We start from the raw sequence: 72,089 nt of genomic DNA, 5'->3' as shown, positions 1-72,089 counted from the left end.
GGTATAACCTTAAATACCTATACCTACGAAACTTTTTTTCGTGACTTATAATTTGCTATACCTACGGATAGTTTTCGTCACCATAGACTATAGTGGGATTTTAAACCCGTGGTAAAATTATTTAGTTATACCGACGGCCTGTTTTTTTAGGTTTAGACCTTACTAAAGCTTATGTTTTTCTTAAAGTTCCGTAGGTATAAATCTTGACGTGAATTGTCTTTTATCAAAATTTTATTATTCTCACATTTAATCCTATTAATATATATTAATATACTTAAATGTCAATTTTTTTACTCATATACACACTCATTATACTAATCAATTTAGAAATTAAACCATTTAATAAATATACTAAGAAACAAATTGTAACAAAAGTGTCACATGATATATATTTATATATATATATATATATATATATATATATATATATATATATATATATATATATATATATATATATATATATATATATATATATATATATATATATATATATATGTTGAGAATTAACTCAAAGTCTTACAAACATAAAATTAATGATAGTTGAACTCAGATCATATCAATTCTAGAGTATTTTAGAAAATTATACTAATAACAAAAAAAAATAGTTTTGTAATCATAAAATAAAGAGTTCCAACTCCAAAACAAATTGTGTGCACTTAATAGCCTATAACTTTCATCTTCAAGTTTTCATCATCAAGTCTCCCATAATAGCCTTTAATCTTCACCTACAAGAAATTAAAACAAAAAGATGAATAATAAAACAATTCAATATCGATAATATGACTCCTAAAAATATTAGTAACTTTAGTGAGGAATAATTAATATCATTTTCAATATCTTCATTATTGTTTGGACTAGGAGAATTCAAATGGTTATGAGCACTAGAAGCATCAGGAACTTGCCGAGTAGCTTGTATTATGTCATTCACATCTTGTCCAGAAAATTTATTCTGAATTAAGGTAATGACATTTGCTAACAAGCCCTCCATATGCTTAACTCTATCATGTAACTCTTCATTTTCGGACACATACACCTTTGATTTTTTGGATTTAGGAAACTTGCCCATACATCGCACACGTCCCTTCTTTGCAGCTCCTTGTACTTTAGAAAATGTGTCACCATTCTAAGGCATAGAACCTTGCATACTTTAGGTTGATTGGGATGGCCCGACCTCATTACTATATTTGTTTCCTGAAATGTAAAAAAATTGCGTCATATTTATTTCTACTCAATGAACATGCAATATTATTGTATGTTTAGATGACGGAAATTATACAGAGATACCCAACAAAAATAGTGACACACGGCAAAGAGATACCCAACAAAAACAGTGACACACGGCAAAGCAGAAAATGATCCACAATACTATGAAACAATAAACTTTTGAAAGTAAATACCACAATATAACTATAATGATATACCCTCATTGTTGACACACACATATATATATATATATATATATATATATATATATATATATATATATATATATATATATATATATATTAGAAAAAACTAACTCTTTAGAATATATACTCTTTTAATCATACCCTTTTTTTTTACATACTGTGTCACAACAAAATGCACCATAGAAAGGTGTAGCACTTGTTATAGTTTTTTTTGGTTACATTACATATATACTATATCATAATTGTGCCAACACTTTGTCATAAAGGTGTAGTAGCATACTTATGTAATGGAACTAAAGGTGTAGCATACTCATGTAATGGAACTACATAACTGTGTCATAAAGGTGTAAAAAAACAAAATGAAACTACATTCTGTTTTCCTCTATAAACAGAATGCACCATACAAACATGCTAAATCATGCTATAACTCAATTTCAATCAGCAAACCTAAGTTTCAATTATTATAACTAATTTTCATAGAAGTAAAGCTTACAATCAATTTTGCAACCTTTTCATTGACAATTGACCCATCTTTACGAATGTGAGTTTCGATGTAAATCTCCTGACGATCAGACAATACTCTTTTCCCTTTTTTCATCTAAAATTAAATATACAAGGTATATGATAATAGTTTTTTAAATAAAAAGAAACAAACCTTTTCATCAATAAATTTTGGGAGACTTTTTGTACCCATGCAATGGACATCTTCAAACTTAGTACGATTTTGCCTGTTAATTTGGCTTATTTTTTGCAATCATTGTAAAATATTATATACATATAGTCAAAATAATAAACATTTTAATGGATTACTCATAATATTTATTACTTGACCATCATCGGAGAACCAATAATGAACCAACTCACAATATTGATCTTTGTCAATCCTATAATCAGGTATTGTTGATGCAACTTCTTCTTTTGTTTTACTCGGATCATATGCCATTGACTTTAGATCACCCTTCCATTGCCTCCACTTCTCATTCAACTCTGATTTTATTATTTCTCGTGTTAATTCATTTATTGGAGGAACAAGTTCAAATTTTCTCTACACAACGTGACGTTAAATAAAATATACAAGTTATATTAAGTGTATAATCATAATATATACCTCTACTACTTTCATTACCTATACAAAAATAATTTAAATGTACAATCATAATACATACCTCTACTACTTTTAGCATATTGTCCACATATTTTTTTGGCATTTTTTTCCAATTTGTGATATTGATGCCTTCTAACCAAACTACCTATGAAACGAGTAAAAGTTGTAGCTTCCTCACTGTAGCGGGGAAAATCTGACATCGAAGCCATGGGATTGACTCGAATCAATATTCCGTTTTGAAATCGCCACCGCGCTTTATTTTTTCAAAGGAAAAGGGAAAAGAACGTAAAACCCAAAGTTTTGTTTTTAAAAAAACAAGAAAGAGAACTCAGGTTCGGGTGTTGATTATATGAGGGGAAGGTTTAAAGCACCCCTCATATCCGTGGTACTCCACGGGAACCTTTTTGAAAATCTGTGTGTGTGTGCTAAAAAAAACGGTTTGTTTTATTTTCAAAATAAGCTCGGCAAAGCGTTAAGCTTTGGGCCTACATACCTCCTCGGTGCAATGGAGAAGTCAGAGCTAATGTAGTTCCGCTTTTGGGAAAAACGTTTTAAAACGAATAAACACTTTGTTGTCGTTAGAGAGAAATACTCAGCCATTGATCTTGAGCATGAGAACAAACAAGTTCTTTGCATCGCAAATGAAAGAAGGGCGCCAACTCGGATAAAATCAACGAGTATGCCACTAGCTCTCTCACGCGGAAAAGATCTCGTTATTATCAATCAATTTCAAAATCGTGGGGTATAACCACTCGTTTCGACAATTAACGGTGTCTAAACTTTTAAGAAAAGCCACTAAGGGCGAAAGATATTTTTTAAAGAAAGAGGTTTTGAAAAGATTTGCAAACATAAGAATATTTTGGAAAAAGGGAGAAGATTTTGAAAATTTAAGAATGGGAGGAGATGAAGAGGCTAACCTAATGCATAAAATAAAAGCTAAGGAAAGAAACGGTCTAACCGAATAAGAAGCCAACACTTGACATTAAGAGCCAAGGTAATTTTCCCATCCTTTGGATTTATCAATACCAACACATTAACACTTGGGGATCCAGATGAACTTATTGTCTTAGCGCCATTTTTCATTAAGCACATTAAGATTCTGACAAAAATTGGGCAGAGTAACGGCTGTTTTTGGGTAAAATCCTTATCTCAATGCCTTGGAATTAACCATCAAGGGCTTTCAAGGAAATACCTGCACACATAAACATACAACAGAACAATGCCAGACAGACAGAACAATCACAGGATAGTAATAGAATGAGTCCAAAGGTACTAGGTCCATAAGTCCGAATCTCCAAAGCGCTAGGGATAGTAACCGATAGTCCAAAGAGAACCTTATGTATTTTTTAGATTTTGATTATTTATTAGTGTTTTAGCGAAAAAATAAAGTATGGTCCAAGTGGACAAAAGAAAAAAATACGGAAGCATAAACATATGTCCAAATGGACAAAGAGAAAATAGCGGAATATAAACGTCCAAATGGACAAAGAAAAAAATGGCGGAATGTAAATATGATGAAATGATAAAGTAAAGCGATAAAGCGAGAAATATAAAGAGCGGTAATATAGGGAGCGGTATAGTAAAGGTGCGGAAATTAAAGTTAGTTGTTAAATGTTAAAGATAACCATCTTGAAACTTGTCAAGTATGTTATCAAAATTAGTAGGAGATCGATGGTGAGTGAATGATGTACTCGGATTTAAATTCAATGGGGTTTATCAGAAGCTTGATAAAATCATAGCGACTACACGATAAAAACCTCCACAAGTCTTAAATCAACCGCATACAATTCTCTTCCATATTTGATCTTTTTTATTCGGGACACGAAATATTGCGCTATGTTAAGCAGATCGCCAAGTGATTTATGTAGAAATCACCCTACAACGAGGCCGGTCAAAACTTTATGTGCTAATGCATGCGAGAAGAACGATATGTTGATCGTTTTCCGAAAGCAATACCGCACGAAAAGAAAAAATGGTGAGTGATCTAGTCTCTACCAAGAATCCATAAGAATTCTCAAGGCATTAAGACTTTCATCGACCAAAATAAAAAGAAATAAAAGATGGAACCACATTAAAGGCTCCTTTCATCCATAATTTCAATCACATAATTTTGCGGATTTGGATTCTCATCCTATCGACGCCCTAAGTCCATTGAAATTAGAGAGAAATTAGGCCTCTAACTTGTGATTCAAAGCAAATATCAAAAGAATGGAGTAGAAGATGAGTTAGAACCAAAAACAAGTCAAAAACTACAAAAAATCAGCATTCTGCCCAGTGTAAATCGATTTGCATAGAGTGTAAATCGATTTGCACAACTCTGTTTTCAAAATCTGCGCAGTTTTCAGTTGTGTAAATCGATTTGCACAAGATGTAAATCGATTTGCACAACACAGTTTTCAAAAAAACAGCAAATAAAGAGAAGAAAACTTGTTTAAACATAAAACCAAACACCTTGTGATCTTGGATCAATTTGTGCACGAAAATGTATCAATTAAGCAAGCAAATCTCATCAATGTAGCACCAAAGGTGCATCAAGCATAAACAACAATGGATCACATCTTGAATCATGTAAAGGATCAAGAATTTTACCAAATCTTCACAAACTTTGAATCTTCTTCAAGAACACACAACCACAAGCCTTGATCTCTCACAATTGATGCAAAAACTAGTGTTTATGTTGAGGTTTAGCTCTAAATTAGTGAGGTTCAAGATGTGACTCACTAATTTGTGTGGAAGAGAAAGAGCTTTGAGTGATGGGTTTGGAAGAGGTGAGGAGAGAATTTGCAATAAGTTTCTTGGCTATCAAAGCTTTGAGAAATGAATTTGCAATAAGTTTTTTGGCTATCAAAGCTTGAAAAATGAAGAGGGGAGTGTCTCAATTTATAGCACTTAGGCTTGGGAAATTTTGTGGCTTGGAGTTAGGATTGGAAAATAGAATTAGGCTTGGAAAAGTGATTTGGAGCCAAAAATGAAATCCAATGGTCTTGATGCAATCACATGAGGGTACATGATTAGATGATGTAGGAAATCAAATGTGAGAACCAAGTCATGCTTCCCATGCTTGCAAATGATGTCAACACTTCAAAAAGCTGAAATTTGCCTTCATTTTTCCAAATTCGTGCTGGTGCAATCGATTTGCACATTATGCAAATCTATTTACATGGCTGAAAAAGGCAAAATCTGGGGCAAAAACAGTTATGCAAATCGATTGCTGTCTTATGCAAATCGATTTGCACTGATGGCAGAAGCAAATCTGGTGCAGAAACAGTTGTGTAAATCGATTTACACCTTATGCAAATCGATTTGCACAGTGAAAATGTTGAAAAATGCTCCTTTGATGGGTATTTTGACTTGGTACCTACAAAACACAAACATACAAGAGCACAAGGCAATATTTTTGGTATTTTGGTTAGTAAAGGAATATATACAAACTAAAACATGGGTGCTCGATGATTCCTTTGCAGATGAATTGAGCACAGCATTGCAAGTAGAGATCTAGGTTAAAACTTCTTGATTGATGATTGGTATGCAAATGATGTGTGATCTTAGGGTCAAAAATTGGGGTATGACACTCACCAATTGGTCGACCATGGTTCTCACCCTAAAGGTGTACCATTACAACATTTTAAAACAAAATCAACTAAGTCACATTTTTTATTCTAAACAACAACAACAGCAAAAAAAAAAAGATCAATACTTAAACACAATAATTTCATGCAAAAAAGTAATTAATGCATTCAGTAACATCAATAATTTCATAAACACATGACCCCTTAAGTTAACTAAAATAAACCAAAAGCTAAAGATAACTACCAAGAGTCATCTTTGTTCATTTTCATGATAACTTAGAGTAAATAACAGCAAAAAGTTAACCTCTCATCTTTTTGTGTATGGTTGTAAGAAAATAATGACTACAACTCAAGAAAAGTTCATGTAAACCAGCTTCCTCTTCTCCAAATTCAAACACAAACATGGCTCTAAAAAAACCAAACAAGCATAAGATCTACTTTCAAAAATCCAAGAAGAAACCAAGTTTTTTTTTTAAATCTCTTTCAAACTATCAACAAATTGTATGGCTCTCCTCTTCATGCTCAAATAAAAATGATAAAAAGGCATCAACATAACTTTGAAAAATCATGGATGTGCAAGAACAAAAAATAGAGTCCGAAATCAAACTATATTTGCTTTCAAAGTTTGGTGTATCGCTTCATGTAAAAATAATCGTACTACATGTAGAAATCAATCATGGCAAAAATAAAACGAGACAAAGTAAATGGGGTACCAAGCAGGAGTTGAATTAATTAATGAAATTAGGATTAGGAATATAATTAGGTTTTGAATAATAGAACTAGGATTAGAGTTAGGAATATTATAATTCATCCCGATTATTCGATTACGTCGATTACTCGACTTAATTGATTTAATTATTTTAATAATTAAAATTATAAATAAACCCTAGTCGACCCAGGCATTAGGGTTTGCCCAATCCCATTACCATTTGGGTAAAAATATCAATTTAATTAATTCTCGAATAATTTTCTCCTCAACCCGACTAAAGCTATTAGTCGCATTAGACGAGAGATAAAATAATAAAACACGAGATTTAATTACAAAATCAAAATACATTTAATTTGCTGCCCGCGACGATCGAATCTATCGATCTGAGTAACCAGCGATGCCCCGTTAACCCGTTAGCTATACTGACCAAATCTATTGGTCATCGCATCTAACAGTGTCATATCAGACCAGGGTTGTATGCCCAAAACATCTAAAAAAACACTAAACCACGATACTACGGATTTTTATCCTAGGCAATTCAAAATGCCTTTCAGATCAAATTCAAACTACGATAGGCCATTAAAAAAGCCTTCAAACACTTTCATAATTAATTCAATGGCGTACAACCTTGTGCCCGAACTACGTTGACTCTGATTCTCCCTAAGGAGATACGTAGGCACTTGGATAACCAAGGCGAGTCCCCCTTCCTAAAAACCCATTTTCCCCCTATTCACTTCCTTAGCTATAAATCTAAATTTTAGCCATAAAATCTTTACTTTGAATATAAAACCTTAGGAAAGGGTTGAGGGTGCCTAACACCTTCCCTCGACCTGATTATAATAATCTTACCCTGATCTCTAAACTGCATAGGGTTTCCTATTCGCCCTTCAGAATAGGTGGCGACTCTAAAACATTAATTTTTAGGGCAGGTTGCTACAACTGGCGACTCTGCTGGGGACAGTGATAACCAAACTGTAAATTATTATGCTCTTAGGTTTTGGCAGGGTTTAGGTTTTTGGCAAACTTTTTTAGGTTTTTGGCGAACGTTTTCTTAGGGTTTGGCAAATTTGCCAAAATTAGGGTTTTGGATTAGGGTTTAGGTTTTATTTCTTTCCTTTTATATTTAATATTTAAATTTTTATTTAGATATTTATTTGTAATTTCCATGGTTTATAGTTTTTATATAAATATTTAAATTGTTTAATTTTATTTATTTATTTACAATTTAATTTGTTTATAGCAACTTTAATTAAATATTTGATTATTTGAATATTTGTTATTTTTATTGCATTTTTGGGTTGCATATAAATTGTTGTTAAGCCTAAGCGTGAGAATTATAATAATGACCAGATGGAAATTACATCGCCTACGAGTCTTATTATAATTCCACTCAGAGTGGGTTGAATATCCGGAAAGGTCTGATACGAGGCTTGACCTTGTTGAGGGCTGGACTTGGTATTTGGCTGATCTCTCTGGGAACCTACCCCTAAAATTCGAACCTCATGGACCAATGAGTTGTTCCAAAATCCAAAGAGACAAAAAGTCTCAGCGGCTACGAACGATCGCATGAGACCTTCTAGAACATACCAATGGGGAGGGTAGGCACCCTAAGCCGTTACGTCGAACCTATGAACCTAGGGCCTATGTGCTTACATGCTTATTATATATGCAATTTATATACTGCGAATGTCTTGCGTGTCAATTTTACAGGTACCCCTACGCGTTCCCTGGCCTGCAGGGATTCTATATCCAAGACCATGTCCTTCCCACGAAGGGCATCTACATTTATGCACGTTGATTGGCCTCCCGATGGACATGATACCTAGTGACTGTCATGAACGGTCACTCCGCGCTCGCATCTACGCACTCCCTAACCTGTGGGGATTTTCCTTATATATCCTTGTATTCTTACAACTACATGTCCTTCCCACGAAGGACATCTTCGTTTACGCACGTCAATTGGCCTCTCGATGGCCATGCGATCTAGTGACTGTCTTGAACGGTCACTCCGTGCCTACGTCTACGCATTCCCTAGCCTATAGGGACTCTAATTCCAAAATCGCATCCTTCATACGAAGGACATCCTCATTAACGCACGTCGATTGGCCTCTTGATGGCCATGCGATCTAATGACTGTCTTGAACGGTCACCTCGTGCCTACATCTACGCATTCCCTAGCCTATAGGGATTTTAACCCCAAAACGTGTCCTTCCCACAAAGGACATCTTCGTTAACGCACGTCGATTGGCCTCTCGATGGCCATGCGATCTAGTGACTGTCTTGAACGGTCACCTCGTGCCTACATCTACGCATTCCCTAGCCTATAAGGATTTTAACTCCAAAAACGTGTCCTTCCCACAAAGGACATCTTCGTTAGCATACGTCGATTGGCCTCTCGATGGCCATGCGACTTAGTGACTGTCTCGAACGGTCACCCCGTGCTTACTTCTACGTACTCCATAGCCTATAGGGATTTTCTTTTACATCCATGTGTTTTCACAACGACACGTCCTTCCCTGAAGGACAACTTCATTAGCATACGTTCGATTGGCCTCTCGATGGCTATGAGATCTAGTGACTGTCTTGAACGGTCACTCTGTGCTTGTTTCCGCGCACCCTCTAACTTGTAGGGTTTGGATTTTCATCTATACATCTTTCATCCCTAGCCTGTAGGGATTTCTCTTCATCTGATATCGTCCTTAGACGGGTTGTGTTCCGCATAGAGAACCTTCCCACGAGGGACAACTTCATTGGTACACGTTGATTGGTCTCTCGATGGCCATGAGACTTGGTGACTGTCTTGAACAATCACCAGCCGCTACCTTCTACATACTCCCTAATCTAAGGGATTTCCATTGGCGTGTCATAACATCTATCTTGCAAGGATTTCACTAGGGTCTAATGTCGCCTCTAAGGCTATCCCTAGGAGTATACGTCACGCGTCTGCATTGCATACACGGAGTTATAATACAAGGAGTCCCTCGCATACGCATACATTTGCATTTCCATGCATTCATACATTCACATTTGCATTTCTATCTTCGCCCGCACCCACGCTTTTCGTGCTAGCCGATTTCCCGAGACTCATGGAGAAAAATCAAAGGATCATGAACTATGGAGAATGGAGGATAAATTATTGAGAATGATCTCGACCTTACTAGAAAAAAAGGGGTGTCTTTCACCATGCCAACCGCATGTCCATGCAACCAAGGTCATCGTCGAGCAAGGACTAGTGCGACAAAGAAGTTCCCTCATAGATACACTCAAGGGGTATCTAGTCATAAAGGGGTTCATCTTAGAACATATCCAAACTTACAAGGACGCTCTACGATAACTTGGGAGGCAAGGATTAGTCCAACAAGGTCGACGGATTTACAAAGGAGATTGTCCCCAAGATTAATAGGTGTCCATCATGTCAAAATTTCAACCCCTATGATCATTAAATGTTACTCAGGATAAAAGTCATACCTTCGAATTAGCAATTCTAATGGGATGACTACACAGGTTTTGGAATCGATTCACTCGCACGCTTCTATTCTATTCTATTTCAAATTTAGGGTTATTAACAAACTTAAGGGAGAATGAAGAATACAAATAACTAAGTCTCGCTAAACATATGCTTTCAAGGGTAGACCAAGCCGAGGATGTACATGCATTGTTTCAATTCCCAAACAGTGGAGACCTAAGGATGTTAACCCCTCGTCACCCCCTCGAGCCAGGAGTTGGAGTTTATTTCTACTTTTCAAAAAAACCTTGATTTCAACCAGGGGCGGGGTAGATTTCAATTAATCCAATGGTGTATTTTGGTTGTTAATAGAATCAGTCAATTCAAGCAAAGATTCAAGCAAAGGATCGAGCAAAGGTTCAAGCACATCTTCTTCCTCGCATTCATCAAAATGAGGAAGCAATGAAGATAACATTCATAACATCTTCTTCCTTAACACATCATTCAAGATCGAGGAAGTGTCAAAGTCGAAGCTTACAAATCAAAATCAACATGGCAGTCACAACATTCCATATCCAGGGATCAAATCTCAAAAGGAGTATTCAAAAGAAAAAGAAAAAAAAGCGCCCGCTAAGTCGAAACGGAAAATTTCATAAAAGAAAACAAAAATGACTTAGGCAAAATTTAGGGCATCCCGATGGATCAAACTCAAAAGAGTTGGTTCATGCAAAAATAAGGGATAAAAACAAAGGCGAAATACAAAGGATAATTATGTGACTGCTAAATCATCAAAGCTTCACATCAATGCTTGGATCTTTACAACATTTTACCAGTGTTTGGATCTCTACTAAGGCTTCTGCTCAACATCAAAACTGGAGTGATTCTCTTACATACAAAGCACATCCATTGGATTAGGCGAATTTTAGGTTTGGAGAACATCAAGGAGAAGGGTGTGGGATAAATAAAATTTTGAGCCTTATATCCATTGTTTCTTAAAACATGAACCAAGCCAAGTTACAACATTCAAAAGTCCTAATTGAGGCAAGATTAACTACGAAAGCATAATAAGCAGGATTCTGTTATTAGTGACTCCTAAAGTTTGTTAAAACTATTTCTAACCATTACGTTTTTTCAAACGTTCATTTCTAAATCACCCCGTTCTAATTCATAACAGACTTCGATTTCAAAACTTGCATACACATTGCATTGGAGTTACTTCTCAAATGGTACAACGTCATATGCGAGTATACACTTAGCATCGAGGAGATCTCGAAATTGGTTTAATCAAAGGCGATCTTTCTAATAAAGACTCTGGAATGGGGGGAATCACATCTAGGGGGTTCTCCTAAACATGGGCAAAATTTCAAGGGTTACAGGGGCATACAAGCGAAAATCCTATTAACTGGGGGCATTCTTCCTAAGGTTCAATCGACTTGGGGCACATCTCGAAGCAATAACAAACAGGGGCATGTCAAACATAGGAAGAATTCAAATTCAAAGGATAGGACACTACGGATAGCCCTCCATATCCTGGAGATCAAAGGCATACCCTGCAACCTAAACGTTGATGCATATGACAAGGTTATTTCTCGGGGCACTTCCTTTATGGCATGGAAATCATAGGCACCTTTTTCCCACTAAAACATTGGGGCAATGGATATCGAATCCATAAGGTAAACAATTCCAAAGGTCAAAGGTGTGGAGAACCTCGAGAGGTTAAAGGTGTGGAGAACCTCTAAAGGTTTAAAGGTGTGGAGAACCTCGAAAAGGTTAAAGGTGCGAATTGCAAAAGGTGAAAGACATGGAGGACTTCGAAAACTCAAAGCCGTTGAGTAATTCAAAGGGTCAAACCGGGGCAAGACACACAACAAAAGGAATAGGCGTTCTCACACTTTACAACATCGAGCAGATCTTTCTCCTGACTACGATCTTCAAAAACAGGTATTGGGGAATCGCGCTAGCATCACACCTTCTCAAACAAACCTACAACTCCAGCGAGCTATATACGCTTTGGTTGTCAACAACCTATCATTGGAGCATCATGCAAATATACATAAGTCACACATTGGTTGGTACATTATACCACACCTTTTTAAGTAGTCTTCTTTAAGACAAATCGCACGATCCTTGCTAAGAACCTTTTTAGGTATTCCTTCTAAGACATCTTTCAGCCTTTTTCAGGTAGTCGTCTTTAAAGACATTCCTCATTCTTTTCTAAGAACCTTTTCAGGTAGCCTTCTTCAAGACAAATTTTCACATCCATTCCAGAAACCTTTTCAGGTAGTCTTATAGAAGACATTACTTCGTTCTACTCGTCACATCAATCAACATATACATAAGCATAAACATTACCAAGCCGACATAAGCATAGTCATGGTATAGGTGCAAACATGGATTAAACAAGTTCAATGGGTTTAAGGAGATAAAACCTTGGGATTGACATCAACATCAACATACATACATACGCATTAGCATATGCATATCAACTAGTGCATTCAAATACTACAAAAGGCCAGTTTCCAACCCTCGTGTTGTGATTGGTGTATTTTCCGACCCACGTGTCGTGAGATTTCCAACCCTCGTGTTGTGATAGGTGTATTTTCCGACCCTTGAGTCGTGAATATTTGACATGCTATCTTCTCCGACCCTCGAGTCGTGAGTCTCCAAACAGGTGAATCTTTTCCATGCAGGTACGCTTGTCAGAACCATGGCGGGCAATTCCTTTGATACAGGTAAGTTTGCTAGAACTATAGCAAATGATCTCTTCTTATGCAGGTACGCTTGTCAGAACCATGGCAGGTAATTCCCATGGTGCAGGTAAACTTGTCCGAACAAGGGCAAGTGACTCCTAATGGTGTAGGTGAAATTTGTACGAACCAGGGCAAACGATCCAAATGGTGTAGGTGAAATTTGTCCGAACCAAGGCAAATGATCCAAATGGTGTAGGTGAAATTTGCCCGAACCAGGGCAAACGATCCAAATGGTGCAGGTGAGTTTGCGATAACCCTCGCAAATGATCCTAATGGTGCAGGTGAGTTTGCGATAACCCTCGCGAATGACCCTATTGGTGCAGGTGAGTTTGCGATAACCCTCGCAAATGATCCTAATGGTGCAAGTGAGTTTGCGATAACCCTCGCAAATGACCCTATTGGTGCAGGTGAGTTTGCTATAACCCTAGCATATAATCCTAATGGTGCAGGTGAGTTTGCGATAACCCTCGCAAATGATCATATTGGTGCAAGTGAGTTTGCTATAACCCTAGCAAATTATCCTAATGGCGCAGGTGAGCTTGTTAGAGTCATAACAAGTGATCCCTCTTACAAGTCCTCGCTATGTAAGACTCAGGCTTTAGCAGGACGATTATTTTCTCTCACACTCGAGCAAAGGGGTTTTGCAAAGGGTTCTACAACAAAATTTTCAAAGGTTTCTTCAATTGGGTTCATCACGTGAGTCCCTCGGCAGTGATCTTCTCCGAAACATCAGCAATAACACACAAAGGTTTTATCTTTCTTTTCAAAATTACTAACATACTTCAATTAACATAATTACCAATCATGCATCATTCAACTAACATACCTCATTCATACATAGTGCATATACATACATGGCTCTCATTTATTTTGAGAAGCTCATCGCATCATACATCACATGCATCATAACATTGCATAGAACTCAGGTTGCCTTTTTAGGCCGTACTACAACCAAAACACAGTGGTCCCTTTCAAAAGCGTTTGCTCCACACTCTGAAAAATGGTATTCACCTCGGGTGGCATCTGTAAGCCCATCTCCTCCAAAACTTCTTCCCAACAAAGGCAAATTTCAGGGCATTCTCGGTGTTCAATCATCTTCTACCTTTAGGTCACAATAGGCAGACGTGCTTATCTGACTCTTCAGGTTTAAGAAGATTGAACAGGGGCAGCTGTCATACTCCAAAATTTACCCGATACAATTAGCGTCTTTTAATTTATTAAGGGTGTTAAAATTAAGAGCTGTGAGGTTTAATATATCTATTGTTAAACTCGACCTCTTATAAAATTTCCTTATAAATTGGTTGAAATAAAAATGGGGGTTTGAATAGCAAGTATTTTGAGATCTAAACAAGGGGCCCAATTGTTACAAAAATTCTGTGATTTTTAGAGATATTATTTGTGTTTTACTAACATTTATTTTGTTGATTATTATTATTAAATTTTATTATTACTAATTATTAGTGTCAATTTTTTTAGTTTTACTAATTAATTATTATTGCCTTTTAGGATTATCATTAGCATTATTATCGGGTGATTATTGTTAATAGGTTAGATTCAGAATTATTATTAAAAATTTCATTATTAGTAGTATTAGTATTAGGTCTAATTAACTAGGTTTATTGTAGAAACAAGGGGGGGTTTTATTATAATTTGGATTGATTAGTGTTTGGATTATGATGGGACGATAGCAAAAGAACCCAACAAAAGACAAAACTGGGGCAAGCCCAATGGGCGTTGGGTCAACAGGCGGGTCAAACTGACCCGGTCCTGTTCATTTTTGTTCTCAGGCTAAATCCCTAGCTCCAGCTGCGCAGCCACCCGTTTCAGCCACACAAACCCTAAATCCCATATGGAAATCCAGGCTCATGAATCTCAAACAAATCAAATCTCAGACCATAAACGAAATTACATCAAATCCGAAATGAATCAAAACACAATTTCATTAATTAATTCAATCAATTACAATCAAATCTGAGAATAACTACAAATCGAATCCTATTACGAATCAAAAGCTAATCTAATCTTTCCTAACTAGAATCTAAACCTAAGTATAAATCTAAAAAGAAGAAATAGAAGAAGGGGAATTTTGTTGAAAAGAAGAGGCGCCGCTCGAACATAAATGACTTGCGCTCTTGAACCTCCGATCGGTACCTGCGAAAGACGAAGGAGAAGAGGATTAGCGAAAGGAGCTTACACAATCTAACAATTCAAGAACATAAGGTAACTCTAAATCGAACTTAGCTTAGGGTTGTTTGGTTGTATGTTGTCGTTTGTTTTCTGGGTTTTCGAAGGGTTAGGGTTCTTGTTTTCTGGGGATCGGATTGAAGGATTCTGGGTTTGGGTATGAATATTCCGATGAATATTCATCGGATCGTGGGTTTTCTACGGTGGTTTATGGTGGCGCGAAGGGTAGCTTGTGGTGGTGTGTGGTTCGGCGAGAAGAGAGAGGTGAGGGAGTGTTGTTTTTTTCTTTCTTTTTTCTTAGGCTGAAATCGAAGAGAGAGAATAGGAGGAAGATAGAAAGGTAAAGGGATGTGGGGAAGAGGAACGAGGAGATAACGTTATCTCCCTCACTCCAATATGTGATTGGTCCGTTCAGATGCTAATGGGGCCCGCGATTTGACTAAGTTGAATTTTTCTTTGTGAAACATTTTGCTATCAAATTTATTATTTGGTAAGTGGTTTTTTAACAAGAAACATCCGTAGAAGGTGTGGTTGAAGGCAAGGGTCACTGATCACCCAAACCTGGGTTCGAGTCCTTGCTTTGACAATTATTTTTTTTTTAGTCTCTTATTTCACAGATTAGGTGCACACAACCCCACGCGCTCACAATGAACCTTCAATGCCCAGCCACAGGATCTCCCATTACTTTGATCCGACGTATCAGAATTGCTAGACCACCATGGAACCTCAGGACTTCACCACATAGGATCACGCCCAGATTTATTTTATTTACTTTATTATTTGTTTAGTTAGATTAAATATTAAGTGATTATAATTAATTTAGTTAATTCATTTAATTAGGATTAGGAATATAATTAGGTTTTGAATAATAGAACTAGGATTAGAGTTAGGAATATTATAATTCATCCCGATTATTCGATTACGTCGATTACTCGACTTAATTGATTTAATTATTTTAATAATTAAAATTATAAATAAACCCTAGTCGACCCAGGCATTAGGGTTTGCCCAATCCCATTACGATTTGGGTAAAAATATCAATTTAATTAACTCTCGAATAATTTTCTCCTCAACCCGACTAAAGCTATTAGTCGCATTAGACGAGAGATAAAAGAATAAAATACGAGATTTAATTACAAAATCAAAATACATTTAATTTGCTGCCCGCGACGATCGAATCTATCGATCTGAGTAACCAGCGATGCCCCGTTAATCCGTTAGCTATACTGACCAAATCTATTGGTCATCGCATCTAAGGGTGCCATATCAGACCAGGGTTGTATGCCCAAAACATCTAAAAAAACACTAAACCACGATACTACGGATTTTTATCCTAGGCAATTCAAAATGCCTTTCAGATCAAATTCAAACTACGATAGGCCATTCAAAAAGCCTTCAAACACTTTCATAATTAATTCAATGGCGTACAACCCTGTGCCCGAACTACGTTGACTCTGATTCTCCCTAAGGAGATACGTAGGCACTTGGATAACCAAGGCGAGTCCCCCTCCCTAAAATCTTATTTTTCCCCTATTCACTTCCTTAGCTATAAATCTAAATTTTAGCCATAAAACCTTTACTTTGAATATAAAACCTTAGGAAAGGGTTGAGGGTGCCTAACACCTTCCCTCGACCTGATTATAATAATCTTACCCTGATCTCTAAACTGCGTAGGGTTTCCTATTCGCCCTTCAGAATAGGTGGCGACTCTAAAACATTAATTTTTACGGCAGGTTGCTACACTATGTAAGAGAGTATGGGAGAAAGTGAGGCGTTGTTTGGTGAGAATCCCCTTCACTTGTTAACACACGAACCATATAGATATTTACAGTTCCAATATAATCACACATATATATATACTATAATTATACTACTTTACACATATTTACAATTTACACGTAATCTATAATTCACACATATAAGCCAAAAGCTTGCAGTACCTGATTGTGTATATGACACTGATGCAGTAGCGATATCGGCGATGTCGGCGAACTCAAAGACTAACAGACTTTACACATACTAGAGTAGAAAGAAAGCTGAAAATAAGAGATAAAATAAATAAATCGAAACGAAGGGGGGAAATAATCAATGACAGCCCAATCATTAATAAAATAAGATTTTGTAATAGTTGCAATTTCAACGAAAGCTATTAGACTTCATAACAATGAGTAACAAGAGAAGCACAAAAGAAGCACAAAATGACAATCAAACATATATAAAATTTTGTATATAATCATAGATACAAAAATGTAAAAGGTTAATATCTATTTGACAATCTGAAACAATCAAATAAGAACCCTGTGTCAAAACTCCCTCATCAGTGTAAACACTTGAATCATAAATTCCTTGTGAAACAATCTAATAAGAACCCCGTGTCATAACTCCCTCGGTGTGTATGTTGTGTAGAAGAAAACTAGTAACAGAGGAATTTATAGTTTTTTTCAACTCTCTGTTACAGGTTGTTAGTTTTAGAGAATGAATCCTAAATTGATATCTAATATCAGATTGAGAAAGAAAACTAAATCAAAGAAAAAATTATTTGAAAACCCTAAATTGATGAACACTAAACTAAGCATAGAAATCAAAAACATAATCAATCAAAGAAAAAGTATATTGTTATGAAAAGGTAAAAAGGAGATTTCTGTAACGAGAGTTTGACGGCTAATGACAAAATGTGTTTCATTTCCGCGCTTCTTCATATTAATAATTTTATTTTAATTTTTTTAGCACTTTTTTTTTACTTTTTTAATTTTTCATTCCAGCTATTGAATTATCCCTGGATGTAAACCTCCTATATCTATGGCAGATATAGCTATCACTAAAAACCTCTGTAGGTAAATGTCAAACTTTTTGTAGTGATGGTTGGGATGAAATACTACTTTTCCTGCATAACTATACTTCGTTAGGGGTGCAGTTACTGTGCATAGATAAAAATCTATGCACCATGCATAGATTATTATGGACCCTTGGATCAAATTCTTGACATCAATTATTATTACTCAATACTCAATACTCAATACTCAATACTCACCACTCAATACTCAATACTCAATACTGGATTTTCAATGACTTATGTAGGCTTATGCATGGTGCATAAGTAAATCCTTATGCATATTAGCCAAAGCCCTTCGTTGGTGTATAGCATGAGATCTCTATCATCAATTTATTATTGTATTTTCAAAAAATCATGAGAGTAATATTTGTTAATTTTATTTATCACCTCAATACTTTTTTTATTTTAATCAACAAAAACGTTGTAAATATTTATAGTTATTAATTAGTAACATTTGTAAATATTTATAGTTATTAAAGATATTAGATTTATCATGTTGGTATATTTATTTTTAAATATTTTTAATTATTGTAATTTTATAATAATAATTATATATCAACAACAATCAAATCTTATCGAATCATCTAAGATCGAAATTAATTTACCTGTGTGAACACACGGATCTTCTACTAGTTTATCTAATAATAATATAATTTCTACCATAATTGAATTACTTATTTAATTGTGGTTTCTTGCTCTATCTTTTATAAAGTGTTTTTTTAAGAGTGACAATGATAGGTCAAACAGACTTGAATTAATAAACTACGAATTAAAATGAATAGAAGATCTAAGATTCAAGTTCAAACGCGAATAGTGTAAATATTGACAATAAGCAAATCATTTGTTAATTTTTATATGATTGATTTTAATATATTGAAACACAAACGTCCACCTCAAGTGATACAGCACCACATAGAAAGGATATGGTGTTATCATAAAAAACAAATAAACATGTTATCCACGACTCTTTAGAAACACCAAGTCCAAAGAATGGATAATTACTTGCAAATGTAGATAGTAATATACTATAAGTCAACAACAAAACACGTTTCACGCTCATAACTTATTACTATTAGAAAGATCCTAAAGTCTCACATTGATTCAAGATAGAGCATTGAAAGAGTATATATAGAGAGACACTTCTCACCTTACTAACCGGTTTTGTAAGGATGAGTTAGGTCAAACTCTAATATGGTATGAGAGCCTATTGATCAAACCATGGGCCGCCCACCATTAATATCCACGCACCAAGTCCAAAGAATGTTGGGCGTATGAGTTAGGTAATTACAAACTGACAAAACACATTTTTCATTCCACTCTGAAAGAGGTGGAACTAGTGGCCATACTTGTTTACAATATCCAAATTTTCTTTTTTTATGTCTATAAAAGAGACATGTTACCACCCTTACACGTTCTGTGTTTTTTTTCAGCCCAAATTCAGAATTCATTGCATTTGTATCAACAATGTCAAGAGCCAAAGAGGTTATCACATGCAAAGGTACATCATATGATTCTTAGACTCCTTACTGAATTCTTGTGATTCAACTTATAACACATCATTTATGTTTATTGGATATTGTAGCTGCAATATGCTGGGGTGTAGGAAAAGCAGTGACGGTGGAAGAGATACAAGTAGATCCACCAAAGGCAACAGAAGTTCGTGTTAAGATGCTGTGTTCTAGTGTCTGCCATACAGACATCTCAAGCCTTCAAGGATTCCCACATGTTATAGTCTACTCAGTCTCATAATTTTAATCCTATGTATATTCTGTGTTTTAATTTTACTGTTAACTCATTTGCAGAATCAGTTTCCTCTAGCACTTGGACACGAAGGAATCGGGTAATAATAAAACTCTTTGTGTTGTATCTTACAAATATTCTCTTTTCAGATTCACTGAATAACTGATGTATTATGACTGTTGTGTAAACGGTGCAGCGTTGTAGAGAGTGTCGGTGAAGAAATAACAAATCTAAAGGAAGGAGATTTTATAATTCCAACATACATAGGGGAGTGTGAAGAATGTGAGAACTGTGTTTCAGGGAAAACCAATTTGTGTTTGACACATCCTGTAACACTGAGTGGTCTAATGCCGGATAACACTTCAAGGTTGTCGGTACGAGGCCAAACTCTGTATCATGTTTTTAGTTGTGCTACATGGTCAGAGTATGCGGTTGTTGATGTTAACTACCTTCTCAAAGTTGACCCAACCATTAATTTAGCTCATGCTAGTTTCATCTCATGTGGTTTTTCAACCGGATTTGGAGCTTGTTGGAAGGAAGCCGCTGTTGAACCCGGTTCAACCGTAGCTGTTTTTGGTCTCGGGGCTGTTGGATTAGGGGTATGTGAAATATATGATATATAATAAGTTTATCTTGTTTGAAAATTGATTTGGAATTTGTGATGCAGGCCATAAGTGGGGCTAAGATGATGGGAGCAAGTAAGATAATTGGAGTTGACAAAAATGAGAAGAAGAAAGAAAAAGGAGAAGCTTTTGGAATGACAGACTTTATAAATACTACTGATTCTGATAAATCTGCTTCAGATTTGGTTAAAGAGTTAACCGGAACCGGTGTAGATTACTGTATTGAATGTACTGGTGTTGCATCTTTGTTTACTGAATCTGTGGAAGCCACAAAAATAGTAATCACTAATCAATGATGCCTTATAGTATTTGATCCTAATCTATGGCTCTAAATTTTTTGTATATGTAATGTGAACAGGGAACAGGTAAAACAATTGCAGTCGGTATAGCAGCTGAACTTGTTGTGCCGTTTGGACTTCTTGCCATTGTGTTTGGTAGAACCATAAAAGGTTCTGTTTTTGGTGGTTTAAAAGCTAAATCCGATCTTTCTGTCATTGCTCACAAATGTCAAAAACAGGTAATCTCATGTTTTCGTTGTAAATAAATGGCATATAATCTTGAATTGTTTAATAATAATGTTGGATTGTTTACCGTTTTACAGGAACTCCCTCTTGAAGAACTTTTCACACACGAGGTTCCTTTGGTTGATATAAACAAAGCGTTTGAGTTGTTGAAACAACTCGACTGTGTGAAAGTTGTTATCAAGATCTAATGTTATATTTATTGCTGATAAGATCAAATTTCAATAAAGTGTAGGAGAAAATATTAGCGATTTGCATTATAAATTCATGTGATGATTCTCCTACTTTGGCGTATATTTGCATTATATATTCATGAATAAAATTATATTTTGGATATTTGAGTTCTCTTGATTTTCATTGCATATATGGTAATCTTAAAATTGTATAGAATATAACACACGGTGTTGAGTATATAATTATGTAGATACATGAAAAATTAACAGAAAAAAAAAAGGAATTATCATCACCAATAACAAAGATATTCCGAAGACTTAGCCATAGGTTGAAACTTATACCATTATTTTTTGTTTTTGTAAGACTATTAAAAATGGAATTCACATTCTTTGTGAGCTCAATGCAAATTTTTAAATTTAAACCATTTCTCTATGTGTGCATGTCATGTCATTCTTGCACAGGAATCATGTCAATCTTCTATGGACGATTATCTTTCGATCTAATTGTATGATTTTCAATAGTATCCTAATTAGAAAGGATCATCTCTATATCATCATTGTTAACAAACTATATAGTATGTTTGAAATGTTTGAAGGAGAATGAGGCACGGTGCATCATGAAATAAATCCAAGAAAGAGGATGTGGAAACCATTATGGGACTAGAAACTTTGCCTCAAAGATCCTCTCTAGTTCTAGTTAGGATACTATTAACAACCATACAATTAGATTGAAATAATCATCTAGAAATGCAACAAATGCTAACGGTTTGTCAAACAATGAAACTAGTCACACGAGTTCTTACATTAGGTTGTGACCTTGGCTCTTCATCATATGGGGGAATGGATAAAGGCTTGTCCCTTTTCCACCATCACTATGAAAAGGAGGAACATTTATTTGGAAGAACATTCTATTATGCATGGTATTATTCAATCATCACAAACAACATAACTCAGTTCACGAGTTAAAGGTTATAGGATTTTATACAATTACTTTGACATCAAGTTAAAATTCTCCCGGGTAGAATATCTAGATAAAATTAGCCAATAAAAGTATCCTCAGCCAATTAAGGGAAAGATTAGATGAAGCAAAATGAAAACGAGTAGGGGATCTCATCATAGCACAATGGCCATATCACTGTTTACTTGGAAATTTGGTAAACAAAGACAAGTTTCAATTTATTTAAGGGATTAAACTCAAAAAAATTCCAGACATATTGTACTAAAGTTTGTAAGTTTGAATATTCTTGACATTAAAATCGAAAAACTATAAAAAGATAGTAAAAAGTATTTTAAATGCAATAAGTATCTGTTTTTGGCCATTTTTGGCTAGAAATCACCCCCTCAATACCGTTTTCTTTCTCTTTTTATTTAAATAAGTGGTTATCCATAGGTGTTTGTTGGTTTTCCCGTCATAGTGCGGTGTTTGTTGATTTTCCCGTCTTAGTACGGTGTTTGTTGGTTTTCCCGTCTTAATACGGTGTTTGTTGGTTCAAATTGACACATTCACTTCAAATCATTGCAGATCTGAGGAAGACTTGGGCGTCAACGTTGCAGATCCAGAAGTATGAATATTCTGGTGACTTTTATATTGTCATATTTGTAGGCAATTTCATGTTGTCGTTGCATGCTATTAACCTAGGTGCTGCGAGATTGTTTGCAGATTCACCTTTTTTCAGTTTTTAGCGATCTTGAATTTGTAATGATCGATGTATTTTTCAATTTGAATTAATGAATATCTTTTTAGTCAAAAAAATGCAATAAGTATCTTGAATGCAATAAATGTCTGAAAATAAAGAACTTAAGTCATAAAATGGAAGTGGAACGCAAGTACATACATGGTAGATCACTTGTTTCTCTCAACACTGATACTTTGAGTTTCTAAAGTTTGTGTAAAATTGCGGACCCTAAAAACATAAACAAACATTGCTTATATACTAGTCCTAATATAACTGTTTACAACGGTCGACTTAGAAAACTTTGCCACTTTCACAAAGCCATGTAAACTGATTTCTGCAAGCTTTACATGTATTTTTAAATAACTGTCCGATCTTATCCAATTCTAACCTTGTTCGACCATACGTAATTGCTTACCACTTGGAAACCTCACAATTTTGTTTAAATCTAAACATATATCTTTTGGCCTTTGTGATACCAAGAATTCGACCAAAATTATTTTGTGTTTCAACGAAACAAATCATGAAAATGGCCAAGACTGACCATTTAGATTTTGAAGATCGACTTTTTTCTAAGAATCGATTCTAATCTCCAAACCTTAAAGCCTTGTGTTGAAAATCAATGATAAAAAATTTCTCCCAAAAAATGCCATTTTTTATTGAACCTTTGTCGAAACAGAAGAAAATGGCATTTTTGAACTATTTTCGACATTATTCACACAGCGTTCTATTGACGTCAAAGTCATCATTGCAATTGTACGTACGCTATCGCTTCCGATGGATTTCTGCAGAAAAATCTCATCATTACTCCTATTTGTCAGTTACTTTGAGGGTTAATTATCCTATAAATACTCACTCCGTAAGTTTTTTCATTCTTCTTTCACTGTGTTCTCTAAACATGCTCTTGTGCCCAAAAAGAAAATCTCTCCATTTCCCTCTTCCTTCAACAATGGCAGCTTTTTCTTCAAGCTCCAAGACCCACATCGGCAAGAACCCCTTGGCCTTCGTCATCCCATCATCGGGAGAGGAAACGATTTGAAGCTTCATGTCAGAACCACCACAAGACAAAGATAAAATCTCCCATGTTATATCCCCATTATGCCTTTTGCGTTCGAACAGCGCATGTTAGACTTGAAATTTTTAGACCCTCTTGAACGTGTTTTCCAGATAGCCCACACACTCAACAGCAAAGAGTACATAGCGTGGCTTGACAGAGTGCAAAGCCAACGAAAGGAATAATGGGAAAACTTAAGGAACTTTTTACCTAATCCAACTTTCTAGGACTGGCCTTAGGTATAACCCATATATGTTGATTGCTTCGATCTTCTTCTAGGAAGGATCGACAAACACAATCCAGCTCCCTTGTGGAATGATCACACCAACTCTTTTATGACGTGGTAGCCATAGTTGGACTCTTGCTCTTAGGAAAAGTCTTTGATCCCATTCTAGAAACCAATCTAGAATTTAACTTTGACAATTCTGGGTTTAAATTGTAAATTATCAATCACCATGACAAAGTCAACAAAGAAATTTCCAACATGGAACATGTCGCCTTTTTGACGCTTTGGCTTTCTTCCATTTGCTTTTGCTCAGGATCTTTGCAAATAGCAAAGGGTTACATTCCTTTAGCAATTCAGCTTCATGAGGGTAAAAAAAATCCCTATGTAAATTGCTACTAGCAGATATGTACTTGTCACAAGGTAATCCTTCCCACAAACTGAAACATCTTCCTGAGGCAAAAAGAAATACCTCATTTTTTGTCCTTTATGGTTATTACAACTTTGGCTAAATGCTACCTTCGAACCAAGGCTACACGTTACCATATCACAAGAACTTATATTGGAAACACAAGCTTGATATATCGAAGGTAGTAGGCTTACCTTAGTTACTCCCATGGACAACTATATTTATATTATCTTCATGAGATACATTAACCCGTTTCTTAAAACAAAAGTGTTCGTTTCGACCATGCAGGAATCTTTGACAGCCAAAGTATGTGTGTATCTCTACTCTATTTTGATTGAATTTTAATTTACCTCGACTATGTATCTCGAGTCCTTCATGTACTTTTTTGCAGCCAAAACTCAAAAGGAGAAAACCAAAGGTGCGACTGCTACTACTGACGGTGTCATACCCCAAAATTTACCCTCATATATTTGCAAATGTTATTTTATTTCGAATAATTGACATAGCACAGTTGGTAAGGATTTGAGGTTAAAAGGAACAAGAGTGAGAGGTCTCGGCCTCGAATCTCACTTCTAACATTTTCCCTTTTACTTGCTTTTTAATTTCAGTTCTAACTTTATTTCCATTTATTCAAAATCACAAAAATTGCATTTTTTTTCATCATTTTAATTTTAATTTTCATACTAATTAAATAGGCATTTTTTAAAGTAGTCAATTTTTACTTTTATGTATTTTTTCAGTCAAAAAATTACCAAAAATCATAAAATATTAAAAAAAATCAAAAATAGTATTTTTTTTCATCATTTAATTATTATTTTTGTATTTGTTTATTAGGCACTTTTAAAATATTATTTTTCATTAACATCTTTATTTTTTGTAATCTTAGTCCAAAAATCATTAAAAAAAAAGATTTGCAAAGATTTTGTTCATATTTTTTAATATTGCATAATTGTATAGTTTAGGAAAGAATCAACATAATTAGTTAAATATTTCAGAAATCAAAATCAAATTATATTTGGTTTAGAGTTATGATTAATTAATTAATTAATTGATTCTTTTAATATTTTTACTACCCTAATTTTTATGTATAAATAGCACTAGGTTCTACTATTTGAAAGGACCAACAACTTTCTAGCCCTCATTCTAACAATTATCAACAATTTTCATCCTCTCCCAACCAACTATTTTCTAAAATTTTCTCCATCAACAATTTTCTAAAGATCAACAATTTTCACAAACCCTGTCACAAACCTTTTCATCTTTTTTTTATATCTTTCAAAAGCTTTCAATATCTTTTATTTTGGCCAATGATGACACGTGAGGCTTTCCTTTTTTTCAAAAGATTTTACTATATTCAAGAAGACTTCGGTTTGTGGTTTTTGAAACACTTTCTTTCAACCCTTTTTAAAAACCTCTTTCAAATACTTTGTCTAGATTTTTGGCCAATGATGATACCTGAGGCCTGTTTTTTAAAAATTATTGTTTTGGTCATTGTTGCTACATTTTAGTTTAAATTTATGTTTTCACATGTGAGGGCAAGGTGTAGTTTTATGACGTCAAAACATTGTGAATCAACTACAACCCAAATGGAATCTAAGAAATCGAGCAAATGCAACCAAGACAAGTATCTTTGGCCACAAGACATCAATAGGTCGACTCATGGATGCAATAGGTCGACCTATGGCAAGCTGATTCTGAAAAATTCCAAGTAAGGAGTGAATGCATCGACGCATTACATGCATAGGTCGACGCATGGAACTTTGGGAAAATCTCGGGTATGCGCACGCTGACCCTTCAGGTCGACTCATTCAGCTTTTACAACCTCAAGTGAAAAAGGGGAATGCGTCGACGCATGGAAGGAGTAGGTCGACGCATGCAACTTTGGGAAATCCCGGGTATGCGCACGCCGACCCTTCAGGTCGACGCAAGTGTCTCACATCCCTCATTTTCAAGTGCAACAAACACAATAGGTCGACCTATGCAGAGAGCAGGTCGACCTGTCGCTTCTTAAATTGGTTTTTCTGCTGTGTTCAAATTGGTTATGCATTAAGTGTGGTATAAATACTCAAGTGATCATTCTATGGCAAAAATAACAAGAAACGTGAAATATAGACTCAGCATCTTCTCATCTTCAACCTTTTGCTTATTGATCGAGAATCACACATAATCATCTTTCTCGATCGAAGTAAGGAACGTGTGTTGATAAGGTTCGACGGTAGAGTTTATCTTGTTCGAGATTCGACGGTAGACATTCATCTTGTTCGAGTGAAGAGTGTTGAGGGTGTTTCTTGTATAAAACCTTAGGGTTTTTCCTTCCTCATCAAAGATTTTGGGTTCGAAGGTTTTTGACGATCGATTTGCTTTGGTAACAATTCAGTCGTGCATAAGGGTTTGAGAGATTGAAGATCTACTCAACAAACTTGCTACAACCGGAGGATTGAGAAAGAAACGATCGGGGTCTTAATCGTGAAGATTGGACATCGACTTGATTCGACTCGAATCAAGGGAAGGATCGAAGTGTATTTCAATTTTAATGCATTGTTGTAGTTGGTGATTGGTACTTTCTTTCCTTGTTAAACATTTTGCAATTAAATAAAAACTTTCCTAATTTCAATTGAAATTAGGGGCAGACGTACTCCTGCGAGGACGATAGAGGAACTGCCTAAACAAATACCGTGTTCCTTATCGCTTTTACTTTATCGCATTTCACTTGTTTTCGTTTATTTCCATTATTGAACAAAAACTAAGGTTAAGTAAAATATCGATCACCAAGTGTTCGATAAAATTACTCAATCACATTTTTGTTCATATTTTAGTGAAAACGTTCATTGTGAGTAATATACCATATAGTGTGTAATTGAGACAATTGAGATATTCGTTGAAACGTAATTCATCACTTGTCATTTTCATCCGTTTGGTTTATAGCACATATCCGGTCCCCGATAACATAATCATCTTAGACGATTAAGTGATTCAGGGAAGTCACGTTTCAAATAGCTAAAATTTTCTTAGGTCGAAAAAAGGTGGTCTATTCACCCCCTTCTAGACCAGTCTTATCGTCTAACATTACAATCATAATTTTTTTTTTATATCCTTGGTGATTTTTGCCCTCTTAGCCCTGATTTAACTTTCCGAACCTTTCTTTATTTCTTAGTGAAATTGTAAATTATATGAGGCCAAACCCTTTTCATAATTTTTTTTATATTTTTTTATTATAACTATTATCATTACTAACCTTTTTTTTATTATAATTATTATTATTAGTAATATTTTTGTTAATTGCTTCTATTATTATTATTATTATTATATTATCGTTATTATTAGTATTATATTATTATTATTTTTATTATATTATTATTACTATTATTATTCTTATTCTTATTATTATCCTATTTTTGCAGGTACTTCCTTTGGCTAAAGAGGAGCGGTGCAGGAGTATGAGTTTACCATTGTTAGGACATAAAGCTTTTGCCTCTTCGAAAATTCCATTGGCATCCCATGGACCTCCAGCCACACCATATCAGATCAAATCCTGGTTTTTCTTTAACTCATTTTTTTAATTATTGGTTTATTGTTTTATTATTTAAATTTTCACTAAAATCTTAATCTTTTTTTCTCAAACCATAAAATTCATGTTATTTTCATAAATCACTCTAAAATCTTTTTTTATAAAATTAATTTGTTTTTTTAATTTAAATTAATAATTTAGAGTAATATTTATTTTTATGTTTAAATAATTTTAAATTTAGGTTAATTCAACAATAACATTTTTAGACTTAGGTTAATCAAATTAGGATTTTTAGGCTAATTTATTTTTAGGTTTTCTAACCCTGATTTTATTTTTTGGCTAACTATTTTTCATCATGACTATTAATCATTGTTTTCCCTAACCCTTTTAATTTTTGATCTGTTACCTTATGATTGTTGAGGTTTTTTATGCGCGAATTCTTTCCTCACCCCATACTCTGTGATTGTTGAATGCCTTCTGTTAAATATTTTGCCTCTTTTAATTTTGCCTTTTATTTCTGCCTTTTTATTTTATTATCTGCCTTTATTTCAATTATTTAATTTTTTGTCTTTTAAATATTAGAAAATATGTATAGGTCGCAATAAGTTTTCTTGTAATAGTTGTAGGTTTTATTTCCTGTCTTTATTTTTCTGCCCTACAGGTGTTTATTGTAATAGCGTAGGAACTTTTAATTCTGCCTTTATTTTAATTGCGTGGTTAGCAATCTTAGGGAGTGCAAACCTTGTTAAAATGAATTAGCCCAATTATCTACAAGATAAATATCTGAATTTAACCACATGATTGTGCCACACACACACATTTAGGGTAATCCTTCTTATGCTGCTTGTTGCCTTTTAATTACGATTCTAAAATAGTCAAGTCCCTCGAATACGAGGATACCTAAGTGTCATACCCCAAAATTTGCCCTCCTGATTTTACTTCTATTGACTGAAACTTTGCATTCATGCGCACATTTCCATTAAGACATTAACGTATCTTTGCATTCATTCAAAAAAGTATATGTGTTCATCATGCGCATTTTATTCAGTTAATAATGATTTATGCCTATTTTTCTAATCTTTTTTTAAAAAAAAAAAATTAATTAATTTTATTCTTTTATTCGATTTGAATTTTAAAAAAGATAGTGTTACTAACTCATATTATCTAGTTTTGTTATATTTTTTTAGGTGATGTGCAAATGCCAAAGAGAATTTTCAAGGTCCATTATCTATTTTTATGTAAAGCCCAATAAGGACCTCTAATCCATGTTCACTTTTTTTTCCACTTTTATTTACATTTTTTTTTTAATTTTGTTCAATTAAATGGCAAAATAAATTAAATAAAAAATGAGATAAGTATATAAAATCTTATGGTTTTAGTTTCTATCATCCAAAGGCCCCCAGGGACTGTACATGAATGTCTAAAACGTGAAAAAAAGGGGCAGGAAATAGAATGGAACCAAGAATGGTAAGTTTTGAATCAATTCCAAATCAAATCTCCATCTCACTCCAATCAAAGATTTGATCCATGTTTATAAACCTAATTCACACCACTACAAAAGGGAGGACGATCAGACCCTTGAGAAAGGAGTTTTTTGGCTGCAAGAAACCTATTCCAAAGTTTCAAGAAACCAAGAAGAATTGAATTTTCGGTTTGGAGGTTATAGACGATCTCAAGCCAAATTAAAGGGTGAAACGTGCTCTTGGGATCATTCAGAAGCGACCCCGATCAACACCGACGCTGCAGCATCGAGAATCATCATCACTCACACTCGCGCAGGTTTTTAGATTGAAGGCCTACAGCCACGTCTAAAAACCGTGGCCTAAAGCTTCTAAATTTCTGAAACTACCATCGGAGAAGAAGAAGCCAAGCGCGCGCTTCATTTTAAATTTTCTGGCGTGTTGGTTTGTATATTATATTTGTTGAGTGTCTGGTTAACAGTTACTGAACAACGGACGAGTGGAAAGCGCGAATGGTTGCTATACGCGAGGGCATGGGTTCGATCCTTGCCTCTCGCGTATGTTTTTCTTAATTTTTCTGGATTTGCTTTGGTTACAGATTCAGTGCTTGTGGTCCACCTGGGCACACGATGCGTTCCTCATTCCCATTCGTTGGATCTTCATGCAACTAGATCATGGGGTGCTGAAGGCGCTTCCCCACTGTGTTCCTTCAGAATGCGCCACACATGATTACCAGCTAAGAATTCTTTAATTTTTATTTTTTTACTTTTAATTATATAATTTAGTTTTTCTATTTACTTGTTGGTGTTTATTTTTCAAAAATTATTTTAAATACTCCCTCTTAGTAAAAATTGTTACTAATTTTCTTTTTTATAAAAAATAAAAATTATTTATTTTTGTATTTTTTTTTATTTTTAAATGTTTTAAATCAATTTGGTTTCCTTAGTTATTTAATTAATTTTTATTAATTGATAAAAAATATTTATTAGGTTTAGATATTTAATCAAAACCTTATCTTTGCTGATTTAATTAATTGGGTTGAAAACCAATAATTAATTAATTGAATTTTCATTTATTCTATTAATTATGGTTAACTTGTGCCCTAATCAGGGTTTACAAGAACATCGCCTTACACTGAGAATATTTCTCTTCTGTGCCTTTTCAGGATTGTCTTTTCAAGCGCCTTCCGACTACGCGCCTCGCACTCTACGAAGCTAAGTTCTTAACCCTTCTTTTATTATTACTGTTATTTATTTTATGTGATTAGGGTTTAATTTCCTCGTCAATAGAATTTCTCCTACACTTATATTTTTTGTCAATTCTCTGATGATCAGGTTCAATACTTAAGGCTCGAGGCGAACCTTTGCCCGTCAACCTTCATCGATCGAAGCTAAGTTTCTTTTACCCATTTTTCTGTATTATTATATCTATTTTAGGGTTAACCCTAGTTGCCTCTGAACAAATAATACACTCACTCGCTTTTGTTTATTCTTTCCTTTTCAATTTTCAGGGTTTGTCAAATACCAAAGCTACGTCGTTGGTAACCCTAAACCCTATTTTATTTTATGGCTTTTATTATTACTTATGTCAAACCCTGTTAAGGGATCCGCTGGTTGCAATTTCCCTCCCCCATATCTGTTTTGATTATATTATTTAAATGCGTGGTTAGTAATCCTATGGAGTGTAACTTTTGAATTGAACATAGAATCACGAAATTTACAAGATAATATATTTGAATATAATCACATGATTGGTGCACACACGCACGCTTTTGGGTAACCTCTCTGTTGCCTTGTTGCCTGTTGCCTTGTTGCCTTGTTGCCTCGTATTTTGTGCAGAATAGCCAGTCCCTCGAATACGAGGATACCTCAGCCATGTTGCCTCGATTAAAGGTCATGGTCCCTAATGATGCTGCCTTCGATACACTAACATGACCTCGACCCTCGAAAGTTGCCTACGGAAAAGGCTGAGGTATCCTCTGGTTGCCTACGAAAAAAGGCTATTCTGATCCTTCCTCTTAGACTACCTGCCACTTTATGGCATGGGTCAGTCTTTGAGCGAATGATAATTCGATGACCCTTCTACATCCAAACGAAAGGCTTCCTGCCCTCTTATGGCAAGGATTGACCCTTTCATTCTGAAAGGCTAAAAAGAGACCTATCATCTGAGTTTAAGGTAATTGCCCCTAATTGCCTTGCCATGCTCTATTTTCTATATTCTTTCTCAAAATTCTTCAAAAACTGGCTACGCTCATTTTACAAGCTAAAGTCCATTTTTTCCTCTTTCATCTACATTTTCTGAAAACGAGCAAGCAAAGCAATTAAGAGCCCATGGAAAACCATGGATGCAAAGGGTGCCTTACACCTTCCCTTTGCATAAATTACCCCCCGAACTTAGATTTCTTTAAAAGGTTTTTTTCTGTTTCTTTTAGCCTTTCTGAATTTGTTTAGATAAAATAAAAGTCGGTGGCGACTCATGCTTAACCGCGATATTTCGATCGATGAAAAGTCAGTTCACCGTATTACACTAAGCAAAACAAACGTTACTCTCAGTTCATCATCATAAGATCATAGTCCCATTGATGTTGCCTCGGCAATGATGATTGTCCCAATTGCTAAGGTATCCTCGCCGGTTGCCTAAAGATTAAAGGACTATTCTATCCTTCCCTGAGACTACCTACCCTCTATATGATAGGAACAGTTTTATGGCGAACGATAATTTCTCGATGACCCTTAACATCCAATGAAAGGACTTCCTACCCTCTCATGGTATGGATAGCCTTTTCAAACCGAAAAGCTAAAAGAACAATTTTTCTAACTTAGGGTATGTGCTCCTGATTGCTCACTCTTTTCAAATTCAAAACTTTTTTTCCCACTCATTTTCAAATACTTTCAAAAACAAGGCTACGCTTATTTACAAGCTAAAGTCCTTAACAAAGTTTTTCAATTCACACACGATACTTTTCAAACAATTCAAACAAACAAGTGAGCTAAGCAATTAAGAGCCCATGGATAACCGTGGATACAAAGGGTGCTTACACCTTCCCTTTGTATAACCTACCCCCCGAACTCAAAATCTTTTTAAAAGGTCTTTTCCTGTTCTTTTAACCTTTCTATATATTGGATAAAATAAAAGTCGGTGGCGACTCTTGTTATCCGCAACATTTCAAAAAAGTCAGTTCTCCCACCGTATAACAAAACTGGCGACTCTGTTGGGGATATATTCGAATAAAAAGAGGGGTTAACTTAAAGTTTAGGATTCACTTTAAATATTTTCAATTGCTTGTATTGTTTGCTTTATATTTGTGGGCCTGTTTGGGTTTACTTGTGTGAAAGATCCTAACCCGAATCTGAGTACCTTAGGTAAATGACATGAGACCAAGGAGACTGCACGACGTATACTGATGTGGTTGATATGGTGGCCATCGTTAGTGTGACACATTGGTTTGTCTTGGTGTTCCTTAGGATCCGACTTGAGGAAACACTTGGCTGATGCGTGGTGTCATTAAGCACTAATTTGCCCTTAGAACCCTAGGTGAACTTGACTTTGGCCTATTAGAAAGTATCGAGATGACTGGCTTTGGTTCCGACTGAAGTTGGTTGATACTCGAAGCTACACTCATTGGACTGGACTTTCAGGACGTTTTCGGTCGATAATTTGATTGCTGAACTGAAATAGTGACTTCGAGAAAGGTCGATGATATGAGTTCCCTAGAACCCAATCTTTATCTAGGACAGGTTGAACCAACTAAACTTCAGTGGGGAGGGTACTTACCTATGGACTTCATGCAAGCCTCTAAACCTAAGGACACTTGTGTGACTTGTTTGTGTTTGCTACTAACCTTTGTTTTTCTTGCAGGTTTCGTTTGTAGGATTTTTTTGTCCTTTTTATCTTACGACATACCTGATGCATTGCATTCTCCTAACATCATGACATCATAACATAGCATGATTAACTAACCCTTTCAAGGATCTTAGGAATTTGGGGCGCACAATTGCAGGTGCTAATTATCAAGGATTGAATTCCTATCAAGGGGCAAGAGGATTTATTTTCCTCTGGCCATATGACTTTCGAATCAAAGACTCTACACCTATCAAGGGGAAGGATAATTTATTTTCCTCGAGCCATACGCCTTCAAATTTATAAGTATCCCGAATTAGAGGCGATGACCCACTCGATATGGTGAGCTTGATTCTCAAAGAAGGACATTCAAGGACGAAAACCAAGATTCTTCAGACGAAGTTGTGACTGATTCAACGTCTAAATGTCGTAAACTAAATTTCCTAAAGATCCTTGAAAACATTGCATTTGCATTCATAACATCGCATAACAGGTTTCCATAACAGATCTCTCATCTTCTCTCGCTGTTTATTTCGGCATCATGAATCTCGAGCAATCTGTCATAAATCTTCAAGCCCAGAATAACCAGTTCCAAGAGATGATCCTTAACTTGGACAAGGGGCAAGAAGAATTGAAGGCACTTCTGATCAAGAAGGAGAAGAATCAACATAATTGGAAATCCAAACCTAAGCGATCATTTACTCCGTTGCACATGTTGATGTCTCAAGTTCTGCAACAACTGCTCAATCAGAACTTGATAACCCTATTGCCTCCATATTGAGTTCCTGCCAATCCTGCTCCTGGGTACAAAAATAATGCAAGATGTGTTTATCATTCGAACAGTCCTGGTCATGATACTGAAGATTGTGGACCATTGAAGCATAGGATTCAAGACTTAATTGACGATAAGATCATTGACTTCAACTTACTTGAGGAGCCTCATATGACTGATGTTGCGCACAACCAAAAAGGTCGTAATAAACGCAACCAATCTGTTGGGGAAGTTTTGATCTTTACACCAACACTATAATAAAACGAAAGCCAGACGTACCTGAGCGTCAATTCACCAAGATCAATATGTCGCTGGCTCAAGCATTCTTTTTCTTTTTTACCATCTATTTCAAATTCTTTTGGATTTGGTGGACACAACTCTGTTGTGGCATTTTCCGCTTTCAGACCCTGATTTCCAAGCTTGGTTGCATATCATGTAGAACTTGGAATCTAAATTAATTGAAATTTTGTTCTCTCTACATCATTGAGGCAATTTATTTAATGAGTTCATGATATATAAAAGTTGTAGTTCTGTATTTGTTAATTTTATGGTAATTGTGAACACACTTATCTCGAAAAGACTATTTTGCTGTAGAACTTTTAAATGTAGAACGAAGATTTCATTGGTTTGAAGCTGCTGTTGTGGGTAGACATGATGAATAGTGGGGAGAGACACTGTGTGCATTTGTGAAGCTTAAGGAAGGGTACAATGCAATAGAAGAAAGGATAATACAATTTTCTTGGGAGCGTTTGCCTCATTTTATGGGTCCTCGAACTGTCATCTTTTCTGATCTGCCCAAAACATCAACTTTTGTAAATGGTTATGGAGAATAACTATGGATCATAAGGCAATTTGGGTGAAGCTTTTGCAACGAAGATACTGACACCTTGATACCAGGCTGTGGGGTGACAATATGTTGTTGAAGAATTATAAAATATCTCTCTGGTGGAGAGATCTCATGATGATAAAGGGGACCGAAGCAAAGCTAGGGTTCACTGAATGGGCTACTTTGAGTCTTGGTGATGGGAGTGCGGTACTGTTATGGAATTCTAAATGGATTGACAATTCCAAAATATGCAATTTGTTTCCAAACCTGGCTGAAATTGTTATTTGTAGGAATTCAATGATAGGGAATAATGGTTGTTGGGTGGGAAACAGGTGGTAGTGGAATATCGCATGGGAGCTCATTGTGGACAATGAATGGAGTGCTGCTGACAGAAGCAAAGTAATTGGTAGGGTTACTTACGGAGATGAATCCTACTCGATACTAGGAGGATTGTCTAATTTGGCCGTTTGGAACTGGCCACAGGTTTTCCATGAAAATTACATATGATAGATTGATGCAGGAGCAGTTGGAGGTAGTGATTAGTGATGAAATTGTTGCAGTTTTGAAGGTAATTTGGAAAGCAAAAGCTCCCCACAAATTCAAGACATTTGGGTGGAGATTGATTCATGATAGGTTACCAATAAGAATACAGCTGGCAAGAAGAGGGGTACTTTAGAATTTCAATTGTTGGTTGGAGAAGGATTTCAATTGCTCACTGGAGGCAAAGGGGGGATTTTTAGGACTTTTAGAAAATGTGTTTCTATATAATGTTTACTTAGTACATATAATTGAATTGAATTGGCTGTTTAAGAGCCACTTTTGTTTCTCTTACTACTAGCATTATATGTAGCATATGGACCGCATTTTAAGAAAACCAGTATTCCATGTTCACGTGTAAATAATAAAAATGAGATTCATTTTTTATTTTAAAATTTTACCTGCTATATTTTAGTGATTTTAAGAATGGGAAATATAGTCTATATATAACTCCAGAATGTGTGTTGTTATAACTTCCTTCAAGTGTTAGAGATCCATTAAGCCAATTGGATCGTTGAGTCTTTTTCTTTTTACTGAGTCTTTTACTTTTTACTGCACCAAAATGGATTGATAAAGTGTCAATTTTATGTGATATAATTTCATAGAGCTATATGGGATAAGAACTATATGAAAGTTGTTTTTCTCTCAGTTGTACAAATTTTAATAACTGTCCTGAAATTTGTGACACAAGGATTATGAATTGGAAGTATTTTTAAAAAATTTAAGATTGTATAAATGCATACATGATTCTCCTATATGTGATGTGTTTAACATTGAAGTATTTATTTGGATTTGTTATGCTGGTTTACTTAAGACTGTTTAATATTTTGTTGTCTTATTATAATTTTTCAGCACCTAATACAAGTGAATGTTGGTTTACTTAAGATTGTTTAATATTTTGTTGTCTTATTATAATTTTTCAGCACCTAATACAAATGAAAATTTATTAGAGAGTGCAAATATGGGTTTTCAGAGATACTATAATGAAACAATTGACATAAGGTTATCTCATCGTTCTCCTCTCTTCCGTCAACAATGTCGTCAATATGATCTCCCAACAACTCCTATGCATGGAGTTCCACCAAATCCTTTACATGGTGTTGTAGCCCCTCCTCCACATGCAAGCAGGGCCGGTCCTTTGAATTTGGGTGCCTTGGGCGAATTAAAAGAATGATGCCCCTATATATTTTGTAACAATAAATACATAAGGATAAAATAAATAACTGAATAAAAAACACATTTTCATTTGACATTGTGCAAAGAGAATACAAGTGTGGATCTTTGAATTAATGTTTATACTACATCAAAACTTAAACCACTATGAACAGAGTCATTCTTCTTCTTCTTATTCTTCTTCTCAGTGTTTTAAAAACCGGACCGGACCGGCCGGTCGGACCGGTTGAACCGAGAACCGGCCTGGTAACCGGTCTGGTTCAATAGTCAGATCGGGTATGTCATCAAACCGGTGGGAATCGGTGAAAACCGGAAAAATCGGGAAAACCAGAAAACCGGCGGTTTGATTGCATTTTTTTTTAAAACTTTTTTTTAAAATTTTTTAAAAATTTTTTTAAAACTTTTTTTTAGCATTTCTTTTAAACTTTTTTTTTAATATATTTAGTTGTGTATTACTTAAATAGCATTCTCACATAGTTTTTTTCGTTAGTGATAAATTAAAAACTTTATTGTCTATTTGTTATCTTTGCTAATAAATTTTGTTAAATAGCATAAACATATTGAATTTTATTTGATTTTCTTTTTAGGAGGATCCTATTTTGAATTAAATTTGGTATACATTGGAGTTATTTTGTTATAAACTATTCAATTAGATTATGTTGTAATTAGACTTTGTTTGCGATTAGACTTTATAATTTTTTACTATTTTGTTATGTGTGACACATTTGTTTAAAATTTGAATTTAAGTTATGAAATTGTGAATTTATGATATGGTATTTTTAAAAAATTTAAAAGCAAGTTATATTTTTTTAAAGACTCGATCATCCGGTTCGACTGGTTTTATACATATATAATGACAGGTCTATTCAACCGAGTGATCCGGTTTAATCTGGTTTGGTCGTGCGGTTCGACCAGTGATCCAGTGGTTCGACCGATAAACCAGTTACCCAGTACTCTCACCGGTTCGATGACCGGTCCGGTTTTTAAAACACTGCTTCTTCTTCTTAATTCGGTCTTTTTTTCTATAAAAAATTGACCAAACCTTTAAAATTATTTAAATATCATCCTCTTAATATTTTTTGTTGCAAAATCGTTAATAATTTGGTCATAATCAAGATTCTTCAAAAAATTATTTTTAATTGAAATCAACGCAAGACTATTTAATTTATCTCGCGACATAGTAGATCTCAAATAAGATTTTAATAATTTGAATTTAGAAAAACTTTTTCCAGAAGATGCAACTCTGATAGGAATAATTAATATTATTCTATAAGCTATGCATACATTAGGAAAATAATTAAAAGTCAAGAACTCAATATCATATAGCTTGATTTTGATTCAACTGTTAAAACTTCTATAATAACTTTCAATTCTTCAAACAAAATTTCACCATCAAGATCAACAACTTAATCCAAATTTGACATGGTCAGAAAATTTCTAACCTATCAAATAACATTATGAATAATATAAAATATTCTCTATATCATTATTTGAATTTTAGTGTCTCAATTAAATTGTTTAGTTGCTAAAATGATGGATATATTAATTGATTTTATTTTAGGAGGATTAATTGATTTTATTTCACTCTATATTTTATTTATGGGGAATTATATTCTTTTATTAATTTTGACTTTGTAGTGCCCCTATAATTTTGTTAGTGAGTAATTCAAAAATTAAATCTAACAATTTTTTTATAATAAATTTATATATATATATATATATATATATATATATATATATATATATATATATATATGTAAAAAAAATTGGTGCCCCTAAAATTATGGGGCCCTGGGCTCCCGCCCCGCGAGCCCATGCTCAGGGCCACCCCTGCATGCAAGCTTTCAAATATTAAGGGGAAAATAATGTTTATTAATCAATATATCTCAAACTTTGGCCCAACCTATTAAATTTTTTTTTCTATATTTTACACTTTTGTTTTTAGGACATTTACTTCTACAATAATATCTATATTGAACAACATAACATTTTCCTTATCATCTTTTATTTCCTTCAATCACAATGCACGAAAACGACGGGTACCCGTGCGAACGCACTAGTAAGACATTGGTTATTATGATATGTATTAACCAATCTTATACATACCATTAATTAATTAATCATAGTTGATTTACTGCAAAGGCTATTTTTTTATGTCTGGACACTTAATAATCAAGTTATGATAAATATTAATCAACTTATTACACTCAATTAACCCATTTTATTTTCCAAATTTTTAATATCAAGACACATTAACCAAATTATATATTGTATAAACCAAATTTTTACACACCATTATATACGGTGTGTGTATAGGATTTGGTGTCAAAATAACATTTTCTATTTTTTACCTTGAAGTCTATGGTTTAATCCCTCTAGTCCAAAATTTATTTCTAAAATTTAATTAATTAATTCTTTAAATTTTCTAAAAATAGACATATGATTAAAAAATTATTCTAAAAAAAGTAAATCATTTAAATTTAAAGCAATTTAACCTAAGTTTTTTAAATTTTATTTCTATTTTTATAAATAAAATAAAATAATACAAGACATAAAATTAATATTAAAAATGTGACATTAACACATCATGTGTTATGTCATTAAGTTTTGATCTTAAATTAGAAGAGACACTAAAATTCTAAAAAAACCAAACAAAAGAATTAATAAATCAAATTTTAAAGTGTGATATGGATCTGTTTATTTTAGCCTTAAAAATAAATTTTTTATTTTTTTTATAAATTTTTTTTTTAAAATTCTTTTAGTTTTTTAAAATTTAAAAATAATTTTGAAATTGTATAAAATAAAAATTCATTATAAATATTATAGTCACAATATTTCAAAAATAATTTTGATAGTTAAATTATTTTTTAAAATTATGATAATTAAATTATTTCAAATATCTTTAAAATTAAATTATTTTTTAAAATTTTGATAATTAAAAAAATTAATAATATATTTGATTGTACCTGATCAGAATGGATCGTCAATGACCTGCAAGGTGTTGGACTTTTTGTGAAAAAGGGGTGTGTACTTGCAAGGTACTTCGTCGACAAAGTAAGAAAGAGAGCAAAGGAAGGTAAGAGTGAGAGAGAATAAATACCTGACCCTGGAAGAGGGTATTTATACCCCCTAGCGTTAGGCAAAAATCTCCATATTGGACTAGATGCCCAAGCCCAAGATGGAGACTGTCAGGAGACCGCTCTGAAGTATCAGGGAAGACGGGGTCTTCTCAGAAGCGCGTAAATTACGTATAATTCAGAGGGTTGAAGGTGAAGGAACTCTACGAGGAGGAGGGTCCTCGAAGAGGACAGACAGACGAAGGTGTTCGTGTGACACGCCTGTCCGAAGTCCTGAAAGAGGTCTTGCTCGGGCCGCAGACCTGTTCATGAGATTTGTGGACTCGCCAAGCTTAGCCAAGTGTGGCTCCTATTCAATAGTTGGGCAAGTTGGATTTAAACCTTGCATTATATTTAAGCCAAATATCAACTCAGTCTAGAACAATATTTAAAATAATATTTTAGAAATAACAACTAAAACCAAATTTTAATTTAAAAGTTTTTAATATTTTTTTAAACAAAAATACATACAACTATACAAATTATTTTAGAAAAAAGTTAAAATAAACTGGCCCATAAAATTATGGGCCTATAATAAAGGATAAGAGTTACAACGAAACGACGTCGTTGACCAGTGACAGTGTTTACTAGTTTGTTTAGTAAGGTTTCTTATTTCATCTCCGATCTCTAAACCCAATTTCTGAATCTTCCTCACTCTTTTACTCAGCATCTCGTAAGCAATTTCTCTCTCTTTTCTTCATTTTCTATTCCGAATCCCACTCATTATCTCCTTTCTATATTTCAATTCTTTTCGTACCTGGATCATCACTACTTTCAAACAAAACCCTGATTCCCAATATTTAGGTTTTATTTATTTTCTTAACTTTATTTGCCTCTGTTTTCTGCTGCAGATTATTTTCCATGGCTAAGAGCTCATTCAAGACTGAACACCCACTCGGTTTGTTTCTTTCGATTAACTGTGCTTTCTTCTATTTTCATCGTATGGTATAATGATCTTGAAATAATTAAACTTTATATTTATGATTCTAGTCTAGAGTACTAGTACCATTCAGTTAGGTTTGTAATTTCTTGTTAGGCTTTAATTGGGATCTGAAGTTTAGGTTTACTTCCTATGAAAATTGAACTTTTCATATTTCTATTTGTTGTATTAACTTTCTTCTTTGAGTATAAACAATGATCTATGTCACTCAAATACAATCAGTGGCGGTAACTGACACCGACCTTATGAGTTATGATTACCTTTAATTTTATTATTTTTTTAAATTATCACTGGTGTTGATGTGTCTGTGTTGGTGTCGGTGTCGGTGTCGAATTCCCGGTGTCTGTGCTCCATACCATAGGTTCATATACTCTCTCCGTTTGTTTTTTAGAAGGATGTTGTTCCTATTTTCTTAGGAACCTAAGAGAAAATTATTATTAATGATTAGAAGAAACTAATACAAATTCTCTATGATCTCAGAGCAAAGCTCCTCAAAGTAAGAAAAAAAAAACCTATTTATCCAATTCACACGAATGTGCAGCAGTCCCTTTCACGTGTAACTTCCCTACTCTCTTTAACCAACTCACCCTCTCTCTCTAACTAACTTGCGAACTCAGCATTTCTCTCTCCAATTAGGCCTCTTTCTCTTAATGGATCCTATTATATTTAATTGTATTTTTTTAAAGTTAGATGCAACGTTATTTGTTGCTTTGTTGCTTTGTCAATAAACCTGTAACTATTTATTGTTGACTAATGACCGAGAAATAGGATCAATAAGATGAGATAATAAACATTGTAATTTGTTACATAGGAAAAAGACCATTAATTTCATCAACAACAACAAAATTTATTTATTTCCTTGTTGTGTTAAACAGTCTTATACTACTTAAAAAGGAATAATGATAGTATTGCATTTTGGTTTGGGTTACCTCACTTCTTGTGAACTTGATTTGTTTGTTGATAGTATTAGTAACTTGTGAACTTGATTTGTTTGTTGATAGTATTAGTAACTTGTGCCCTCTTTTTTTACATTCACATTCTTTGGCGTTCTAGCTCTTTGATTTTGTGGTTAGAGAATTCCTTTATCCCTAAAAACCATTACTAAGTGCAAGGAAGTTTGTATTTGTTTTATCCATTCGGTGACTTATGTCCAACATATGTTTCTAATTTAATGCCAGAAAGGAGGCAGGCTGAAGCAGCTCGCATAAGAGAGAAGTATCCTGATAGAATTCCAGTAAGACTTGCTTTCTACAGCGTGCATATGCCATCATAATCTTTCCTGCTTACTGATCTTGTTGATCTTTTCATATAGGTAATTGTTGAAAGGGCAGAGAAGACTGATGTTCCTGAAATTGATAAGAAAAAGTTAGTTTCTTTTTTATTCTTTGGAAAGTGCAAGTGTATATATTGGCCCATTTCATTTACTCCAACTTTCCTATATAAATGCTATCTTCCGTTCCTTGATTAGTTTCTTCATTAACATGTTCTTCTTTATCCGGTTGAAGTTTTGAATGTCATAGAATGCGTAGTTTGGAAATTGAAAAATATACACTTCTTATTCTTGGACTTGAGCCATCTGGGTTATAATATCCTTGAAGTTTTGCCAAGACCTGTCTAGTTTTGTGTATTTCCCGTGTATGTATGTGGCACCAAATTATAATGTTGTTGAGCTACCAAGCCTTATTATCATGTTTTAAACATGTAAACATAATTGCCTTATTTTCTCAAAAATACTGTTATAGGGTTAATGTTAAAGAATACAGAAAGAAGTTGCGCGATGTGATTTGGAGCAATAAAGAGCGTTCCAATACTGAATCATATCTATGGGTGTTTTTTATGAGTTCATTTATATGAAAACTCATTAATGGATTTAATAAATAGGAGCTGTAAGAAAAGTGATAGTTTGATTATACAGTGACAGAAGGGTTTTCATTGAGGCTTTGGTTTATATTATTGTCCCCTTTTTTTGGATGAATGTAGGTATCTTGTTCCTGCTGATTTGACTGTTGGCCAGTTTGTGTATGTGGTGCGAAAGAGAATCAAGCTGAGTCCTGAAAAAGCCATCTTCATTTTTGTCAAGAACATTTTACCACCAACTGGTAATGTATAAGGTTTTTGTATGCGTTGGTGTGTATATATTGTACAATACGTGGAATTTTATGTAATCGGGTTGCTGCCATAACCGCATCACACATTCTACCTTGATCATCCTATGTAAATTAACTACAGATTGCTAAAATCTGATTTTGTTATTGTGTAATCTGAGCCATCTGACCTCAAATTAACAACTGGGGTTGTTTGCATAGTGTAAATGCCTGCTTACTGTAGGGAATCTAGATCTAATTTTTGTTAATTTGTAATGATTATTAATTTATTGGACTTGATTTGGTGAATTGAGAAATGATTTTATGTTTGTGCAGCGGCTATGATGTCTGCAATTTATGAAGAAAATAAAGACGAAGATGGATTTCTTTATATGACTTACAGTGGGGAGAACACCTTTGGAATGATGAGCTGAAGTAATAATCCAATGCAGAATGTGAATAGAACTTTATGAAAAACTGGCCATTGTGAAAAAGTGATCTTAATTGTAAATTCTGCTGTTTGATCCGTTTCTGCAAAAGTTTTATCAGCTGATCTATATGACAGTCTTTATGTGTATTGGAACTTATTTTGCATCTGCGTTTATTTTTTTAAATATAATTTCTAATTCTCGTTCATTTATTTCTATTTCTCGTTCATTTTCATTGTTACTCCATCCGACTTTTTTTTAAAACTTTTTACATGCATTGTTATCAAATATCTGCAATAGTGGTGCTATGGCGGATATTTTGGATTTGCCTCAATAGTATTTATAGGCTGATATTGTTTGTTTTTCGGCAGTAATATGCTGGCAATAATATGCTATAACAGTGTCACAATGTAGCTGATATGGTGGTATTTTGGCAGTAATATGCTGGCAATAATATGCTATAACAGTGTCACAATGTAGCTGATATGGTGGTCTTTTCACTCTCCGCCGTGGACAACACTGTTTTAGTACCAAGAAAACTAATAAATTTTTTTAATTGTCATACGATAATTGTCTTTCTATCTAATACTATTAATTACTTATTTATTTATTCTCTAATAAATAACTTAGTAATTTTAATGAAAATACAACTTTAAACTTTAAAAGTGATAGTTAAGAAAAGGAAAAAATTATTGAAAAAAATGACAATTAAAAAAGAATAGATGGTATAAATATGTTGTCAACTAATTATTGTAGAGGTATATTTCTCCTTTTGCAATTCATATTTTGCAATTCCTATGTTGTCAACTAATTAAATTCATACTGATGTTTATATTTTCTTATTACAGGAGTGTGATTGTTTGAAATTGATTAAACGCGTAAGAAAGATTTTGGAGTTGGTACAGTCCATTGATGCTTGGTTCGTGAGGTTAGTCCATTGATGCTTGGTTCGTGAGGTTATCTGCTATTTCGATCTTGCCAATTTATGTTCTGCTGCGTACGCGATCATAAACCACGGCATGCAGACAGCTTTTGCAAAGAGGTGTCACTCAGAGACGTCATATTTCCACCAACATATAGGCGAAATGACCATCACATTGGATTACGTCTCATGCATGTTGCACTTCCCATCAAGGGGAGATTACTAGACCATGAGAAGATCAGTCGGGAGGAAGATATCAACCTGATGGTCACCCATTTGGGGACTGACCTAGATGAGGCTGCTCATGAGGCACATTACATTAGAGATGCTCATGCTAGATTTATTTATTTTGGTAAGGCTTTATAAAAAACATCTACAGTGGGCCTCAGATGTCATAAACGATGATGTGCAGGTTGAGTACCACCAACATTGCGCATTGAGGTGTTACCTCTTGTTCCTGGTTGGTACGACCATGTTTGTGGACAAAAATGCAAGATGCGGTCTACCGTAAGTACTTCACCGATCTGACTGTAATTCACGAGTACAACTAAAGGACCGCCTGTTTGGTCTACTTGTACTCGAAGGTATGGGAGAGTTATCTTTGGAATACAAAATAGATGACAAGTAGCTGCATGCTTCTTACGCAGTTTCTTATTATTAATATTTTCCTAAATCATTTGTAATATTTTATCCGAATCATTTTCAAGAATGAATCATCTCTCAATTCCTTCGCATTATCCGTTGGGAAGTTGCATCTGCCTATGATGAGGACTAGCCACGTGCAGCAGCATTTGTTCCTTACAAGGGGAATAGTGCGGTCGAGCCATTCAGAGTTTCTTTTGATCGTATGGTAACAAATGATGTTTGCTTCTGCACATACGAGCGTCACTGCCAGACACATCTATTTGACGTCATATCCTTATACTCTAGATGACTGACATGTGGGTCATCTCTTATGTATTCTTATCTTTCAGAGCAAGCGATAGTCCAGTTTGGCTACTTGCACATCATTATGAGACCTCCTTATGAGGCCGCTCCTCTCGGCGTCTGCCGCAGAGATCTTGGTGCTATACTAGATGATTTCGAGAGTCACATGGTACTAGAGGAGTATCACCGAGAGGTTGCTTATGTACACTAGGCTTATGTTGAGGGCTACATGACATGGTTCTATAGGATATCATACCCTATCAAGACACTAGACGCTCCCGAAAAACCACCTAGACCATAACTTGGAGATACTTGAGGTTCAGGATAAGCAGGCCAAAAGCTTGATGGAGGTTTGTCGACTTGTTGTGGAGATGGTGGAGGAGGCATTGAGGCAAGACTCTTTGAGGATGACGCTCTCTAATTAGCCCTCGTGGAGACCATCTTTAGTGTCCAATTTAAAAATTTGAAATATCATTAGAGATAATTTGGTGCTATGAAATGAATTATAAGTGTATCTCCTTACTTATAATATATATTTATATAGAATTATTTTTCAACTCTTGCTGCTTTTTTTCTTTTTTTCTTTTTTACTTTAACGTATTTTACCACCTTGTTTTTATTCTTACCTATAGTTCATTTGAAAATATAAGCTATAGTTGAGTGATTTACATGTTACATACAAATTAATCGAGTAAACCTATCAAAGGATCTAGCACGAACCATATATTGATTTGTTGAGTTCATTTATTAAAAGTGAAACTTTTTAAGTGTCAACACATCCATGATACATCTATTAGACCACATATTATCATGTTTTCGCTATCGAATCACATGTCTTTATATTCTTGGACTAAGTTATTGGATGTGAGTGAGTGCACTAAGTGAATCACCTGTCTTTATATTCTTGGACTAAGTTATTGGATGTGAGTGAGTGCAGTAAGTTCAATAGTATTGGATATGAGTGAGTATGTAAAGAGTCTCGTCGGACCGGACAACTAAAGATATGTTGATAGCATAGCTATAGATTAGGTGACTGGTGACAGGGTTTTAAAAATCGGACCGGTCATCAAACTGGTGAGAGTATTGGGTCACTGGTTTATTAGTTGAACCACTGCGTCATTGGTCGAACCGCATGACTAAATCAGATTAAACCGGATAACTCGCTTGAATAAACCGATCTCTATTGCAATACTATATATTTATTACATCGATCGAACCGGATAACTTAGTATCTAAAACATATCACAACACCTACAAAATTTTACAATTTTAAAATATCATATTTTTACATATTTATTTTTTACATTCAAATTCTAAATATAATCTTCACTCACAACAAAATAATACAAAATATAAATTTAAACAAATTTTAAACCAATTCTAATTACATATAGGGGAAAAGTTATTCTAAATAAGGTTTGAAGAAAGTCTAATTATATTTTTTATAAAAAAAAAAATCATGAAAACGGCGTTGTTTTGTGCGAAAAAAGAGAGTATGCAATTGAACCACCGGTTTTCTAAAACCGCCGGTTCACTAGTTTTTTCGGTTTTGACCGGTTTCCACCATTTCAATAGCCTATCTGGTCCAACAATCAGACCAGACCGGTGACCCCTCCGATACCCAATCTGACCGGTCCGACCGGCCAGTTCAGTCCGGTTTTTAAAACACTCGACTGACTAGTGACTATGTTGTTGTGTTTAAATCTCCAAACAAATTCTATAAAACCGACTGTGCTTCTTTTGAAAATTTACTAAATAGTTATTAATTCAAATCCTATGAAAATGACAGTGAATGGATTGATTTAAATTCAATTAAATTTTTAAAGAAATTGATATACGAACCCTATAAAATTCAGTTAGATCAGACTGAATAAAAACCAGCCCAACATATTTTATAGATTGATTCAATCCCAATTAATCAGATTATTATGTTTATCAGATCGAGCATCACATGTAATTGCACCCCTAAAATATAAACACTGGCACAAATGATATAAAAGTAAAAATGTAAAATTTATCTATGATTATAAATCCAGAAATATAGAAAACAAAGCTATTATGAACTTCTGTACTCCAAATTAAAAACCAAATCATTATAATGAATCACTATATTTGAGCACCAATGGTGTATTTAACAAAGACATGATATGAAACTGTCCAAAGTCCAAGCAAATGAGTGAGTTTTTCTGTTCTTACTTCTTTTTCTGACACTGATTCTTGATCCATTTGAATCCAGCAGAGGTACCGCTTTTCACTTTCTGAGCACCTACCACAGCAGCTGACTTAGCTTTGTCAGCACCGACGATCGCAACTGTTTTCGCTTTGCCCATACTAACCGATGCCATAGCTTTTGCATCTGCCATCTTGCCACTTCCATTGCTCTTAGTATTCTTCTTCACCATCACATCATCATCATACTCGTCGCTTCCAAGCCCACCGTTTCCCCATTGGTCAGACCAACTCGGTGCCTTGCTACCCATGTTGTTTCTTCCAAAAACCTTCAGAAAAAAATTCAAATTTTTATTCATTCTATTCGCTAATAAGATATTACACACATTGTTCTAAACTGCTGTCAGCAATTGTAGTCCTAGCTTCAACATAAAGGTTTTATGTTGCTGTTATGACTTAAAAATTCATGAGGAGAGCTTAATCCAAGAAACTAATCAAATAATATACACATTTTTACAGTCAGCAACTACAGTTACAATTGCAATATAAACATGGTTAGAGATCTTTGCAACAACATTGTAACTGCAATTGCAATACCATCGTCCGCTTTTATCACTTAAGCTCATTAGGAGAGTCAACTCAAAAGACTAATCATATAATACACATTGTTATAATGCAGTTACAGCCACAATATAAAGATTATAGAGATATCTACAACAGCATTACAATTACAATTGCGATCACATCAACTGCTGTTAAGACCTAAGACCGTCTGAGTCCAACCCAAAAGACTAATAAAATATAATGCACAGTGTTCTAAATTACTAAATTACGATCAGCAACCACAATATAAAGGTTTTAGAGATTTATGCAACAACATCACAACTGCAACCCCAGTTATGTCCCAAAGTCGAAAGACTAGTCAATTAGAGTCAAGAAACTCATCTAAGTAACCACATTGGGCGTCATCAACTTCAACTCATAACCTATAGAGCACACAAACATCAGACACAACACGGACACAGACTCGTCGACACTGATATAATTTGAAAAATGAATAAGTTAAAAGTAATCAGATGTCGGTGTTGTGTTCGTTTCCGTGCTTCATTCGCACAGATAATACTAATAATAAAAATAAATAATAACAATTCACAAACGCGTTCACAAGTTTAGTCACAGGCAACTAAAAAAACCCCAAAAACGCGTCTAGTCGGACTTGGAGGCAGTCAATGAAATCAAATAAACAGTTCACAAGTTTGATGTTGATTACGACACTGCACCAATATGAATATTCTATTCAATACAATTCTCAGTACCAAAGAATTGAAGAAAAAAAACAAAAAATCAGGATTGAATAGATCTCTTAACGAATTAAAAGAAAACTCAATTTGTTCCGTGAGATCTCTGAATGAATTGAAACCAACAAAAAGGGCTTATCAATTTTCCACATAGCGTTTACATGAACAATAATAGATAACAGTAATCGAATCAATTACACATAATTGCATGCATTGAGGTATTTTAGAACAGAGAAAAATAGGTTTTTTTTTTTTGGGTTTCTATCGCCATGAAATCAGATTGGAGATATGAAATTAAGAAAATAGAGAGATGGATTACCTTGAGAAATGGAGGAGAGAGGATGGAGATTGGAAGGAAATGTAATGTAAGGAAGGAGGAAGATGGTGGTAGTCGATTGCGTCCAAGTTGAACAGTGGCAAGAGTCAATAATACTTCATTTATACACTTTTTTTTTTACTTTCACTTATACTGTATCCACCTTCCTTCTAGCTTATGTATTTCTTTGTTTCAAGTTTACGCAATTCTTAACAAAATAATGATTAAATATCTTTCTTTTAATTCATTTGATAATTATTATGTATTTTTTAATCATAAACAAAATAACAATAATAATAATAATAATAATAATAATAATAATAATAATAATAATAATAATAATAATAATAATAATAATAATAATAATAATAATAATAATAGTTAGCATCAATATCCGACTCAAATCTAATTCCAACCCCTTCTCATTCGGCAATCATAGTTGTAGATGATCAAACCACAGTTCTTCATACCATCATTGATCTGCCTAATTTAATTCGGATATCAAATGATTTCAGCTCCCCCAATCACAATTGCAGAGGATTGTGCGTGATCTTCTCTTGTTAAGTCTACTGTCAATCACCACTGAATCGATTAAAGATTTCATTAATTTTTTTATTTATGTTTAACATATTCCTATAGTTTTATTCCGTAGTAAAAATATTCTATTTGTTTAGCATTTATTGTATCAACGGTCTTATATAACAATTCAATTGCATAAATTTTCTAAATTGTCTTTTCATTACAAATTTTTTACACTATAAAAGAGCATTTAGATAAAATAAGTAATGTTTACTTTTTTTTCATCTATCGCCTATTATAGTATCACACGTGTCATTTATTTTTCAACATTCACAATTAAATTACAATTAAATACTACATATACACATTTTCTCTTTATTAAAATTTCATATCTCTCTCACATTTTTTTCTCACACTTTCTTACTTTCATTTTAATTTTTTCTCTCTATTAATTTATTATCACTAAAAATATTAATAATATATTTTTTAATTTTAATAAAATTAAAATTTTATTTATCTCACGGGTCACTATCAACATAATATCTGTTTTATTTTTATCAATGATTGTCTTAATTTGAGAGACAAAATCTTTATTTTTAAATATTATTTTTATTTTTTATTTTTGCTAGAAGGGAGGGCCAAAGCCCAAAGAACAACTAAACAAACAAACAAACTCCTAGGAGCAGAAACTCCTATAATATCACTCTCAAGAGCCTTGCTCAAAATAGGAGGAACACTTTGGTGAATTATGATACCCCCACTCATCTTCCTACCAGCTGTTGCTAACAAATTAGCACATTCATTCGATTCTCTGTATGCATGCACAAGCCTAATCTCATCAAAATTTCCTAGCAGGCTTTGAATTCTATTCATCAGGATGGCCTCTCCATTATTCCTGTTATGCTTCTGAAGGATAGTTTCCACAACAACCTTAGAGTCCGAGTGAGCTTCCACTTTCCTATATCCATATCCAAGAGTCAAAACGATACCTTCATAAATCCCCCGGTATTCTACCCGGAGAGCACTACAATTCCTAACAAACTTCGAAAAGCTGCCAATCCACATACCCGGTGAATCTCTAATAATACCTCCGCATCCAGACTTACCATAGCCATCCGTCGCTCCATCTACATTAAGCTTGACAAACCCAGCTTCCAGAAAGCACCAATGAAAATTATTCACTTCCAACCTTCTATCCATGATGCTTTTCCTGACCTTGATAGCGTCATTGTATTCTTTAATCCTCCCAAAAAAGAATTTCCTCACTTGCATCGGTCTAATGAACCCTTGGTTATGGATCTCCTTATTCCTCCAAAACCAGATGAAATAACAGCCAAAGGCCCAGTAATTGCTCCACTCATTTGCCATCCTTCTGCTCATAGACATATTCAGCTCAATCCAATCACTCAGGCTCCCAGTGTAAAAATCCTGAGCAATACCGATAGGAACTGCATTATCCCAAACCCGCTTTGCAAGCTTGCAGTCTCTAAGCGCATGTAACATGGATTCACAAACATGCCCGCACAGACTGCACCTGGAATTCCCGAAACCAAAACCATTCAATCTGAAATTTGTAAGCAGCCTATCATGGTACACTAACCAAATAAAACTTCGCACTCTTTCAGGTACTTGGAGTTTCCAGATCCCATCCTAACTCTTGTTTACATTACCGTCCTCTTCATTGAGCATATAACAATACATCTTCCCAATAGAAAAGGATCCATCGTCTTCATTCAATACATGGAAGGAGTCCCTAAGCTCATTAGCAACAAGAGGTAAAATAACAGCTATCTTCATTCTAATTTATGGTCGAATCCACTCCATAATCCTCCAATTCCAGTCACCATCCTCCCCTACAAGATCACAAACCATAACATCATTAACATCCGGAGGTATATGGTCTACACTATCCATAAATAAACTCACCAGCTTCTACCCAACAATCTTGCCACGTCTTTACATCTGCACCATCACCAGTCCTCCAAACACCAAGCTCTCGAAGGTTAGCAGAGGTTTTCACAATGGATTTCCACAAGGCTGAATTAGAGCCTTTTTCTTTAAGCTGAGTGTTTCTACTCTCAATCTTATACTTTCCTCTCATAGTATTGCACTAAAGATCATTATCACCATTAATAATCTTACACCCAAGTTTCATAATACAAACCTCATTCATAACATGCATATCTCGTAAACCTAAACCTCTAGCATCTTTTGGTTTAGTGACAGCATCCCAGCTTACAGCATGAAACTTCTTTTTATCCTTAGTGTCTCCCCATATAAATCTCGCTGTAACTTCTGAATATGTTTGATGCTCGCAATCGGCAAAATGCTTGTCATCATTGGATAAACTGGAATAGCTTCCATAACACTCTTCGCGAGAGTAACTCTACCCGCGAAGGAAATATTCTGAGCCTTCCAATTATTCAGCCTTTGCATAATTTGCTCTGTCACATAGTCGCAATCATGCTTCCTTAGGGCTTTACCAGTTAAGGGAACCCCTAGATACTTACCAAATCTGCTAGTCTCCCTGAATCTAGACAAACTAACCAACTTGGTTCTCAAGCTTCTGGCCACATTCTTAGAAAAAACAATGTTGGACTTATCCTTGTTGATTTCTTGGTCGGACATCTTGCAGAAGGTATCTAGCGTTTGCTTAATACAAAGAATTTGTTTCTCAGAGGCTTCACCGAATAAAAGTAAGTCGTCTGCGAACATTAAATGAGATATGTGCACACCTTGCCTACCAACATGAAAGGACTTCCACTTTTTCTAATTAACCTCATGCTCAATCAAGTGGGACAACTTGTCAATGCACATAACAAAGAGATACGGGGATATCGGGTCCCCCTGACGAATACCCCGGTGAGGCCTAAAGAACTCACTATGATTACCATTCCAGTTGACATTCGTTTCAACACTAATAACACCATGCATAATAATGTTGATCATGTCGTCTTGAATTCCTACTTCACTGATAATTCTCCAAATAAACTCCCAATTAAGCTTGTGATAAGCTTTAGACAAATCAATCTTGATGGCAAAGAGCCTATGCTTCCCTTTCTTGTTATTCATGCAGTGCGTTACTTCATTCGCGATGATAATATTCTCATGAATAGAGAGACTAGGTACGAACCCGGTTTGATACGGGGAGACAAGATAAGCCATAAACGATTTTAATCTACTAACCGCCACCTTGTTGATAATTTTGTAGATCGTGTTGCACAGAGAAATTGTCCGAAATTGATTGATAGTTTGAGGTTGCTCCACCTTTGGTATAAGACATATATTTGTCTTTTTTATTTCACTAATCATGCTAGGGCACTTCCACTCTTCCTTCACAAAATTATAAACATCATTACCAACAACATCCCAAGACTTTTGATAGAATCCTGCTGGAAATCCATCGGGACCTAGCGCCTTCCACGGCTTCATGGAAAACACATCATTTTTAACTTTAGCATAGCTAATCTCACCCTTTATCTCATTCACTCTATCACTACTGAGAATCGAATATCCCACATCATATTTATTCCAACTACACCAAGAGTTGGAACTATCAAACAATTTTTTATAAAACGTTGTAACATGCTCCTACAAACTATTTTGGTCTTCCAACCACGTACCATTATCATTCTTCAACATAAGGATTTTTTTCTTTTCCTTCTAGCGATAGTTTTCATGTGATAGTATTTGGTATTCCGATCCCCGTAAGCTACCCACGTAGTCCTCGATCTTTGATGCCACATAATTTCCTCCTGATTAAGGATACCACTAAGTTCCTCTTGTAAATTAGCTTCCAGCTTCCTCATGCCGCCATAATTGTCCTGTAGCTGAAGCTTTTTCTGCGTGCCTTCAAGCCTTTTAATAATCTCCTTCTTCCTTCTTTTGATCTTATCAAAGGTGTCAAACTTCCACCTATCGATGTCTTCAACAACATTATTGAGATTTATTCTAATAGGAATGTTCGTTGTCCAGGACTTTTGAAGCATATCATGATATGATTCATTCAGAACCCACACATTCTCGAATCTAAAAGAGTTTGGAGCGTGCTCGAAATTATCCTCTTTAAGGTTAATGAGAATACGGTGGTGATCCGAAAACTCCACTCTAACCAAAAACTTCACATAGGCTTTCGGAAATTGGATTCTCCAGTCATCATTACTCAGAGCTCTATCCAACTTCTCATAGATTCTTTGACCACCATGATAAATGGGACCCCTCCACGTGAATTTAGGGTCATTAGACTCTACATCATTCACTCTACAAGTATCCATCCTGTCTCTAAATCTCTTGCACCTACTGAGAGATACTGGCAATCCACATTTTTCTCGGTACTATGCGTTATATCATTAAAGTCACCACCCATAATCCAAGTACCCTTAATACTACCAGCTAAATTCTGCAGCTCCTTCCAAAGAAGATTTTTCTGTAGCTCATTAGGGCTCGCATAAATAGCAGTAAAATACCACTCCTCCTTCTCAATCTCCATTTTAAAATGGATAAATTGCATCTCCTTCTTGCCCATAATGAGTCTGATATCATACAACTTCCAGGCAACCACTAACCCTCCAGCATAGCCGCTATTCTCCATGCTCTCCAAACAATCATATCCCAACCTTTTTAAATAATTACTAAGAATGCCCGAATTACATCTAGTTTATACAAAAACCAAAACAGAAGGTTTATAATTCTCTATATATTGCTTACAATATCTGTAAAAAGCCCGACTCGCCGCACCCCTACAATTCCACACCATAATTTTGAAGTTTGTACTAATCATAACAACTAATTGAGAATAGACCATAACCATATTCCATACTTAAGGAGTTTCCTTAACATTATCCAATGTCTCCTCTTGCTCAGAATCATCTCTCTCCTCATTTGTTCCTGCAGCATCCATTTCCAAGATATGGTCAGCCTCAGCATTCAAAATATTCCTTTTTTCATTTACCTAAAGCATTATATCGGGAGGTATATCAACCTCTACTCTTTATTTTGTGCTTGAATGGGCATGCACCAATCGCAACGAGCCACCTGGATCTTCACTGTCACCCATGTTGCTTCTTTTATCTACCCCCACAATGCTCGTGTCTCTCCTTTTAATATTAAATAGTTCAAATTTGTCTGCCACATGTATATCTCTTGGATTCATCTTGCCAAAAATATCCTCCATTCCAAACACACTTATCCCACTGCTTTTCTCCTTTACTTGAATGCCACCATGTATAACCAGAAGATCCTTTTTGCTTTTTATTTCCTTTTTAATGTTTCCTACCATTCCCAGTAATAAATTCCTTGTTTTTACTGCTATGATTCCCATCAATCATTTCCCCATTAATTTCAAGGCTGAATAAGGAATTTATTATCTCATCATTTCCATTTATTCCTTTTTTATTCAACCTAGGAGTCTGCTTGACACACCATCAATGATCCCATAATTCCTGTGTCGGCCAATATCTCTCTCCTTATTAACCTCGAATTTATCAACATGTCTTACCCCACCTACACCTTCTTTATTGGTATTTATTTCCATTTCCAAGTCATAACTACCAACCTTCTCATTAATGTTATCAATTTCATCTCTTTTACTACCAAACAATTATGAATCCTCACTTTCCAAAACAAGAAATCTGGACCCGCTAGTTTTGGAATTTTCATTAATTTTGGCCGGACCAATGTTTTTCCGACCATCCACCGGTTTCTTGTTTCTCCTAGGTTTCTGGACAATATTCCAAGCGCTTTCTTTGTCTGTAAGCATGGGATTAGAGCCTCCATTACCAGCCTCAGCATGACCGCTAGTACCTTCCCCAGCCACTCCTTCATTCTCATTCCTATTTCCAGAATATGCACATCCTTCCTTATAATGCCCATACCTGCCACAAGAAAGACAAAGCAGATGTAAACTGTACCACCCCAAATTTACCCAACGGTTTAACAACAAAATCAGAGTGCGAAATTCCAAACAACATACTTGAGGCATCACATTTATCAACTTAAAACATATTCACATACAAGCTCATTAATAAAGATACATAACACATATCCATGGGGGAGAATTCATAACCCAAAGTTCATTCAAAACCAAATCAACTTTAAAACAATGCATCGGAATTCATAAACTCATAAACTTCAAATAATAGCATCCTTGTCAACATGACAACAACTAAACAAATCGTCTTCATAAAACAACACAAGAGTTAAACTAAAAACATGACAAAGCAACTACGTGTCAATCCCTCAGAGTGCTACGTATCAGAGCAACGAATACCAACTCAAACTACTAACTATAATGGCTACTCCACATCGTTACTTGCACGTTACCAATAGAGGGTAACATTCAAACATAAGGGGTGAGATATCAAACAATATAAAGGAACGTACAATAATACTTATAGAAAAGATAAGATCATACACATTTCACCATTTCTCATCGTTAAGCAACTTGCATCATAACAACAAGGTTATTAATCATCCATAACAACATGTCCAAATTCATGACTATGTCATCAACCAATTATAACATCCACTTCATAAACATAACGACTCAAATTCAACTCAACAATATGAACATGCATGTGGTACCATTTGGAGTAAAACTCTCGTCTCAAACATTTGCCACTTGGGCCATCGTCATTGCCATTTTCAAGCTAATAGTCACTATTGCCATTTTTAGGCCATCGTCGTTGCCATTTTCAGGCTAATAATCATTTATGCAATGAATGCGACTCAATGATGCACATCCATAAAAAACAACATTCATAATACACAACAACATCATCTCAACAACATCGTCTCAATGCCAAGATTTCAATGGCGACAACAATATCATTACTATTAGAGTGATTCATCACTTCTCAACCACGTATTTATGAGATACAATCATACACAATTATTCAACTTCACAGTACATTACCAAATGGGGAAAATACAATTCAAGAAAAGTTTTCAAAAGTCATTCCAATCATTCTCATTAGATAGGCATTGATTTCAGTTTTACGGAGGTTCAAACGATGAGTAAAAAGGAGTTACGAATCAAAAGATACAACAATTAGAAGTTTCAAAATATTTTTGACAGCAAAGTTCTCTTAGCGGGCTTCAAGCGCGCTTTGCAGAACTAAAAATAGAATCGAACCACTTTTGCAGCTCCGCTTAGCGGGCCAATCTCGCTTAGCGGACTTGCGAATTTCAAAATTTGTTCCCAGACTTCGCTTAGCAGGCCAATCTCTTCTTTCACCAAATGATCTTCTAATTTTCTATTTTCTCAATTTCCCTTGTTTTGTTAAATTTACTAACTTACTATTACTAATGGGCTCTAATTAGCACCTCTCACTTACTAATACTAACACTAAGTTAGGCCCAATAGCGGATAGTCTAACCATGCCATTACTACTAATTCTCAGCAAAATAACATAAAACAAATTAATCACATAATTAACACATAAATCACACAGCACACAATAAAATAGATAATTGAAATAAAAATGGGTGTTACAACTCTCCCCCACTTAGAATATTCCTGTCCTCAAAAATTTACTTCATTCAAACAACTCAGGATACGAATCTCGCATCTTGCTTTCCAATTCCCACGTCATACTCTCTCCGGTAACTCTCGACCACACGACTTTCACCAAATCAATCTCCTTGCCTCTAAGCGTCTTTGTCTCGCGGTCCTCAATTCGTACCGACATAGTCTCCACTGTGAGATTATCCCGTACTTACATATCATCCATATGAATCACATAAGATGAATCAAAAATATATTTGCGACACATGAAACACGTCATGCAAATTCGAAAGATTCGGCGGTAATGCCACTCTATACGCCACATTCCCAACCTTGTCCAAAATCTGATACGGTCCAATAAAACGAGGAGTGAGCTTCTTAGACTTCAACGCATCGCCCCACACCGGTCACCGGCGTGACTCTCAAAAACACATGATCACTAGCCTGAAATTCCAAATCTTTCCTCCGTTTATTATGGTAACTTTTCTGTCTACTCTGAGAAGTCTTCATATTCTCTCGAATTAACTTCACTTTCTCAGTAGCCTCTTGAAAAATCTCTGGTCCAAGTACTACACTCTCTCCAAATTCCTGCCAACAAACGGAGTCCTACACCTCCGACCATACAACACTTCAAAAGGCGCCATTCCAATACTAGAATGGTAACTATTGTTGTAAGTGAACTCGATCAATGGAAGATAAGTATCCACGAACCTCCTTGGTCAAGAACACACGATCTCAACAAATCCTCCAATGACTGAATAGTCCTCTTCGTCTAACCATCTGTTTGAGGATGATACGCCGAACTCAACCTCAACTTAGAACCCAGTGCTCCTTGCAAAATTTTCCAAAAATAAGAAGTAAACCTCAGATCTCTATTCGAAGCAATACAAAAAGGAACATCATGCAGCTTAACAATCACATTAGTATAAATCTCTGCCAACTTCGAAACTGGATAAGTGATGTTAATAGGAATAAAATGAGCTGACTTCATAAGCCTATCAACGATCACCCAAATTGAATCATGTCCTCTTGAAGTATTTGTCATACCCCAAAATTTGCCCTCCTCTTTTCATCTCCAATAACTCAAGGCTCAGGGGTTCTTCTCAAGCAACTCTCTCCTAACCGAGGGTCTCAAAACTAGGGTTTGCAGGTTATCAAAGGAATTTGAGTGTCTAAAGTCTCAAATGGATCCCAAGGTGTCTCACATGTATCAAGGCACCTCCATGTCAAAATTCAAGCTTATATTCCAAGGATTGCTCATTCAATGGCTCAGATGATCAATGATCGACTATGTTGACCTAAAAGTCAACTATAGTCAAAATACAGTCAAACTTCAAGATTTTTGGTCAACATCAAGTATGTGAGGTTATATCCATCATTTGATCAAAGGTTGATCATGATCCATCAATAGAAACTCAGAAATGAACAAATGCAAACGGTTCAAATTAGGGTTTCTTTAGGAGAAAGTCAACGCAACTTTGACTGACCATAACTTTCACATGGAGCATCAAAAATTTCCCAACCAAAGCCTATTTTGAAGGAAATTTGATTCTCTACAACTTTGTCTCTCACAATCCAAGGCTATAAATGCTTCATTCAAGAGATATGGCGCAATACGTTATAGGTCCTCCAAAAAGTCAATGAAATATACCTTTTGGGTCAAAGCTCATAACTTGAAAATGGAAGCTTTAATGGGGATGAAACCAAAAGGAGTGTTTAGAGGACTCTTTAAGCTTTCTAAAAAGTCCTATAACACCTCTATAAGATCAAAATTGAAGGAAATACAAGGCGCACAAGTTGACTAAAAATCAAGAAAAAGGTGAAACCCTAAATGAAGAATCTTGTAGTTTTAAGTAATGGGCCATGGGTTTTAGGTTATCCACGTGATTTTGAGATCATGCAAGGCCCAAAGATCATTTGATATTTATTTTATGATTTTTATTACATTTATTTTGGATTTATTCATTTAAATTCAACTTAAATCAAATAAAATCAAAAATAAATAAAATCAAATCATGTAAAATATTTCCATTCATTGAATCAAGTCAAGATTCATGTACCAAGGGGCAATTACACGTTGGAAAGGTCATGAAAAATAGCATGGAACTTAAAATAGAAATATTTTATAATAAAATCAAACCAAATTTTTTTTTCAATGAAGATTGGATCTTCTTCCAAATATTTTTAACCTAATTTGATTCTCATATATAATGACAACAAAACTCAGAGGAGAGGGGGGACGAAAACTGACTCACAAACCCTATTCTAAATTTTCAAAATACAAATAAACTAGGGCAATTGAAAAAGAAAACTTGCAGCCGTTCTCCAGGGATTCCCAGCACTCCTTCACGTTCTCTAAACTCCCAGGAACCATCTCCAATCCTTGTACGAACTCAGAAGGGTCTGGAGCGTCCCCCATGGCTCTCACGTGTTCATGACATTCATGAATCTCAGGTTTTTAATCTAAGGCGTTTAAATTGATTCTATGCATGTATACTTGCTAATCATATTGTTTAAGATTGTTTTGAACCGTTAGTGGTGAGTTTTAGCGCAGGAATAGTGAAGTGCCATTGTTAGGGCACAAGCTTGCTATCTCCTCGTATTGGCTCTTACCGTGCGTTTTAGGGAAAGACGAAGGCACCATTGAATTCAGAGGACCCTTTTTAGTGTATCTGGGCTCTTTTCTTATTATGTTTAACGCTTTTATATGAGTTTTGATATTTCAGGAAATTGCTACGAGAAGTCGCAGCTGAACCGTGGCTGATACTGAAGCTAATTCGTAGCTATTCTCATGGGGAAGATGATGAATAGTAGGTGGGAAAGTTTGACCACGCGGTGGCATGCTTGTATTGGCTGGACGATTTTGTCTTCTCTCTCCTACCCCACGCGGGAAGACATGATTGGCCGGTCAAGTATTCAACTCTCTCTCAGCCATTCTCATTGGTTAACGCGTGAAAGCGTGGGGCCCAGTCTGATCAGCTTTTGATTTGGTCCAATCTCTTGCTTGTTTAATATATATTTATTTTGGTGTATTCACATAACAACTAAATGATGCAGCAGAATTGGTGAAAGCGTGTGGACATTAACCTTGAGGGCTTGGATTCAAATCCTGGCCAAGACATATTATTTTTGGTTAATAGCAATTTTCAGATCCCATGCATTCACCCCATATAGGGCTTACAATACAACCTCGACTATGCATCATCGGATCTCCTATAAGCCAAATCTAACGTCCAGGGAGAGCACCTCTATCATGCACCCTCAAAGGCTGCCATATGGGATTACTGTCCAGGTTCTTTTAATTCTTTTATTTTTATAAATTGATTTTTTGTATTTTCTATTTTAATTCTAGGATCTCTTTTTATAAATTTAATTTAAGTTTAATAATATAATTAAATTATGATTAGGGTTATAGTTTATATTTTCCCGATTATATTCCGATTATCCGACTATCCTGATTAATTAGTTTAATTTTAATAATAAATCACAAAAATCCCAGAACGGTGATATAAAACCATTAGATCCCATTAGCCTTTTTTCAGCCATAATATTAAGATTTAACTTATTATTCGCTTCGATTAAATCAATTGATCGCGGTGGGTAATAATCAAATAATTACCTAATTCTTAAATATAAATTAAAATAATATTTATTTTGCTAAATGGTTTTAACCAAAGCTATTGGTTACGATGATTAGCATTTCCTCCTTAAAAATTCGTTATTATTTTTAATCAAAGCTATTGATTATGAGGGATAACGATAAATTAATAATTATATTAAAATACATTCCATTTGCTAAAAGTGATAATCGAATCAATCGATTAGAATTGCCAGCGATCCTTTACTAATCTATTAATTATGGTGATCAAACCTATTGATCATCGCGATTAATAGTACAAATTAAAATCAGGGTTGTACGCCCAAATCTAAAAACATTCAAAACACTTCAAATCAAACTACGGATCTTCATCCTTATTCAAAACTACGACAGGCCATTCAAAAAGCCTTCAGACAACTTTCAACCATATCAAATTCAATTCTAAGGCGTACAACCTTGTCCCCGAACTACGTTGACTCTGATTCTCCCTAAGGAGATACGTAGGCACTTGGATAACCAAGGCGAGTTCCCCTTCCCTTTAAATCTCATTTTTTCCCGTTTCATCTCTCTTAATTATTTAACGCTCGAAAGCATAAACCTTACCTTAATACTCTTAGCCATAAAATTGTTGACCTTAGATTCAAAGCCATAGGAAAGGGTTAAGGGTGCCTAACACCTTCCCTCGACCTGAATATAGTATCTTACCCTGATCTCTATACTGCGTAGGGTTTCCTATTCGCCCTTCAGAATAGGTGGCGACTCTCAGTCTTAATTTTTTTTAGGGCAGGTTGCTACAGCTGGCGACTCTGCTGGGGATAACTTAATAGTGAATACTATGCTCCTATAGGTTTTGGCAGGGTTTAGCTTTGGCGCATTTTAGGGTTTGGCAAACTTGCCATTTTTAGGGTTTGGGGTAGGTTCATCTTTATAATAAATATTTTATTTATTTGTTTAGTTTTTTGTCATTGGTTTTTTTATTGAATGTTTTATTTAAAATGTTTGATTATATATTATATGCATTGCTGGTTTTTTTTATGTTGTGTTAAACCCTAAGTGTGGGAGTTAACTTTGAGATCAGGGGGGAATCGAATCGCCTACGAGTCTCATTGATAACTCCACTCGGAGTGGGTTGAGTATTCGAAAATATCCAAAACGAGGCTTGACTTTGTTGAGGGCGGGACTGGATACTTGGCTGATCTCTCGAGAACCTACCCCAAAAATTCGAACCTCATGGATAAAATGAGTTGTTCTAAAATCCGAAGAGACAAAAAGTCTCGGAGGCTACGAACGACCCCATGAGACCTTCTAGAACCCCCCCATAAAAAGGTTGGCTCCCTAAAGCCGCTATGTCGAACCTATGAACCTAGGACTTTTGGGCTTATGTGCTTATTATATGTTTGCAATTTATATGCTTCGAGTATCTATGCGTTTCAATTTTGCAGGTACCCCTACGTATTCCCTAGTCTATAGGGATCCTATTCTTAAAATCGTGTCCTTCGTACGAAGGACACCTTTGTTAGCATACGTCGATTGGCCTCTCGATGGCCATGAGATCCAGTGACTGTCTCGAACGGTCACCCCATGCTTACTCCTACGTACTCCCTAGCCTATAGGGATTCTCTTTTTTCGTCCATTTGTCTTTACAAACGACACGTCCTTCCCCTGAAGGACGTCCTCATTAACGCACGTCGATTGGCCTCTCGATGGCCATGAGAGCGGGTAACTGTCTTGAACGGTCAACCCGTGCTTGCTCCCGCACACCCTCTAACTTGTAGGATTTGGATTTCCATCTGTACATCCTTCATTCCCTAGCATGTAGGGATTTCTTTTCATCCGATATCGTCCTTAGATAGGTTGCGTTCCGCATAGAGAACCTTCCCACAAGGGACAACTTCATTGGTACACGTCTATCGGCCTCTCGATGGCCATGAGACTTGGCGACTGTCTTGAACGGTCACCAACCGCTACCTTCTGCATACTCCATAATCTAAGAGATTTCCATTGGCGTGTCATAATATTTATCCTACAAAGATTCCACGAGGGTCCAATGTCGCCTCTAAGGTTATCCCTAGGATCGCATGTCACCCGTTTGCATTGCATGCAAGGAGTTATAATACAAGGAGTCTTGTACATACGCATGCATTTGCATTTTCATGCATCCATACATTTACATTGACATTTACATTTGCATTCATATCTTCGCCCGCATCCACACTTACCGTGCTAGCCGATTTCCCGAGACTCGTGGAGAAAAACTAAAGAGGAGAAAGAAGGAGGATAAACAATTAAGAATGATCTTAAGGAAAAGAGGACGCCTTTCACCATGCCAGCCACATGCCCACGCCTTGTCGTAACAGGATTGTGAATGCAACAAAGGTTATTATCGAGCAAGGATTAGTTCAACAACGAAGTTCCCTCATAGATACACTCAAGAGGTATCTAGTCATAAGGGGGTTCATCTACGAACATAGCAAACTTACAAGGACGCTCTACAATAACCTGGGGGCAAGGATTAGTCCAACTGGGGGCAATATCCTGAACAAAGATGCATAAATACGATGGAGAGAAGGCGACCTGTGTTAACTCCACACTAAGGGGCAAAAGGGTCATAGGCGTTCTCTCTATCAATCTACAAACTCTGGGGTTTACGAACGGTGTGATACTATCCTAAAAAAAAAAGCAAAAAAGAAGAAGCAAAAGAGGTTCAGTCAAAAGAAACTCATGAAGTTCCAATACGACAAAAACCCACCGCTAACAATTTTTTCCTGACAGGTTTGACGTGTCCAAGGAGAACTCGAGGTTACCCTTCACTTCTACAAGTCCACGAACTAAGGAGTAGACAAAGTCGACAGACTCACAAAGGAGATTGCCCTTAGGATTAATAGGTGTATCTTTCAAGTTGTAATTCCTACGATCACAAAATGCTATTTGATGTGAAACGTTGTACCTTTCGAATAGTAATTCAATAAAATAATCATGCATGTTTTGAAATCAATTCTTTCGCTCCGCTTTTGCATTACTACGACTTTCCATTTCAAATTATCTTTCAAATTATCACTCCCAATCATTAACAAACTTGAGGGAGAATGACGAATACAAATAACTAAGTCTCGCTAAACATATGCTTTCAAGGTAAGACCGAGCCGAGGATGTACTGGCATTGTTTCAATTCCCAAACAGTGGAGGTATAAGGATGTTAATCCCTCGTCACCCCCTCGAGCCAGGAGTTGGAGTTTGTTTCTACTTTTCAAAAAAACCTTGATTTCAACCAGGGGCAGCGTAGATTTCGATTAATTCAATGGTGCATTTTGTTTGTCAAGAGAATCAGTCAATCTAAGCAAGGATTCAAGCAAAGGATCAAGCATAAGGGTCGAGCAAAGGTTCAAGCACGTCTTCTTCTTCTTCGCATTCATCAAAGATTGAGGAAGCAACGGAGATAACTTTCACAGTATCTTCTTCCTCAGTATATCATTCAAGATCGAGGAAGTATCAAAGGCGAAGCTTACAAATCAAAATCAACATGGCGGTCACAACATTCAATATCCGAGGATCAATACTTCCAAAGGAGCGTTCAAAAGGAAAAGAAAAAAAATGCCCGCTAAGTCAAAATTCCATAAAAGAAAACAAAAATGACTTAGGCATCCCGATGGATCAAACTCAAAGGAGTTGGTTCATGCACAAATAAGGGATAGGAAAAAAAAACACAAAGGCGAAATGCAAAGGATAACCTTGTGACTGCTAAACCATCGAAGCTTCACATCAATGCTTGGGTCTTTACAACTGCTTGGATCCTCACTAATGCTTCCGCTCAACATCAGAACTGAAAATAATTCTCTTGCAAACAAAGCACATCCCTTGGATTAGGCGAACTTTAGGATCTGGAGAACATCAAGGAGAAAGGGATGGGTTAAATAATATTTTAAGCCTTATATCCATTGGTTTTTAAAAACATGAACCAGGCCAAGTTACAACATTTAAAAGTCCTAATTGAGGCAAGGTTAACCACGAAAGCATATTAAGCAGGATTCTGTTATACTGACTCCTATGTTTGTTAAAACTATTTCTAACCACTACGCTTCTTCAAGCATTCATTTCTAAAACATCCAGTCCTAAATCATAACGGACTTCGATTTCAAAACTTGCATACGCATTCCATTGGAGCTACTTCTTAAAGGGTACAACGCCATCCACGAATATACACTTAGCACAAAGGCGATCATTTCTGATAAAGACTCTTGAATGGGGAAACCACGTCTAGAGGGTTTTCCTAAAACAGGGGCATATAACCAAACATCCTATTAACTAGGGGCATTCTTCCTAAAGTTCAATCGACTTGGGGAACCTCTCGAAGCAATAACAATCAGGGGCATGTCAAACATGGGAAGAATCCAAATTCAAAAGGATAGCACGCTATGGATAACCCTCCATATCCTGGGGATTAAGGGCATACCCTTCAATCTAGACGTCAAAGTATATGACGAGGTTATTTCTCGGAGCGCTTCCCTCATGGCCGAGAGATCACAAGCATCTTTTTCTACTAAACATTGGAGCATTGGGTATCAAATCCATAAGGTAAACAATTCAAAAGATTAAAGGTATGGAGAACCTCTAAGGTTAAAGGTGTGGAGAACCTCGAAAGGTTAAAAGCGTGGAGAACCTAAAAAGGTTAAAGGCGTGGAGTAATTCAAAAGCCTAAACCGGGGCAATACACACGACATAAGGAGAAGGCGTTCTTGCGCTTTACAACATCTGACAAATCATTCTCCTAACTACAATCTTCAAAGTTAAAAAAAAAACAGGTATTGGGGAATCGTGCTAGCATCCAACAACCATCCAACCTCGGCGAGCTATATACGCTTGGTTATCAACAACCTACCATTGGGGCATCATGCAAATACATACAAATCATGCATTACACACATTGGTCGATACATTGCACCACACCTTTTTAGGTAGTCTTCTTTAAGACAAATCCTACGGTCCTTTCTAGGAACCTCTTCAGGTAGTCTTTTAAGACATTACTGTTCTAAAAACCTTTTCAGGCAGCCTTTTCTAAGACAATCATCGTCATTTCCAAGAACCTCTTTAGGTAGTCTTTTTCAAGACATTCTACGAACCTTTTCAGGTAGCCTTTTCTAAGACAGTCATCGTCATCTCCAAGAACCTTTTCGGGTAGTCGTCTTTAAAGACATTCTTCATTCCTTGCTAAGAACTTTTTTAGGTGGTCTTCTTTAAGACAAATTTCTATCCTAAGAACCTTATCAGGTAGTCTTATTTAAGACGAATTTTCGTATCCATTCCAGAAACCTTTTCAGGTAGTCTTATAGAAGACATTACTTCGTTCCACTCACTACATCAATCAACATATACATAAGCATAAGCATTACCCGCATACATAAACATTACCAAGCCAACATAAGCATAGTCGTGGTGTAGGTGAAAATATGGTTTAAACAGACTCAATAAGGAGATAAAATCTTAGGATTGACATCAACATCAGCATACATACATATGCGTTAGCATACGCATATCATCTGGGGCATTCACATACTACATATCACAGAGGTCCAATTTTCACTAACTGGCAAATCATTACAAAGTCCATTTCTCGTCCGGGAAAACCATTAAATCCAATTCTCGTTTGGTAGTCAGTTCCCGTCTGACTATTACATTAAATCTAGTTCCCGTCTGGTAGTCAGTTCCCGTCTGATTGTTACATCAAAATTCAAATCATACTACAAAAGCCTAGTTTCCAACCCTCGTGTTGTGATTGGTGTATTTTCCGACCCACGTGTCGTGAGATTTCCAACCCTCGTGTTGTGACAGGTGTGTTTTCCGACCCTCGAGTCGTGAGTCTCCAAACAGGTGAATCTTCTTATGCAGGTACGCTTGTCAGAACCATGGCAGGTAAGTCTTTTGGTGCAGGTAAGTTTGCTAGAACTACTAAGCTTCTTTGATACTATCCATAAAGTCATTATTAATCTTTAACATACCCAACCTAACACTCTTTGGTGTCACTTCATAGACCAAACTCATATCTTTGAATTTCTCAATCAATTCCAATTCCTTAACCATCATTGCCGACATATGAAAAGTCTTTCGGCTTAAAGCATCGGCCACAACATTAGCTTTTCCTGGATGATAATTCAAACCGAAATCATAGTCTTTCAACAATTCCAACCACCTTCGCTGTCTCATATTCAGTTCCTTCTGATCAAACACATACTTTAAACTCTCATGGTCACTAAATAATTCAAATCTAGAACCATAAATATAATGCCGCCAAATCTTCAACACAAACACAACTACAACAAGCTCTAAATCATTCGTGGGATAATTCTTCTCCTGAACTCTCAACTGCCTTGACGAATAAGCAACAACTTTATCATTATGCATAAGCACACCTCCTAAAACCATCTTAGAAGCACCCAATATACCACAAAAGATTCTTCTGGATTAGGCAATATCAAGATCAGAGCCGACGTCAATCTCTTCTTCAACTCGATAAAACTTTCTTCACACTGAAGATCCCACACAAAAGCCTTCTATGAACCTTCTATAATAAATGGCTAATCCCAAAAAGCTTCTAATCTCGGTAGCCGAATTTGGAGTTTCCCATCGCAACTTCTTCTCTTTCAAAACTTGAAACACCAGTTTCAAATGTTCAGCATGCTCTGCTTCTGACTTAGAGTAAATCATTATATCATCAATGAACACCACCACAAACCGATCTAGATAATCATGAAAAATACGGTTCATGTATTCCATAAATACTCCCGACGCATAAGTAACACCGAAGGGCATTAGAGAATACTCATAATGTCCACAACGTGTTCTGAAAGCCGTCTTATGCATATCCTCATCTTTCACTTTAATCTGATGGTAACCCGAACTCAGATCAATCTTGCTAAACACACGCACCAACCAATTGATCCATCAAGTCATCTATTCTTGGAAGCGGATATTTGTTCTTGATTGTCACCTTATTCAACTTCCTGTAATCAATACAAAGTCTCATACTTCTGTCTTTCTTCTTGAATAATAACACTGGAGCTCCCCACGGCGACCCACTTGGTCTGACAAACTTATTCTCAAGTAGTTCCTCCAGTTGCTTCTTCAATTCTGACAGTTCTGATGCAGACATCTTGTACAATTCCATAGACACAGGTCTAGTACCAGGTACAAGATCAATAGAAAATTCAACTTCTCTCTCTGGCGGTACATCAGGAATTTCATCAGGGAAAACTTCAGGAAATTCTCGCACCACCTACAACTCATCTATTATAGCTTGATTCTCAATAGATAACGATGCCACCAACATGAACACTCGCACTTATTCTCTCATTAGCAGGCGCAACTGTCGAGCAGACATTAATTCAACACCTTCTTCTTCAAGAGTAGAGAACCTCACTGACTTGTCATAACAATTAATATGAACATGGTTATACTCTAACCAGTTCATACTTAAGATCACATCCAAACCTCTTAACGGCAAGCAAACAAAATCAACAACAAAGTTTTTATCGAAAATCGACACGGGACACCTTAAACACATAAGAGAATTAGTCACCGATCCCTTAGCTGGAGTATCGACGACCATCTCTCCATTCATGGAAGATAACACAAGACCCAATCTTTCAACACAATCAGCAGAGATAAAGCAATGAGTAGCACCAGTATCAATAATAGTAATTAGAGTAGTGCTATTAATGAAACATGTACCTCTGATGAGTGCATCCTCACTAGTGGTCTGAGTTCCCGACAATGCGAACACCTTTCCACCAGCTTTCTCCTTCTTTGGTTTCGGACACTTGCTACCAATGTGCCCATCTTCACCATAGTTGAAGCAAACCATCTCCTTATGCTTGCACTCAGGCGCCTCATGTCCAAGCTTACCACAACGGAAACACCTCTTCGTATCAACAGTGCATACATTACTCTTATGACCAGCTTTACCACACTTGAAGCACACAATACCAGCAGGAGCATCTCCCCTACTAGTCCTCTTGCCCTCAGTAGCTTTCTACTTACCCTTGCCAACTTGAGCATCATAAGGCTTGCCACGAATTTGTTGACTCTTGCCTTGCTTCTCACTAATAACCTGATAATGAGCATTGTTGTCCTCTTCATAGATTCGACAACTATCAACCAAATCGGCAAAGACACGAATCTTCTGATAACTAATCGCCTTCTTGATTTCCGGGCGCAATCTGTTCTCAAACTTAATGCACTTTGAAAATTCACCATTTGGTCCATCATAATGCTGATAGAATTAAGCCAATTCACCAAACTTAGCAGTATACTTAACAACCGACTTATTCCCTTGTCTCAGCTCAAGGAATTCGATTTCCTTCTTGCCACGAACATCCTTAGGAAAGTACTTCCTCAAGAACTTCCTACGGAACACAACCCAAGTGACCTCCTCACTATTAGCCTCCAACCTCTGACGAGTCTCCAGCAACCACTCATTAGCATCGACTGCTAGCATATGAGTCCCATATCGAACCTTCTGATCTGGATTACAATCTATCATACGGAAGATTCTTTCAATCTCCTTCATCCAGGTCAATGCTCCATCAGTATCATGAGTACCCTTGAAGACAAGTGGATTCTCCCTCTAGAAGGTATCCAAATTGCGAGACGCAACATTCTCACCCACGTTCAGCTGATGTTCCAAAGCATGAGCCATCGCCTCCAATGCACCAGCAATTGCAGCATCGTTCCTCCCAGCCATCTCAACTCGTCACTACAACACAAAAGCAATTAGAACCAAGTAACAATACTCGATTGTTAGACCATACTAAGACACGACACTTGGCCGGACAGATCGACCTGCTCTGATACCATTAATGTAACACCCCAAAACTACCCAACGGTTTAATAACAAAATTAGAGTGCAAAATTCCAAACAACATACTTGAGGCATCACATTTATCAACTTAAAACATATTCACATACAAGCTCATTAATAAAGATACATAACACATATCCATGGAGAGAATTCATAACCCAAAGGTCATTCAAAACCAAATCAACTTTAAAACAATGCAGCGGAATTCATAAACTAATAAACTTCAAATAATAGCATCCTTGTCAACATGACAACAACTAAACAAAGCGTCTTCATAAAACAACACAAGAGTTAAACTCAAAACATGACAAAGCAACTACGTGTCAATCCCCCAAAGTGCTACATATCAGAGGGTAACATTCAAACAGAAGGGGGTGAGATATCAAACAATATAAAAAAACATATGATAATACTTATAGCAGAGATAAGATCATACACATTTCACCACTTCTCATTGTTAAGCAACTTGCATCACAACAACAAGGTTATTAGTCATCCATAACAACATGTCCAAATTAACGACTATGTTATCAACCACTTATAACATTCACTTTCATAAACACAATGACTCAAATGCAACTCAAAAATATGCACATGCATGTGGTACCATTTGGAGTAAAACTCCCGTCTCAAACATTTGCCGCTGGACCATCGTCATTGACATTTTCAGGCTAATAGTCATTGTTGCCATTTTCAGGCCATCGTCGTTGCCAATTTCAGGCTAATAATCACTTATGCAATGGATGCGACTCAATGATGCACATCCACAAAACACAACATTCATAATACACAACAACACTGTCTCAACAACATCGACTCAATGCCAAGATTTCAATGGCGACAACAATATCATTACTATTAGAGTAATTCATCACTTCTCAACCACGTATTTATGAGATACAATCATATACAATTATTCAACTTCACAATACATCACAAAATGGGGAAAATACAATTCAAGAAAAGTTTTCAAAAGTCAATCCAATCATTCTCATTAGATAGACATTGGTTTCAGCTTTATGGAAGTTCAAACGGTGAGTAAAAAGGAGTTACGAATCAAAAGATACAACAATTAGAAGTTTCAAAAAGTTTTTGACAACCAAGTTCGCTTAGCAGGCTTCAAGCGCGCTTTGCAGAACTAAAAACAGAAGCGAACCACTTTCGCAGCTCCGCTTAGCGGGCTAATCTCGCTTAGCGGACTCGCAAATTTCAAAATTTATTCCTAGACTTCGCTTAGAGGACCAGGGTTCGCTTAACGGATGTGCGATTTTGCAGAAAAATAACAGCAAACACAGTTCTGCGAAAAAGCTATCCCACATCTCAAAATCACTTCCAGTCAACAGTTAACAACAAATATAACCAGTATTGAACATCCCATTAACAACAATCATTATCAAAAACATGTTTAGAAGCACAATTTCATGGAATCTTGCATAAACCTTAACATTCCAAATCATGAAATTTAAAGATTAAACACAAATCACACATACAACATCCACTCATATTAATCTCTAACAGTTTCATCAAATACTCAGCAACCATTCATCAATTTCAATTTTCATCAACATCATTAACATTGCAATCTTCACATAAACATGGATACTAAGCATATAATCAAACCCCACCATAATCTAGCATCATACAATCCCTTATCATGAAAGAATCCCACCCTTACCTTGTGTTTTGGATTGAAGATAACTCTAGCTTCAATTTTGGGATTTGACCTAGATTTCTCTCCTCTTCCCTTCTTTCTCTTCTTTTCTCTTCTTTCACCAAACGATCTTCTAATTTTCTATTTTCTCAATTTCCATTGTTTTTTTAAACATACTAACTTATTATTACTAATTAGCACCTCTCACTTACTAACACTAACACTAAGTTAGGCCCAATAGAGAATAGTCTAACCATGCCATTACGACTAATTCCCACTAAAAGAACATAACACCAATTAATCACATAATTAACACATAAATCACACAACACACAATAAAATAGATAATTGAAATAAAAATGGGCGTTACATAAACCTTCATATTCAACCTTATAGCTGCTTCCTTCGATTCTAAACATTGCGAGTAATGGTTTAGCCAAGTTAACAGCCACACAAACCTAGCATATTTCCCTCTCTCCTGCCTGATAGTAGTTTTATCTAGGATCATAGTACTCAATAGGGAGTCCAGAGATTCGAACCAACACTGCGACTTCATCTATGGTATCACTGGTTGGTTAGAAATTTGGACGCCAATCCTTAACTGTCAAATAATGATCGTATATAAACCACAGACCATTAGCCAGGGCAGCCTTCTTATCATCATGCGAGAATGCCACCAGATAATAGTCATTGCTCAAGTCTATAATGCTAATGACCCCTCTTTTCACCCACATTTGATTCAGTCTGCCTTCAAGAGCTTTATAGCCAGTTCTCCTACCTAAAAGCTTCACCATGACTCCTCTCCTCCATGGCCTTTGGATTCTTTTTTCTCCTCCTTAGAAAAAATGAAGTTTGGACAGTCATATCCTCCCACCATTTCTTCTTCCACTTTGATCTCACCATAAGCCACTTCCATTGTATCATCCTCGCCATCACTTCCTCCCCGATCCTCTTCCATCTCCTCCATATTTCTCCCCATCATGATCTCCTTAAAGGAAACTCCTTTTCCTACAAGGGTTTTTCTCAACACCTCTTCACCTTCTTCGTGCTCCTCTCCTGTAAATCTACCTCTGCCGTACTCTTCCTCGGACTTCCATGTGTGCCGTTACCAGTCTTGTCAGCTAGGGCATCGATAAACCCTAGCAGAGGATTCATTATTTGTTGACCAATATTAACTTTTTTCTTTCTCCATATCAAGACTCATTTTTTTATGAATTTAATACAATT

General features: G+C 35.6%; 3 protein-coding genes across 3 annotated transcripts; 2 read left to right on the top strand and 1 right to left on the bottom strand.

Annotated features, from left to right (window-relative positions):
• The first annotated feature begins 19,302 nt into the window (after positions 1–19,302).
• Positions 19,303–21,227, top strand: LOC131624745 (8-hydroxygeraniol oxidoreductase-like). Its single transcript, XM_058895663.1, has 8 exons — positions 19,303–19,334; positions 19,438–19,505; positions 19,590–19,732; positions 19,810–19,847; positions 19,944–20,346; positions 20,415–20,648; positions 20,729–20,887; positions 20,972–21,227. Exons 2-8 carry the CDS (start codon positions 19,472–19,474, stop codon positions 21,080–21,082), a joined length of 1,122 nt encoding a protein of 373 aa, XP_058751646.1. The 5' UTR covers positions 19,303–19,334; positions 19,438–19,471; the 3' UTR covers positions 21,083–21,227.
• An 18,990-nt stretch (positions 21,228–40,217) lies between these two features.
• On the top strand, positions 40,218–43,273 carry LOC131624744 (autophagy-related protein 8C-like). The gene is made up of 6 exons (XM_058895662.1): positions 40,218–40,328; positions 40,507–40,553; positions 41,774–41,829; positions 41,908–41,960; positions 42,576–42,694; positions 43,016–43,273. The coding sequence occupies exons 2-6, from the start codon at positions 40,517–40,519 to the stop codon at positions 43,111–43,113; spliced, it is 363 nt and encodes a 120-aa protein (XP_058751645.1). The 5' UTR covers positions 40,218–40,328; positions 40,507–40,516; the 3' UTR covers positions 43,114–43,273.
• Positions 43,274–51,061: 7,788 nt separating this feature from the next.
• On the bottom strand, positions 51,062–53,849 carry LOC131624735 (uncharacterized). Its single transcript, XM_058895655.1, has 6 exons — positions 53,636–53,849; positions 52,979–53,567; positions 52,037–52,793; positions 51,423–51,644; positions 51,185–51,368; positions 51,062–51,111 (listed from the first exon to the last, which is right to left on the bottom strand). Exons 1-6 carry the CDS (start codon positions 53,847–53,849, stop codon positions 51,062–51,064), a joined length of 2,016 nt encoding a protein of 671 aa, XP_058751638.1.
• Between the last annotated feature and the right edge of the window lie 18,240 nt (positions 53,850–72,089).

The sequence above is a fragment of the Vicia villosa genome, unplaced genomic scaffold (genome assembly GCF_029867415.1).
Source record: "Vicia villosa cultivar HV-30 ecotype Madison, WI unplaced genomic scaffold, Vvil1.0 ctg.000159F_1_1_3, whole genome shotgun sequence".
Lineage (NCBI taxonomy): Eukaryota > Viridiplantae > Streptophyta > Magnoliopsida > Fabales > Fabaceae > Vicia > Vicia villosa.
The sequence above is the reverse complement of the archived record's forward strand: the minus strand, read 5'-3'. Positions and strand labels throughout refer to the sequence as shown.

Coding starts and splice junctions, on each gene's coding strand:
- LOC131624745 (XM_058895663.1), top strand. CDS start 19,472: ATGTCAAGAGCCAAAGAGGTTATCACATGCAAAG. Junction 20,347..20,414: donor TCGGGGCTGTTGGATTAGGG/GTATGTGAAATA, acceptor TTTGTGATGCAG/GCCATAAGTGGGGCTAAGAT. Junction 20,649..20,728: donor CTGTGGAAGCCACAAAAATA/GTAATCACTAAT, acceptor TAATGTGAACAG/GGAACAGGTAAAACAATTGC.
- LOC131624744 (XM_058895662.1), top strand. CDS start 40,517: ATGGCTAAGAGCTCATTCAAGACTGAACACCCACTCG. Junction 40,554..41,773: donor CAAGACTGAACACCCACTCG/GTTTGTTTCTTT, acceptor ATTTAATGCCAG/AAAGGAGGCAGGCTGAAGCA. Junction 41,830..41,907: donor AGTATCCTGATAGAATTCCA/GTAAGACTTGCT, acceptor CTTTTCATATAG/GTAATTGTTGAAAGGGCAGA.
- LOC131624735 (XM_058895655.1), bottom strand. CDS start 53,849: ATGGAGAATAGCGGCTATGCTGGAGGGTTAGTGGTTGCCTGGAAGTTG. Junction 52,794..52,978: donor CATCAAAGATCGAGGACTAC/GTGGGTAGCTTA, acceptor CTCTTGGTGTAG/TTGGAATAAATATGATGTGG. Junction 51,369..51,422: donor ATATGCATGTTATGAATGAG/GTTTGTATTATG, acceptor AATGATCTTTAG/TGCAATACTATGAGAGGAAA.